General features: G+C 30.7%; 2 protein-coding genes across 2 annotated transcripts; both read left to right on the top strand.

Moving 5' to 3' along the window:
• Nucleotides 1–33,257: 33,257 nt before the first annotated feature.
• On the top strand, nt 33,258–37,178 carry LOC147067796 (endocuticle structural glycoprotein ABD-5-like). Its single transcript, XM_085952586.1, has 3 exons — nt 33,258–33,434; nt 34,960–35,069; nt 36,422–37,178. The coding sequence occupies exons 1-3, from the start codon at nt 33,423–33,425 to the stop codon at nt 36,654–36,656; spliced, it is 357 nt and encodes a 118-aa protein (XP_085808712.1). The 5' UTR covers nt 33,258–33,422; the 3' UTR covers nt 36,657–37,178.
• Nucleotides 37,179–57,454: 20,276 nt separating this feature from the next.
• Nucleotides 57,455–62,293, top strand: LOC147067795 (larval cuticle protein 65Ag1-like). The gene is made up of 4 exons (XM_085952880.1): nt 57,455–57,556; nt 58,598–58,725; nt 59,897–60,236; nt 61,674–62,293. Exons 1-4 carry the CDS (start codon nt 57,536–57,538, stop codon nt 61,755–61,757), a joined length of 573 nt encoding a protein of 190 aa, XP_085809006.1. The 5' UTR covers nt 57,455–57,535; the 3' UTR covers nt 61,758–62,293.
• The last annotated feature ends 9,796 nt before the right edge of the window (nt 62,294–72,089 follow it).

Genomic DNA, 72,089 nt, shown 5'->3' with positions numbered 1-72,089 from the left:
CTCACATACTCTTATTTTTTAATCAACTTTTTTAAACAAATTGATAAATAATAAAAATTAGAATTTAATGAATTATGTAAATGTGTCATCAATGAGTGATTAATCAAGAGTAAGTAGCTACTTAATATATTGTGCGAATGGCTATCAAATATTTTGTGTAAAGATTTTATTAAAATGACCTTACATCATAATATTATGTTTCTATCAAGAAACAAATTGGTAAGTAATTTATTTTTTTAATAACATTTGGTTGGTAACCATTATATTACTTATTTATTGAGATTATATTATAATTATTACAATAAACATACATATATTATAATTATCATTATACTATATTACAGTAAAAAGATGGTCTATTGCATTTTTAATAAGTTTTTCCTGTGGAAATTCCTAGCACTGTGAACTATACATGGTGATTCATCATTCCAATCGTTTGTCTAGAGTAGTGTTCTTCAACCGTTTTACTAAAGCTGCGCAATTGAGCGTGTGCCAAACTACTATGGCACACCAAGCATAGACATCACAATACACATACATAAATTGACTCACACTGCTAGACCGGGACACGGGGCATTTGCAAAACGATGCAATGACTAATGACGCTTGAAAACGAAGAAAGCGAGTTTGCTGATCGATTGTCGTGCTGAACTAACTAATATACGCGTAGATTAGTTGCAAAACAATAGTAATTTAATTGGGTCTAGTCAGTTGCATACACATGATATTATATATATATATATATATATCAAACGTTGTCGTGGATTTTTAGACGGTTTGTTGTTTTGTTATTATGCTTTTAATTGTTGTTCTTATTTAATAAAACGCAATTTTTTTGTAGTACTTATTCCACTTTTAATCAATAGATTAGGACCGGTTTCATCCGCCTCATATGGACATTTTCAACTTGTAGACTTGTAGAGACAACTTGTAGAATTGAAAATGTCCCTCTGAAGCGGACGAAACCGGTCCTAATCTATTGATTAAAAGTGGAATAAGTACTTCAAAAAAATTGCGTTTTATTAAATAAAAACAACAATACAATGCAGTTCCACCATGAATAATTGACAGTTAACAAAATAAAAGATTTTTTTTTTATAGGTAAACCTAAAAAAATGCAGCACACTATAAGAATACTTACGAATACCAGTTGAAAAATACTGGTCTAAAGTATATGATATGTTGGAATTAAGTGAAATAATAAACAATTATCAATTACGTCGAACTTGGTTATTACGATCACGGAAATAGCGAGATCCCGGATATAATGTGGAAACATTCGTTGACATTTTAATTTATGATTTTTTCCATACATTTATTCACTTTTATAACGAGCTACTCATCGGGTATACCGAGCAAAACTGTTAATGTGTCGATCATTTAAAAACAACATTTTAGACCCTAAGCAATAAAATCCGATCGGGCAGTTAACTAGACCGATGCTGCCGGGATCGGATTACGTTTATGACACTAGTTAAGTGTCTAAGTATCTTATTGGTGTTTTCGCCGAAAACATTGAAAGAGTACCCACGTATGTGGTTGAAATTGCATGTAAAAAATCTAAGCTTTGAAAAGTCAGTAGGTACCTACCAGCGCCTGCTTGTTGCCAGCGTTGTTTATGAATGCCATGCTTGTTTCGGGGATTTTTACGATGGTTTTCAGATTTTTATGTTCTATGCTTAATTAGAACGTGGCGCGAAAAATATTATATGACGAGTAATGCTTATAACGAGAAAATTCAGTCGGTCCCATCTTCCTCCTTATAACCAAGTTCGACTGTGTTATTGTATTACAGATGTAACAAATTAACTAAGATGTGAATAAAAGACGCCCTATCATTCTGTAATAAATAAATTAAAATCATATGAACAATATAAACTAATTTATTTTAGATGTTATTTACAATAAATTATTAGTTATCTATATATATAAAATAAAGTCGGGTTAGTTACACCATTTATAACTCGAGAACGGCTGGACCGATTTTCACGATCTTTGATTTGTTGGATTTGTCTTAGCCCCGAATAGCAGAATAACTATTAAAACATCGGATAAATCACGGAAAAAATAAATTATGAAGAAAATTAATTTTCTCATACATTTTGACATTTTGAACAATGAACGCGCAATCGAAAATAAAAGAAAATCACAAAAAATTTAAATCCATATACAACGATACATGACAGAAAGAATAAACAAGAAACAAACAAACAAATGAAAGGCGTTGTGTGCATTATCTATCCCAATCTATCCTTTGACAGTTGATTCAGTTCAGCCTCAGATAATCCCGAAAGACTTTGTTGTATACTCCGGCGAATTTTGGAGGAAGTTGTCCTGCCTGAATCTTTTTTACTTCTTCGACAGCGTCCAAAAATAAAGCCAAGGATAAAATTACATGATTTCATTGCTGGTATTGCTCATTATTTACCTACCAATTTCAAAATCCATCCTTCGAACTTCATTCGACAATCGATCTACGTGAATAATCGAGCCGATTACCAGCTAGGTGCGCAAATAGCTATTTCGATCGTGATTTTCAAACGGTAAGTTGCCTTCGAAGATGTTCACTTTGTGAGGTTATCAAATTTGTGATTGTGTGTGCATAGATAACTGCTTAATTATGTAATTTTGAATTATGTGATTAATTTTCCAGTGTTTATCATTTGATGATTCGTCAAAATGCTGACAACTATTTGCTGCGATTTCGTCGATTGCTTAAAATCGAGACGGAGCGCCTCACTTTCATTCAGTTGAAACAAGCCAAACTGCGATCGGAGGAGTATATTCATCTACGCGATGCAATCAGCACCGTAGGAGATGCAGCTAATGTTGGTTGATTGACTATTCTATCGGCGATGTACATTGGCAGCCCACGTCATATGCATGCATATGCGCAAGATGCAATGACATATGTTCATCATTACGGTCGTCCAGATCTATTCATCACCTTTACATGAAATCCGAAATTAATAGAAATTGTTCAACTGCTACTCCCCGGACAAACATCAAGTGATCGGCACGACATCACCGCACGTGTCTTCAAAACAAAATCCTGTCGCTGATGAACTACATTGTTAAGCATCGCGTCTTTGGGAAACTCGATGCTGGATGTATTCGATTGAATGACAAAAACGAAGCTTGCCGCATGCACACGTTCTTATTTGGTTAGTCGAAAGAATTCGACCAGACCAAAAAGATGACATCATATGTGCCGAGATTCCTGATCCCGAAACCGATCCAGACCTGCATGATGTTGTAATTACTTACATGATTCATGGACAGTGTGGCGCCATCAACCCCCAATCACCGTGCATGCTCGACGGTAAGTGTTCCAAGCGTTATCCATGAAGTTTAACGGCGGAGACTATCACTGTCAATGATGGTTATCCACTGTATCGGCGTCGATCACCCAATGATAACGGTAGAACTATCACAACGAAAATGAAGTGAAACGATATCGTGGTCGACAACACTTGGATTATTCTGTATTCGCCACTTTTTTCCAAAACATTCAAGTCGCATTGCAACGTGGAGTTTTGCAATTCAGTGAAGTCCATCAAATACATCTGCAAATATGTCACCAAAGGCAGCGATATTGTAGTTTTTGGCGTTCAAACTCCCAATACCAACGATGAAATCACGCACTATCAAGTTGGTCGATATGTGAGCTGCAATGAAGCAATTTGGCGTATTCTCTCATTCCCCATTCATGAACGTCATCCCACTGCTGTACATTTGGCGGTGCATCTGGAAAATGGTCAACAAGTTTATTTCAACGCATCGAATGTTGCTCAACGTGCTGAAATATCTCCAGAGCCAACATTGACCAGTTTCTTTTCGATTTGCCAAAGCGATCCGTTTGCACGAACGTTGTTCTACTCTAAGATGCCACGTTATTACACTTGGAACGCTCCATCGAAGAAATTTCAACGTTGAAAGCAAGGCGATGCGGTTTCTGATCATCCGGACGTGCATTCTACTGATGCTCTTGGTCGCATTTACACAGTTCATCCGAAGAATAGCGAATGATTCTACTTGCGGTTGCTGCTGGTAAATGCTCGTGGGCCGACATCATTTGAATCACTTCGAACTGTCAATGGTGTAGTCTGCCCAACATTTCGTGCTGCATGTCAAAAGCTCAATTTGTTTGAAAATGATACTCATTGGGACATGACAATCGCTAAAGCATTTGTTTCTGCATCTCCAAGTCAGATACGCACATTATTTGCTATCATTATTTCGACATGCTTCCCATCGAATCCACCTGAACTGTAGAAAAACTACAAGGATGACATGTCAGAAGACATTTTACATCGAATTCGTGTTATTTCAGGGAATCCTGATCTCGAGGTGAATAAGGAGATACATAACCAGGTTTTCCTTCTGATCGAAGACATGTGTTACCTCATGTGCGGCAGTTTGTTAGTCAAGTTAGGAATGCCAATGCCACATCGTGGAATGAATTGCGCTTTCAATCTAGAATTGGAACGTGAACGTGAAAATGATCGAGATGCATTGAACTAATTAGTTCGAACGAATGTACCAATGTTGAACCCCCAACAGAAGGTAGTGCACGATACGTTAATGAAGGCAATTGATGATGGAAATGGTGGCTTATTTTTCCTCGATGCGCCCAGTGGAACTTTTGGAGGCGCAATGATTCTACTATCTGGCGATTTCCGCCAAACACTACCAGTCATTCCAAGATCGACCGCTGCCGATGAAATAAATGCTTGCCTCAAATCATTGACTCTGTGGCGCTATGTGAAGAACCTTCAGCTGACGACAAACATGCGAGTTCCATTGCTAAACGATCCATCTGCCGAAGATTTCTCTAAGCAATTTCTGACTATCGGTAACGGCCGTGTTCCTGTCGACGAATCGAACGGATTGATTTCGTTTCGGCTGAATTTTTGCAATTTCGTGTCAACAATTGGTTGAGTGAACGAGCAATTCTTGCGGCAAAGAACAAAGATGTGAATCACTTAAACTTCACAATTCAAAATCAAATCGTTGGTCTACTACATTCCTTCAAATCTATTGACTGTGTAAGTACTCGGCCGTAGTAATTTGGCGGGCATGGTGCGGCGGCGTCTTGCGAAACTCAAACGTATAGCCATGTGTATTATGCCCGAAAAAAAGACACTGTCTACGAACATTTTACTCACGGTTATACGTTTGAGTTTCGCAAGATGCCGGCGCGCCACCCCCGCGCGACCACTACGTTCTTGCACTAACAAACGAAGACGAAGCAACCAACTAGCCAACTGAATTTTTAAACTCATTGGATCTTCCTGGCTTGCCACCGCACAATTTACAACTGAAGGTTGGCTCGGTAGTCATCATGCTTCGAAATCTGAACCAACCAAAACTATGTAATCCATTTCATTTTGGTTTGATTTTTGCACATTTATTGAACTTAATTCATTTTGAATATTCATTTTAACTTAATAAAAAAATGAATTTAATTCAGCTTATAAGTTAACACAAGATTATTGATTCTGAGGCGGTACGAAGTTCGCCGGGTCAGCTAGTTATATAATAAAATCTAGTGACCGATGTTTATTTCCATGTTATTACTTTGACTACAAAACCAATTACTACAATACAAGTAGTACACTGTTATGCCAGTTTATAACCAGGCTGTGTTTATAAGATGTTTAATAAATTATAAAGTTGGCATTATATTGTTAAGAATTTTAATATTTGGGAGTAACAATGCAGCGTAAAAATGAAATACATTACGGCCATTACGCATTCGCGCTGGAGATGTTATTGCAAAACCTCGTAGGGAGTTGGTAATTACAATGACGATGAAAGGTCATCCGGTGTCTTCAGCATCAAATAAATTGGGATTGGTCAAGAAAATAACCTTAAGCCTCTCACCTTTCCATACATCGCCTTCACAATCATAATTATTAACATCGTGTGTTGAATTTCGAGTGACGAGTGAAGTTTTTAGGGACATTTCAACGCTCAGACATACTATATGCATTTCCTGATTTTATTTTATATTAACATACATTTTTAAGACAAAATTTATTATAAGTTTTTTGACATTAATATTCAAAAAGTGTATGGTGTTGGAATATGAAGTTAATATAGACTTATAAATAATTATAATGGACATATTATATGCCTAGATGGCGATTTGCTCATTTTTCGCTGTTTTAAAGAAAACGCGTATATTAACACGATTGTAAAAAAGAGATACGAAGCAGTCGCTTTATTTTTTGAATATCTTATAAATATTACTATAACCTTATCTTTCATATTGTATTCAAAACGGAGTGTTAATCATATGTGTTTGTTTATAGAATAGAATTAAATATACATAACTTGAAACACCTCTGATATATCATACTCACTAGAAAAAATCCTATCGCGCATATGCTTTAACGAATTAAGCTACAGGCCCCCTATTTTATTACGGTAATTTAAAATAGTACAAGATTTAATTGTAAGGCTCACCATGATAAAAAAAATGCATTTCTACTAAAAATATCAATGCATCTCTTTCCTAGAAGCATAATTATACTATAAATAAAAATAATAAACTACTATTCAAGATGACATTGATGACACAGAATAGTATTAGTGTTTTATTTTTTTGCGTACAGATGCGCATTTATTTGAGTGTTTAAATTTGATGTTAGTTACAGAGATTTTGTGATGATTTAGGTAATATTTTACTTACAATTTGTGAGCAATACGCATGCTTTTAAGATTTTTGTGTAATTATTTATATTTGTATGATAGATTTAAGCTGTTTAATTTTCTGACGAATTGATTGCATCATCTGCATCACAGAAAATAGTCGCTGTGTAAAGGTGTATATTATTTGAAGAAATGATAATTCGATTCAAGCCATTCATCCATTCATTCTCAATTAGAGATCAGAGGTCCATCCATGGACTGAAACCGTATGCGGTTTAGAACCGTGTGCCATACTAAGTTTATCTTTTCTGTTCATGGAAATATATTTTTACAAACCATATTATAAGCATCTGATCATATCCGTTTATACCATACACTTACAAATTTAGTGAAAATATATTTTCATGAACAAAAATAGTAAGTCTAGTATGGCACACGGATCTAAACCGCATACGGTTTCAGTCTATGGATGGCCTCTAGGTTAATAAAATTCTGATATTGAAATTATTTTTTCAAGTATGGTATACGTTCAATAAGTAAGTAAACAAATCGTATCAATTCTTGTTCACTGCCACAGACAAGTAGTCCGGGATGGATGTGATTCATTTAATATGCGCAAAGAAGAAACTAATTAAAAAAATATCGATTACGCGTACTGTCAGACAATACGCTGTCAACCCATACAAAGAAAAAGTGTGTCACATTTTGCGGAGAAAAATATTTTATAATGGAGCATAAGAAAACTATGCGACGGTATTTAAAAACAATGAATTATACCGCGCTAAAGATTTGACTTGGCGCCTACTTAATTTATTTATAATATAACGAAATTTAGTTTTGCCAATTGCATAATTTTCTAATATAATAGTAAATCATGATTGACAGTAAAATGATTGATACTTTTGAATGATTATAAATTAAAGTTATGTTTACATAGGGTATTCTTAATGAAATAACAAACTTTTTCGTTAAGAATAATATTTTTGACTAATTTTCATTCTCAAAATGAATTTATTATTCAGTGACTTATTAATATTATTATAGATTTTAATATATTTAAATTAAATAAAGTACTACATGCTATTAAATTTCTGCCATTCTATACAGTTTACATTATACGTATATTAAAAAAGCAGTATATTGTTACTATGTATTTCTCATTAGTATATTGTATGATTTTCATGACACATACCTATCATGTGACATGTAAGGACAAATTGGTAGTAACATAATGAATGTAAGCAGAAATAGCTGTCGGCTACGCAACCTGAGAAATTGATTCCATGTTAGAGAGATATTGGGGATGGCATATTTTAATAACTTGTTTATTTATAAACAGCTTTTGCATCTTAGAATGACATTTATAAACGTTAAAACAGAAGGTAAAATAACATACATAATTCATAAAAATAGAAACAGTAAGTACAATAATAATAAAAGTTATCATTTGAAAAACAAGGGTAATAATAAAGATATGAGACAAATCGAATATAACTAACTATAAAACAAAAAAGTTAACACATTAACGAAGGTATTGAATAAGTCAATATACAAATTATTAGAAATAGAATGAATCATTGGTAGGTAATGAAGATTGCAGTGAGAAGTTTGATTTATAAAAATCAACGTGACAAAATGACATACAAAAATTCGTGTCCGGAAATTTGTACGTATGCAGTTCGTCGTTTCACACCGTGAAATGTTGTATCGGAAATATATGGGCGTATATTAAAGACCATCCAACTTCTTTGGGTCGTATAGTACTTAGATAAAATTCCTGTCTAAATAAAACACGGTTCTTGTCGGTTTATAGCGACAAACAAATTTTATAAGTAGTCAATATACTGGATTATTTGGTAGGTTAGGTTAAGTTTGGTTAGGTTTTCATTCTTGAAAGAACATTATTGTCTACAATGCTCCACGAACAACGCGTATTTTTTTCAACTCGGTGCTATAGTATACTGTCATCTCTTTCCGATAAGAAAGTTCACGGCGAACGATGCTACTGTGAAATTTAATACGTACAATTTACATGTTACCACAAACATTTGATTACCAAATCTACGAAAAGGGACATAGGTATATCATAAAAATAACAAATCCATGAAGTATACTGCATTAGTCTAATTTTAGTTCCGCATTCTCACGTTTGCTTTGATTCAACAATACACGTAATTGACACCATTTCGTCCATATTGACGTTGCTAAATACGTAATAATCAATGGGATTCATAGTGTTGAATAATGATAATCGATTGAATGATGTGGTATAATAAAACTTTCAAAATTTATTGACTTACGCATATGTGTAGTTGCCCAGGCCGTCATTGTTGTTTTCGTACCTCAGAATAGCCGCGGGCCCAATTTCTTTGGCTGAGGTCTTCTTAACAATTACCATTGCCATGCAAGTCACAGATATAACCTATTGTAAGAGGAAGACATGATAATATTAGTCTTTTGAAATAAAGAAGTAGTCCCGTCTCACTTGAGATGAAACAAAGTTCAGCGGTCAATAGCCATTGACTGTTATGTAAGTTTAATAACTTTTGAAACGCCCAGTTCATAATGCTCAATAATATAATATTATGTATAGCAGCGCTGTCCAACTGGCGGCCCGCCAATTTTTTTTGCGGCCCACGAGCTGTACAGCAAATTTTTTATCAAAAATTGGGGAGAGAATTACCAATCATACATTAAAATATGAAAACAATTAGCCTTAACCTTAAGTTGAGTATTAATTTATTCAGTGATCCATTCAATATTGATATTAGCTCTGTTGATCCTAAAATATCAATTGGAATTATGCGACCTTCAGGTTGCCCCATTTATTGCATCTAGTGGAGCAACTGGAATAAAGGTGTTCAAACTTTTGGATATAGAAAAATACATAAAATCAAAATATAGAAACAGCTTGAAGGACTCCACGCTTGAAAATATAATTAAACTTGCCACAACAAATGTTGATATTGACATAAAAGAAATTGTTGCTCAACAACTAAGGTCACAATGCTCCCATTAAATAACTTATAAGGACGTATAAGTATAATCTTTCTTTTGTAAACGTAATTTATTTATGATGAATAAATTAAAAAAAATTAAATAACTTTAATATTATTTATATAATTTATTATTTTAATTATTTATTATATAATTTTATTATTTCTAGTTATGTGTTATTTTTGATTTTTTTTTGTATAAAAAAATAACTTTTGAATTTACGTTAACTGACTTTTCATTTACCTATCCTCTTTGGTCCCGAAATGTTTGCTAAAGAATGGCCCGCGGTTGGACAGCGCTAATGTATAGATTCCTCGTTTAAGTTATTCAAATATATATACGACAATTTAAATTTTTATTGCATTTACAAAACACTAAAGACAATCAGCGAACTATTATATAAATGATAGGTATCGTGGCTTAAAAATAGGTACTTTGTTATAAATCTAAACGAATTTATTGCTCTAACGTATATATATATATATTATTAATACTATCGACTGAAGGTACTTAATGGAATTTGAATTTAAATGCTAACGGATTTAAGTTTTATATTATTCCACTTGAGTCGTTTTTTCGTGACTCGGGTTTCACCTTTCGGCATCTTCAGGCACTGTATACACTTACCAAAAGGCAAATCAGTCAGTTTGTATGTGCCTTTTGGTGAGTGTATATAGTGCCTGAAGATGCCGGAAGGCGAAACCCGGGTCGCAAAAAACAACTCAAATGGAATAGTACAAAACTTAAATCCATTAGAATTTCAATATATATATATAATATATACTTAACCCAAAATAAATTTCTAAGTACAATTTTAATTTCTATGTTAATACATTTATATTTGTATGTACAGAATGCAGTCACGATGGAAGAATGGAAACGTGTTCAATTATAAAGTCGTGGCTGTAGGATTGGGATCGCGGGTGGTCACAGAGCATGGATTTAATGGGTTGAAAAAATAACTAAGATCTATTTCTCGTAAAAAAAAATGTTAGGAAACCTTTTCATGAGCCGGCTAAGATCAATTTAGGATTATAGAGCCAATAAAAACAAAACTTACCTACGACTATATTAAATGAAAAACGATGATACATTATCCTCATATATAATGACCTTTCTTTGCTCATTGCGCCAGTGCAGAGTAAAAAATATGACATGCAGCTATGGTATGTATGAGTACATTTAATACTGAATTTATCGGAAATGCCACAATTTGATATCACATTTATTTAATACTGATGTAATAAGGAAAGACAATTCCATCAGCTATTTATTGTACTAATATAAAGTCTTTGGGTATACTGGAAATAGGCGAAAAAGCCGTTGACATGAACGTTAACGTGAAACATCTCTACCTACGTTGTTGTTGACACCAAAACCAATAAGATTATTAATTATTCTCATTTACTTACATACGTATATCGTGAAAGTTTTAACACTATGCATTAGCATGTGCCGTGTGGGCATTACGAAAAAAGGTTGTCTCTCTTACTAGCATTTATCAAGAAAATACTGCGAATAGATTATTAAACTCATGATTATACGTTATGCAGACCAGCAAATATATTCTATACATAAAACTGCTTTCTGCCGCTACAGCAGCTATCTAGGGTAGGTTTGTATCGCACTATTAGCACTTATTGTATCAATTACAATAAGTTAGCCGTATAAACAGTCAAAACTGTCTATCTCGCTCTAAAATTTATCGTAGGTGCTGTTAAAATATAGCACTTATTGTAACATATTCGATACAAACCTACCCTAGATAACTGCCGTAGCAGCCGAAAGCAGTCTTGTGTATAGAATAGATGCGCAGTTCATGATTGAATGGTTTAATAGTTTATCATTATATTATACTTACCAATGTATAGATAATATGTAAGTAGGTATAAATCCCTTGGTAATTTTTAATAGAATACCGATTTTTAATAAAATATTTTTTTTGTATGGGTAAAAACTGTTCATAATAATAACTAATATTCATAAATGGTTTAAAACAATAGAAAAAATATTATTTTTGGCATATGGTACATTCGTAATAATTTGTAATACCTACATATTAGGGAAAATAATGCATGTAGGGGTAGATTAGTGGTCTGTAAATCCGCCTAGAATTAAATTACACATATGTAAATCTTCCTAATTATGCATGTATAGGTACATAAAATGAATACTCCCATTGTTCAATATTGAATGACGTGTAAAGACAATTTGCAATAGAGAAGTTTAGCAAAAAAAAATAATGCATGTGTACCTTTGTCTCGCTGGGATTATCTACTCCTAAATACACCCATGATAAATTAATAAGTTGATTTAGGTACTGGGGGGAAAACGGTTCTATGTAAATTGTACGTAAAACATTTCACCGTGAGCTTTCTTATCGGAAAGAAATGACCGTATACTGTAGTGTCTCCAATTTTATTAGATTCAATATGAACATTAATTCAATTTTCATAGCTGATTTTTGCAAAATTCATGAATTTAAGAATTAAAACCTAACCTAACCTAACAAATAATCCAGTATATCGGCTATTTTCAAAAATTTTTTGCTGCTGGTTTCCTGTAAAGTGTAAGCCGACAAGAACCGTGTTTTATTTAGACATGAATTTTATGTCAGTACTATATGAGTTATATGACACAAAGCTATTGGACGGTCTTTAATATACGGTCATATATTTCCGATACAACATTTCACGGTGAAGTGTGATACGGCGAACTGCATACGTACAAGTTTCCGGACACGGGGCAAAACGAGTATAAGAGATATATTACAATAAAAACAAATATAAGCAGTTTTCATATCAATATACATTCAAGCGTAAAAAAAGTCTGACACGTGGACTGCTTTATATGAAAAGATATAACCATTTTATTCACAGGATTTGACATATCCCACGTGTCACGTATCCCATTTTCAGCATTATTCTTATATAAAACGTATATAATTTGAATTTTCTGGCTTGAATTGTTCTTCAAATACAAATAAAACATTAATAAACATAAAAAAATATAAATAATTTTCATTTACACAATGTTGAAAACAGATATTCTGTAGAATTGACATTCGCATATTATATTTTGAAGTATTGGTCACTGGTGCACTTGTATTAATTTAATCCGTTTTTTTTAAATAAAATACTTAATATTTATGAATTTATAATATCAATGACGTAAGCACAACATGTATTGTTTGATAATAAAAATTTGATTCAACTCTCACCCATTTAATTTCCATTATATTGCGCAGTATTGGTTCGTTATTGGCGCTACTGTGGAGAGTTTTAAATGGCATGTAATGGATTTGATGATACTTATATCATCAAAAGGTCGTTTTTTTATAACCACTATGTAAATTTTAAGGAAAAACATCTCCAATATTACGGTAGATCAGTTACTGACGAGAAAATCTATCTAGTTTGTAAAACACTTCACATTGGATAATATATTATGTTATTTACCTGCTAGGTACGAGTCTGAGCAGGCATGTTATAGTTTGTATGCGTGTTTTAATGTTACATTTTGAATATTCCAAGAAAAGAAAAACGATTTTATTTTTATCCTCAACGATGTAATTTCCATAAGATGTTTTACTATCAATACAAATTTTTAAGTTAGTAAATTTCAACCACAAATTGTTTTAATAAAAAACAATCAATTTAATGTTTATTTATTCGTTTACCTTAATCTTTGAAATATTCATAAAATAAATATGTTTGATTATTATTTCTTAGAATACGAAATAAAGAAATATTTCAGAACATACGGTGTAATGGACATACAACTAAAAAAAATATAGAATGCCCACTATGTGTATTTTAAACCTATGAATAGAATAATTAAACGAGGTATACTTTGATTCAGAAGTTGAAGAACGGTACATAATTAAAAAAAAAAACATACCCAAACACCTCCATGACCACAGTTAATAATTAATTGCTATTCGGTACATATTTTCGTTCGGACAACAAATAATGTTCATTATTGACATTGGTATGTATGATACTGATCGAGATTGCTCGCAGAACCTTGCGAGTGCATTTGAGCGTCTGAATAATATTATCTTCAAAAGTGACCTCCAATTGTATATTAAACGTAAAGTATTTAAACTATGTGTACTACCATTACTCATGACCTTAATGTAAGAGAAATATAAAACAATACGAGTAGCGTAATTTGGCATGGAAAGATACATGTTGGGCATAATGCGGAAAAACCAATGAATAAAGAGTCAGATAAGAGTAAACTATGTGTTAAAGGTGACCGAAGAGATGAAATGATAATCGGCTTCAGATGTCATAAATTCCGTCATACAGTGGATACAGTGGTCACAACGATGTCCTAAAGCTTGCTATAAAAATGAACTCATAAATTTCAATGATTGTACGTAGCAGAAAATAACTAGAGACCGTAAAGAGTGGAATGAGCTAGGAGAAATCTTCATTCAGCAGTGGATCGACACATGCTGATGATTATGACATATTATTTTTGTTAATCTACGGTTACTGTTTAATTTTAAAAGAAAACATGACAGTTTTATTAGTCTTTTCCCAGGTCACATTTTTCAAGTAAATAGCTTACCCTATACACCATGTGTAAGGTATTTGGCATCCTTCCATGACGGTGGAATCCGGTTATCTTGAGAGAGAGAGAGCAAGCCAGATTGACACTCTCTTGAACCATCCATGGCACGTGGCTGAATCAGGTACAATATCACGTTAGATATAACGAGTGCCCACCCATAGTTAATTTCAAAGTAAAACCGTTTGCACACCCACTATTCGCCATAAGCATCTGTTCTAGAAGCATACGGTTACTCTGGGTTTTTGTAAGGTATCATGATTTTTTGCTGTGAAGAAGCACCGTCAAAATGGAAGGGTTAAAAGGGTGGGTAGGGTAAGTAGGTTTTAACTGATTACTTATAACTAGGCTTAGGATTTTTAGGTGCTAAAATGAATAATAGGTACCAAAAATATGTAGATATATTTGTAAAATATGTTATTAAAGCTTCATAATTATGTGCTAAAAAACAAAAATAGGTGCTAAAAATTTTAGTAAGTAAGTTTAGTTTATTAAGTCAAGTTTAATTTATTATTTATTCACAAACAGAAATCGCTTTATTCTAATAAATACTAAAATTTTGCTTCATATTTTCGAAAGTGAATCTTTGACGATTTGATCTTAGCAAATTTTAATACATGGAAAAACTTCTTTCCACTTCTACAGATATTATTATAGCGTATGTAAATGAAACTGTTTCTGAAGTAGAAAAAATTGAAACATCTGAGGCATCTGATGAATTTTCCAAAACAGTTTTAATATTCTGCAGCGTTTGAAGTCCAGTATTTTTATTTTATTTGAAAGACTATTTAATTTTGTACTTATTTTTATTCCAATTGGTCCAGGAACATTTCTTATTTTAGCAGCATTATTGTTTAAAATATGAATTTGCTACACTAGTGACTTTGCTATGAGGTTGTGAGGTTGCTGGTAATGCCAGCAACTTGTTGCCAATGTGGACACTGCTTAGCATTTCAATTGTGTTTACCAGATGACATTGAAAATTGAAATTTTGTGTGTATGTGAAAATATATGCTTAAACCTAGAATATGTAAAAATATGTACATAATTACAAGATAAAAAAAACTTTTTATATGTAACGTTTTTAAATTTTCTGTTGAATTATTACGCTCAATATGCTCAAATTTGTACTTGATATGAAGTAAATAAAAAACAAACAAACAAAATAAATATAGAATACTGAAATTTTATTTTGACATTTCAATTTGATTTCCACAGTAACGCACGTATATATCAATAATTTAGTTGCTAGGACCACCCCCTTAGCAACCAATAATAATCTTTTACTTTTTACGGATTTTTCTGAAATAACTTTCCATACAAAACAGAATTAACTGAAAATGAATTCAATTCTGCTTAAAGATAGCTAAAGTATTAAAAGAATGCATTGGCATAGTGTTCTGATATATTCTAAAAGTTTCAAATGTCTAGCTAGTCGGGAAGTTAGTTAAAAATCGATTGCAAGATTTGTACAGTACAAATTGTAAATATCCAAAAATAATTAAAAATATGTGCTAACAAATAGGGCTTACATGTTTCAAAATTGTCTGAAACAGATAAATATTTTTGATATTTTGTTGTGGGGCCGCTCAAAAAAAATATTTAAATACCTAAGAATCCTAAGCCTACTTATAACTATGTGTCCAAAAATTCTGACTGGATTTGAATGTTGCTAATATGGTAGTGTAATATTATAAAATCTTTATTATTATTTATACGCGGAAAGAAAATTCGCTGCCTGAAAGCAGTATTGGAATAAGTGAAAAACACTAGTTTAGAGATAATTATCTTTCATGTTCATTTCATATAAATGAGTTTTATATAGTTATATAGGAATAGAATATAGTTTATTTTATTTTTATGCATTTTATGATATATTATGATAATGGTAAGATTTTTTTTATCTAACATTATAAAGTGGGTTATTTCAGTTATCCTTCTGTTGCTTTGATACAGGACATTGTTTAATAAATGCGATATTGGTATTTTTCTTTTAAATGGGGTATTAAATTATTTAACAAAAATCTCAGTGAATCAAAATGTAGGTATAGCTTTCAGCAATCGATTTGAAAACTTATTTCACTGTTAGTTTCAGGTAGTGAGTGATGTTTAAACGTTGGCTATTTTTTTAGTTTTAATAATTTTCACCACAGTGTTATAAATCCTAGACGGGTTTCGTCTTACGAGATTATAGCATTAGAATTAAATAAAAATTGTGTATATTAAATACCGTTATAATTGATTAATTTGATTGCAATATAATTTAAAAAAAAATTTGATATAGATTATACAAATTTAGTATTTCAGATAATAAGCTTACCAAAAAAATCATCAATCGTCATTTTCAGTTTTTGTGGTTTGCCCCTAGGAAATTGTTTCATAAAAAGGGATATATTTTTCAGGTATATACTACCGAAGTTTTTTTAATTCATTTAATTTTTGTTATAAATACTGGATCTTTCTATGAGAGAAGAATACTCATATGGAGTATTGATCCTATCTTGACGCCGGATTAAGCGTTTTGCAGTACCGAAATCCCTATCACAGGGAAGAAATGACTGACCCCGCATTGGTACAACATGAACAATACTTTGAAATCTTTTTGTGTAAGTCAAAGTAAGAAAAATCGAACCACAGTCTGAAAAAATGTACATTTATGTAATTTGCGAGGGTAAAAATTGATCTATGTAGTTCTTCAAAAATGTGCACACTTCATCGGGCCCTTTTTGCTAGTCCTTCGAAGTAGCAATAAAATCCTGCCTTATTTGACTTAACGTTGTGTATAAAAAAAGAGTTTACCCATAGCTGGCGATAAACAAAAAAATCATGCACAGGAATATTCGGAAGTGAAAGATTTTGCATACAGTCGATGTTCGAGCTAAGGATAATCTGTGCGAAAACAACATAACTACTGCGTTTATGTTGTTTTCGAACTGATTTGAAACTTTGACTTGAAATAAAATAGTGTTGCATATTCACAATGAGTTGTTTTCGAAGATAATGATAGGTCTTCCCTCAATAAACAATAATCCACAATAAAAGCATTTTGCCATTTTGTGTCAGTTATGGGGTTTTCGAAATGACCAGTTCATTTAAAAGACATAAATGTTCATTAGTTCATATACGAGTAGATATATAAAAAAATGTGTATAAGAGGTGTTATAATAGTATTTCATTAAATCAAAAACATTATTGCCACGGCCAGTATTAGAAATCATTTAATAATAACGGCTTCGATCAATAGTACATCAATAAATCAAAATTAATGACGCGATCCTTACACATTGTAATTTAATATTTGTTTTAACATTTAATGATGTACTCTTCATTGTAAAATTATCGACGATAAAATTAATGTATGTTTGTTTTAGCTCGTTCACTTAACGTGTTTTTTTTGTTTTTTTTTGTTTAATAAATTGCGATAATGTGGCATACCTAACATTGATTGAATACTCAATGATGACATATATTGCATGCAATAGTAGTGGTTGCGATTAAAAATACATCTTGATATATCTATGAGCCGCTGGCAATACAACTTCAATTCTGCTGTTCCATTTAATAAGAATGTTTTGATAGGAAAATGTTGACTTCATTATAATTTATAAAATGAAGACTTTATTTATTTGTTTAATTTCCGTAATTAATAAAAAATCAACATTCTACTGCATTTCATACTTCCATAGTCACATGTTTAAAAATATTACTTCATTTTATTATTATTAATTTAATTGACGTAAATACATCTTACTTATATTATTATCATTTTACTTATATTATATCATTTCTATCAGGTTGTATGCAGTACTCGACATGGACTGGTGCAGAACTGAGCGTGGCTCCGGTTTGTGAAAACCTCGAAACTACCGCTCCGTCTAATGGAAAAGTTAAAAATAACGTTCCAGTTCGTGAATTGTTAGGAAAAAAACCACAATAATTTACTTTACATGTTAATTTTTCTAAAATTTGAATACCAACAAAACTGGACAATAAAATATAATATTGATGATCTATATTTTAATTTTTTAGGCGAATTCAATTTATATTCAATTTCTGCCTTCAGCTAACAGACAGTTATTTATTGAGATGTTCTCATAAAAAACTATATAGGTTTAATTATTATATCAACGTGTGACAACCAAAGCGTTACTTACCCCAGTAGTAATAGGTATTAATAATTGATATACATATACATACATTAATGCTAGTGAATATTAGTGGCTATAATAATAATATAAATTAAAATTAATGCGAGTTGTCTATTGGATTTAGACATAGCGTACTAAATTTCACTTTCCGAGATATTAAATATCTATGAATATCTTATGTGTCATTACTCAATTAACTAATTACAAATAAGTAACGTCCAGTGGGGATAAAACTACCACGTACTACTATTTAGGAAGAATATTAATATTTTTCATAGATATAAGTTTTTTCACTTGCGGCGTTGAACAACATTACTTGCCCAAATCTTCTTTATTGTTTAGCGTATTACGTCCATATGTATCAAAGGTTTAAAACTGTTATTGCATTTGTTCATTCAAAGTAAGTGTATATAACAAAAACTAGTAGGATATTTTCAGGAATCTAACCAGGGCTCCGGATCATAAACTTTTTTACTTCGAACTCTGCTTTTTTTGAGAGTAGGTACTATACGGAGAAATATAATAATATTAGATAAAACATAATTGAGTGTATAAAATTTACTGGTAAGTATATTATGATATTACCTAACTAAGCAATTAAATGACAGACCAAAGCGCAGATGAATTGAAAATGATAGATTCCGTATTTCTTAAAGAATTTTTGTGTATTTACTAAGTCGTTTTTTATAATTAAAATAATTACAAGATAAAAAGAACTTTTTATATACCACGTTTTTAAATTTTCTGTTGAATCATATAAACTTGACAATTCTATGTATTAATAATTTAGGACAAATAAGGCAATTGTCAACAAATCATTTTTTTGCTATTTTGCAACAAACAAACAAATATATAATACCAAAATTTCATTTTGATTTCCATAGTAACGCACGTATATAATAATTTAGTTGCTAGGACTACCCCTTAGCAACCAATAACAGTGGATTGGATTACGGATTTCTTCCGAAATAACTTTTATACAAAACAGAATTAACTGAAAATGAATTCGATTCCACTTAAAGATGGCTAAAAGTATTAAAAGAATGCATTGGCATCGTGTTCTGATATATTCTAAAAGTTTCAAATGTCTAGCTAGTCGGGAAGTTAGTTAAAATCGATTGCAAGATTTGTACTAGACAAACAACCACCGGAAAAACAAGAATATGAGCTAAGAAAAACGTGGTAAAATGGGATTATTTAAGGAGAAACCCTTCAAATTTCTTAATAAATTATTTAATAGATTATGCAATTGTTTATCTTATACTCTTGTGTGTTGTCTTTGCCTATTTGTTATTTTGATACACATCCACACCAAATAGCACACTAATTCATATTTATCAATAGACAATATTTCAATTCAATTCAATTTCAATTTATTTTCAACATATTGTGGACATTATAAGTTTAAGACGTTCACAACATGACATATAGAAACAAAGAAGTATACTTAAAACAGTAAGTGTTACATAAAAAAAGAGATAGATAGTATGTTATTAAACCGTAGAAATATGTACATACACAAATATTAATTAGATAGGTACAAGGAAGTACACCGGATGAGTTAAGCAGACCCTATTTTAAGAATTTATAAAACAACGTCCACCTATACTCATCCTCACGTAGGTGGAATATATCAACACCCGAAGCAATTTAGTTGAACATAGTTATCGCCCTCCCAATTGGCATTACCAGTGGCAGGTTGGTTCTGCACCTTGGGAGAATAAACAACTGATGTTCTCTATTTCTAAGATAGTTATCAGGGACACACAGGTCAACACTGCCCAGAATGGCAGAGTTCTCATTTATACCTCGTATAAGTTGAAAAAAATACGTAGCCAAATAAAAATTTCTTCTAAATTGCAAACTGCAGTATGTAAGCATGCCTAAGAGAAAGTCAGTTGGATAAAGCCACGGATAATATCCGTAAAACCTCAAATAAAGGAGTCTCAAGAATTTCTTCTGAACCCTCTCCACCATAAGGTTATACTTCAACTGATGCGGTGCCCAAACAATAGACCCACTCTCAAGTCTGCTTCTAACTAAAGAATTAAATAAAAGTTTTAATACCGTAACATCCGAAAAGACCCGGGAAGTATGCATGGCGAAGCTCAACATTTTAAGCGCTTTGTTAAAAATGGTAACTATATGGCTAATAAATGTCAGTTTACTCTCAAACGTAATGCCAAGATCCCTTACAGATGATATTCGTGACAGAACTCTGCCATGCATCGAGTATTGGAAAAACAACACTTTTGAGGCTCTGGTAAACGACTAAAGATTGCATTTATCAATATTGAATTCTAGTTTGTTACGCCTGCCCCAATCTAATATATTATCTATATCAATATAACTATCATGACTGTTAAAAACTTGACTATTATACTCTTTCATGGTAGTCCGTCGGTCAGACGCTATGCGTGGGTAAAATCAATGATCTCTGGACAATGTTTTTTTTGACTCGTCCAGTAATCGTGTGCTAAGTCAATTCATTACAATCAATAAATAAGCTTCTCTTAAATTTTTGGTGACGTTCATTTGCATAGTTAAATGTTAAATCAGAATATCACGCACACGTAATTATAAATGGCATATTACGTATCCAAAAATATAGCAATAAAACTTTTATTATATTCCATTTTTTTTTGCATAAAAAGTGAAAGTAGCTAAGTAAGTAAGTAACATGGAAATTAATATAATAATTAAATGATTATCTATCCTACATATTATCATAATGTAGTTATGTAATTTAAAATAAAATGTAAGCTCAAACGGCATTTGCTTCTGTATATATTGGCAGTGCATTTTCTTTTATATCACTATAATAGGTTTACAATTTTGGAGAATCTCACCCTCAATGCTTTATTATTAATTGTAATATTTGGTAAATTCTTTAACTTTTTATGCCATATCCATTATCTGATATCGCCAATGATTTTAGTTACCTAAATACATATTTTGTTCTCTATCTGTCGTTGCTCTAAATAAGGATAAAGTGGTGAACTCAAATCAGTCTCTTAGATCCCTACACAGTAACAAAAATATTAATAATTGTATTAATTGAAATATTAATAATGTAATTAAGAAGGTAATAATACGAGTGGTAACGTATCAGCTTATAATGTCGTAGGTAGGTCCCGAGTTTGAATCCGCATCTGGTAAATGGACCTAGGGGATGGACCTATTAGGTTGAGTAAGTGGCTAATATCCATTTCTCATAAAAATCTTTTAAGAAAACCTCCACTCTGTGAAAGCCCATAATTATATTATGATAATACGAACCTTCTGGATCGAACATGATTAGAATGATGTTAATGGAAATAGTACTTACACGTCATATTATATTAATTAATTCCAAAATTAAATATTAAGCTATTAGTTACCAATGGCGTATATCTTCATATCGACAGCGCAAAGCTAAAATTACGTTGTTTAGTGGTAATTTTAAACTTTACAATACAGCAATTTGAAAAAAAGCTTAATTGGTTTCGTCACATATTTTTAGACAACTGAAAAAAATAATACATTCTCGTTGAACAAATTTTGGGAAGCTGGAGTTTAATAACCCCATAAATATACCATTTAGAACAAAACATCTTGGATTAGCAACCTCGATATTATTATATTTTACCGCTATCACAGATTTCAGATTATAAGAATTTCTGATTTCTACCTATATCATTGTAAAGTAGTCGCCAAGACGGGTTATTGAACGGAGGTAAATGATTATAAAGTAGATTTTTTACTGTCAATAAATTACATTTTAAGTATGTAATGTAAATTAATGCATTATATTTTTTATTCAAATTAATGTAACTTTGTAATGATTAATCGTAAGTGTTAGAAGATTTTATACGGTTTTGATAAAAAACGAAAACGCACATAAAATTAATAAATGAATGAATTAAAAAAACATAATGATTTTTAAAAGTATTAAATTGTCTAGCAATCCTCGATGAAACGATTTAATAATATTATTTATTTAAATTTTGTAGGCGCTCCAGTTTCATACTTGCCCAACCGTTGATGTCTCTGAAGCTTTTCATGCATACGTAGATTTTTGAATGGGCTCGGTGTTACAATTTTTATTTTATTGTTTTGTATAATTTTCTATGTGGGGATTTATCAGGTGAATTAACTAATAAGCATAACAAAGTTTAATACGAAAGGAAGCATGGTCGAAGAAGTCATATCAACTGTGTAAATAAAATGAAGCAATTTTACGGAAGCACTCGTTAAGTAAGAATAGAGGCCAGTCGATGGTTTTTATTTATTTGTTGATTTGTATATTATATTAGTTTTCAATATATTGACGCCATTTATAACACGATCGGTAGAATATATTATATTATGGTAGAATGTATACCTACTACTCGGTAGAATATATACTTACTATCAGATAAATTTTACGACATGACAAAAAATACAATTGGTTTGAAATGTTCAATTTTATTTCATATACATGTCTAGATATTCTACAACTTACATTTAATGACTACGATTTATTAGTACTATCTGAAGTAGCATGAGTCGGGAGTATATATATGTACCTACATGAAATAACGGGAATATTTGTAGTTCAACATATTATAGTCACTAAGCATCCATGGCCACGAAATTATAATGGTCTAGACTCTAGAGGATCTCATCCTTTCTCATAGTTTATTTTATGGTTTACATTCAGTGTAATTATTAGCTTTGCGTAATGCATTAAGTGCTGCAGTATTGTAGTGAAAATATTACGAATGGGGTCAATTATTTTTCAAAACAGAACGTTAACCTAAATATGTTCAATTACTCCACATACAATGTCGAATGCTTAGAAAAAATAATATTTTCTTGTAAAAGTTCTTAATTTTAAACGTAGAAAAATCTATAATTGAATAATATATAAACTAATAATACAACCGAAAAAAATACGATAATAAGTATGAATATATAAATACATTTATATTATATTACGACATTAATTAACATATTAATTATTGGAGCTGGGATACTATATTATCAACATAGTAATATTGAGACATGGCTCTAAAGAACAATTAAAATAACGTGCCACATAATATTGTAGTAGGTACCGATATTTTTTTTTTTTAATATTGTGTTCAAACCAGTTTTTAATTTGTTAAGCTGTCAATATGAAATTTTACGCGTTTATAGTTTTAATAATAATTGTTTGAGAATCTCAACATAAATATTAAATTACTCGACATCGACGAAAAAACTCAACGTAACAATATTAGGCAATACGAAGAAGCGACATAAATCAAAAGGTTTGACTTTTACCCTCGCCGCAAATCCTGATTTATACTGACATATTATTTAAAATTTTATAAAAATTCTTACATTTAATAAATAAATGCAATTATTATTAAAAATAAATACTATCTTATTGACAATTTTAATTCATAACAAGCTTTCATCTTTATAATTACGAAAAATAAATGTACATGCATCATTTTTATATTTACGGTATGTATAATTAGATTCAAAAGTAAATACACAGAGCAGCGAAGCTATTCTATACACAAGACAACTGTCGACGGTAGTTTATCATAGTTATGTATTGAGGTGGTTTTGTTACAATAAATTAACTGTCTAAACTGTCAAAAAGTGCTATGAAAAGAGCAAGATAGACAGTTTTGATAGTTTAGATCAAGGGTAGTCACCTGCTTACCCACCCACCTTTGCATCTCTGTTAGTAGTAACATTTTATAACCACCCACCGGTTCCACAGTAATGGTGATTTATAAAGTAGAGAAATGACTTTACTTATAAAATTTATAAAGCAGAGTTACAGCAAGTTAAAACGTCTTCATTCATTCTGGGATGAGGTTCTTTTGTTTGCAGTCGCATTATAGCGCCATTTAGTTTCACTTACGTAACGTGAACTAAACTTATGTGAGGGCGATACAAATAGTATATTTTCTGAAATTTAAATTGTCACTGGGAATTTTATGAAAACATAATGAAAATGTTTTTAAAACCCCTACCGCCCACCATAAAAGCTGGAACAAACGTCCACTAGTAGACGGCAGGCACCAATATGACTACTCCTGGTTTAGATGATTAACTTATTGTAACAATTAACCGCCTCAATACATAAATATGATTAAGTGATAATTTAGTCGTCGATAGCCACTTAGTGTATAGAATAGACCCAGAGAGGATATATCAATACATTTTTGTTGTTATGAAAAAAAGATGTTATCCACTTGCTCAATCTATTAGTTCCACACGTTGAGTTAAACTCTCTAGGTCCTGCTAACTACTTGGATCCTATATTTCTTATTGAATCAATGATTCCTAACAGTTTTTGATTAAAATACCATTGATATATTATAAAATAGAGGGGCCTCTACTTAGCCGGTACATATTAGATTCGATACGGGTAAAAAAGATAACAAACATTATCACTTTACATCTAGTCTACCGATTAGCTGTAACAAATACTATAATGTGTTGGTACGATAAATGATTCCTATCAAAAAATAATAGTAACATACGTGGACAATAGGTAAGTTACGTAACGGTACTTATGGATTTTAAATAGGTACTGATAATATGATAATATTGTGATATTAAATGCTGATTAAATTAAAATTTCACTGACCTCTAGCATTAACTCGCGAAATTCCAGGGTTTTGCGGGAAACTTGTTGGTAATTACTGCTATAGCTTTGAGGTTAGCCATTGTGTGCTTCTTGAGTATGATAAAATAATTATTTTTTCCAGGGGTTTATCAACCATTGACTGACATAATCGAAAAGTACGTCTACTGACTACTTTTTTATTATTCAGTTTTTTTTATATAATTTAAAAATACATCCAGGTTGAATAAAATGCATACTTGTAATAATTTTACTTACTTCACTCTATCACGCCCCAGTGTTGGAGCATAGAGTAAGCACGATGTCTTGCCATTTCCCTCGGTTCATCGCCATGTCTGGCGCCTCTCGCCGTGTGGGACCTGCACCGCGTGGATCGCTTTTGTAGAACCACTGCAGTGTGCGGGACGATCGGCAACGACGACGGAACCCTTGAGGTTGCACCATAAATATATGGAGTGTCACAGTCTCTGTCGGCATCCTGAACACATGTACCTACCAAGTGAAGTGTCTCTGTAACTGTTTGTTTTTTTTGTTATCCTAATATCTGGCGTCTAATATATTTTTAAAGAAAGCCAATGGGAGACTTGTTAATAAATGTGTGTAAATTATTATAAAATTATAGATTTGGGACGACGAATCTATTTCCGTTGGTGGATTGAAATTGAATTGGAACTGTTGTTAGTCCAAATCACTAATCAAATATTTTATTTTAAATACCGTCGTTTAATTTAAATTTAAAAAAGTCGGATAAATATCAATAAACTCGATATTAAGGAAAATAGTACGAGTAGTACGACTATAACATGCTAACATCCTTAAAGGAAAAGTTCGCCTTCAAATTTATTATTGATTTTTGAGGGCGGCGAGAGACGGTGGGTTAACTAAATGTATCAGGTGGCTTACCCGCCTACTTCTTATAGGTTATTGATGCTTTAAATATACACCCCATACCACAGAACAGATTAATAAATAGAATTCCGACAGGCTATACCCCAATACAGTACATTTTGACCCAGGGTTTTGAAAGTAGTGTCCTACGAAAATGAACCACACATTATACACGAGCAATAGTGTGTGTTGTAACCTTCAAATACACCAATATTGACTGAGCGTCAGTGCATATATCGAGAGCAATTCTCAGAACGATGGACAAGCGTGTTATTGATACGTGTTTAAGTTTATCCCGTATTATTGCATACTTGGACTCATTTGCCTGTCACTCCATACCAGTTAGGTATTTCAGTTACCATTATTTCTAAGTTACCTGCCCCATACTTATTCGGGTATATTCTCCATAACCAGACATTTCGTACTTCTAGTCGATGAACACCTAAACTATTACTATAACTACGCATGCTCACATACCATTTATTGCCACCTATCGCATTCACAAATGGTTATCGAATACACGTAGCCTAACGGTTATAGGACAGTTAGTGCCCGTTTATATCACCCTTGCTTGTCTTATATTTATATTTAGAATATTAAAGCAAATATTAAAGGCCCCATATGGTGCACCAATTCATGAATGATACTGGTTTCCCACTGACACATACCTTACGTGTCTTAGGATTGGGACCAACCCGTTGAGAACACTGTTCGACAGCCAAATTATTCGGGTCACGATGCTCACCCATGAGATGCCGATTTGCATTCATATAAATACTTTATATTTTTTCATGCCTGGGGAGAGGCATCCGGACCCCACCCCCCCCCCCCCCCCTCTTGTGAGCACGCCTGTGGCCTAACGGTTCTTTTAATGGACCTATATAAGTATTATTATTTAAAAAAAAAAAAAACAGAAAAAACTTATTTAGTTACAGAAAAATCTGTTGTCCCAACTTGTTACGCAGTTCACAATCGCTATTCTTGATGTTTCACATTAAAATGAAAAATACTTATATGACACTTTTATAAATTGGATTTTTGAAACAAATCTTCAGACACCTTTATTCTATTGTTATCAACTAATTTGACAATAATTTATTAAAAGGTTACGTACATTGCAGTATTGCATTGAGTTTATATAATATTTATGTTATCTATTTATGTAATAAATAAAAATAAATTTCTCCTCGATATTGTAACGTTAAATATATTATAGTAAATAATGTTATAAAATACAAAATGATAATGTAACTAGAAAAGGTACATATTACTATTTTATGGGATGGGCGTGTTTTGGTTATATAATCAAATCGTCATAATAATAAATTTGGTGTGCAGACATAATCGTGGTTCATTTCTTGGGTCTATTTTTCTGTAGTCGGCTGTGAATTACAAAGACGAGGTTAAGTGTCAAAAATCATGAATATAAGAGCAAAAGTCATGTCGTTGCAGTAACCCACGCATAAAATTACCACATTCAAATCATTTCAAATGATTCTTATGGTTACATATGAGATTTAAAAACATGTTAAAGTCATGAGGTGCATTTGCAACGTACTCGAGTATTAAACACATTGTATCATGCAGTGCTATTAGTAATATAATATAGTATGTAGGTATCTATTAGAGGCGTGCGGTGATTTTTGCTTGTAGAGTTACTATTGAAAAAATTCATATTATATACTTTGTTTTTTATTACTACAATACCTCTAGCTAGATCTATCTATGGCATAGTACTTTATCGATTATTTCTAGGTATGTTCATCATTTTATATGTTATATACACATCATCTATGAACCACACGACACTGGTATTTGAATAATTTATTGATCGAATGAAGAACCAATATTCTCCCTATTTATAAAAACTTGCCGTGCGCAGTAAAATATTTCTGTGCAGTTTTTTTCGTGCGCCGCATGACAATATTTATCGACCAAAAATCTACATTTTATAATATTCAGTTATTAATATGTTACAAAAAATAAGTGGCAGGTAGGTACCTATGTAAATTTTTTTTGGATAATGGTGTTTTTAATTTATTTTGTCAGAATGGTGCACGAAAAATTTTGTGTTGTGTGAAGTAAAATTTAATGAAAGAAGAAACATTGGGTAAATTAGAACTATCATAAGTTACGTTTAAGTGTTTTACATGCGAGTTCTTCGTAACAGTAAAAATGTTTTTTCCTCCATATAAACGGGTTTTTACTGCTTTAAATACTCAACTCTTCTGTAATATCCGTAAATTATGACTTAGGATAGTTCTACATTTGGGTGACGAATGTATTTTGTTGAAATTGTTGTTGGGTAGGAGTTCTTTACACCGCCTGAATAATTTCTTTGTAACTGAATTACCATCGTGTCTAAAATACAGTTTTTAACCAGTATGTATTACCCGTAATCACATAACATGTCATTGAAAAATGCAGCCCCAGTAAAATAAATGTCCAAAAACGTAAAGTAGTAAATTCTAGTATGAAAATAAACATCGAGGCATAAGGGAGACTTATAAGTACACCTGGGTGACGAGATTTTTAAGTAGGTACTTAAGTGGTAACGCTATTAACAGATCCTAGCTAGATTAATAGAATCATCTGAGAGATGACGTTATTTAATACTGTTGAAATTGAGACACCCGAAATGCATCTTGTACAAAACACTAATAAGACCAGTTATGACTAAAAGCATGGAAAGAGTTTTAAAAATAAACATAACAAAAAACTACGACAAAAATGATTACGTGACTTTGTGTGTTCCGTGTTCGACTTGTTTATGTTTATTTTTTATTTGCATATTAACGACACATGAATATGCTGAAAAGGTTGTAACGGGGCCTTAGCAGTTGGCATTAGGTTTTGAGAGGGTCAAGAATTTCGTCTACCCGGGGCCCTCTATTAACAGTCAGAGTAGCCTACAAATATGCTAGCTTACAAATGTCGCGTTGGTCCAATGAAGGTGCTACGTTCAACCATTGAAGGCATTGGCCCGACACTTGAAATACATCTTGTACAAAACACTCTAATAATATCAGTTGTCATATAAGGCTCTGAAACCTGGTACATGACTAAAAGCATGGAAAGAGTGTTGGGCTCATTTGAGCGGAGTGTGCTACGTAGTATCTTCGGACCTATCAATATTACAAAGTTAGGGTGGAAACGAGTTGTACGCCGATAAAAATATCACTACGCAACGAACAATGATTTGCCTTTATGTATGATCCAAATGATTATTAATGAGTGAATTTACTACATATACTTATAATATATTTTAATATTTTTCCCGAATCAATTATTTCCAAATATTTTCTACGAATCTTCTGGTTTAAATATTAGATCAAATTTCAACTTTATAATTTCAATAATATATGGAAATTATTGTAAGATTTTTTTCCCAGAATATGTTTCAGATGTTTTAAAAGTAAAACATTGATTAGTGGATTGTAAACAGAAAACGTTAAATATAACATTTTCAAGAGAATGTATTCTTTCCTTATTTGATCTTCTTTTCACAGTTCTCTAAAAAATGACTTAGGGAATTAGGTTATAGGTAATATGTATTTATTATTGAAAACGATTCTCGTTACTTTTCTCCACACAATGTCAGGCGTGAGGTAACTGGTTATATGTAAATTGTACGTAAAACATTTCACCGTAGCACAGTTCGCCGTGAGTTTTCTATCGGAAAGAGATGACCGTATACTATACGGTCTCCAATTTTATTGGATTCAATATGAACATTAATTCAATTTTCATAACAAATTTTAGCAAAATTCATGAATTCAAGAATGAAAACCTAACCAACCTTAACCTAACCTAACCTAACAAATAATCCAGTATATCGGCTATTTTCAAAATTTATTTGGCGCTGTCTTCCTGTAAACCGACAAGAACCATGTTTTATTTAGATATGAATTTTATCTTAGTACTATACGACCCAAAGAGGTTGGACGGCCTTTAATATACGACCATATATATCCGATACAGCATTTCACGGTGAAGTGCGATACGCCGAACTGCAAACGAACAAATTTACGTGATTTTTGTACATAAATGTACAAAAAGAAGAAAAAAATCACCCTAGTCTTTGAATGGTGAACAATAAAGTATGCAGATTCCTAATTTGAATACCTACTCATTATTTAAATTTACAACAGAAGGAATATACATAATATTATTATATTTGAAATGCAAGCCTGGCCAACTAATAAAAATACGCAATGTTACTAAAATTACTTGATCTGCTGAGGCGTATAGCGTATTGTATAAGATGTTCATAGCATGACAACCCGATTGAAAGCTATATGTAGATAAACATCCTGGTTTATTTATGAATGAAGAATGATTTTTCTCAAGATATCTTACAGTAAAAGTGCAAAGGGCAACTCTTTAAAGACAACACTTTTAAATCACATCGATAAGTAGAGAAGAAGGGTACAGCCTTGCCACGGAATCATGCTGGTAGTTTAACCTTTTACGCCAATTATTAATATGAATGATACAGGTCTCATCCTTGTAATAATGATGAAAAAATATCTGTAAAGGTTTTAGCAACATATCGTAATGCATGTTTAATATATATTATATTATGTTACATGGGTGCTTATTTTTTTTAATGTTTTTATAAGTAACGTATTTTTTTTTCTATATAATTCATAAAATTTATTGTTTTTTGTAATATTTTTGTCATTTTAAAAATCACTCTTTTATACCATAAAGAAACGATTTCGATTGCATACATTATGTTAGACCTACTTCATCAATATTAGAGCCGTTGTCGTTATTTAAAATTTGCATGATATGTGACATTTTTTATTATGATATTAAATTTATTTATATTATATAAATTACCATGAATTACCATCAAGGAAATGCTAAATCTTGAAAATAAGATAGGTTATTTCTAGGTATTTAGTGGTGTAAACTTATAGAGAAATCATATAACATTCAAATTTGATTACTAATAATAAATTTAACTTCAATATGCACATGTAAATAACATCCCACTTGGTTAAAAAATTTTCTATGATTGATATGGATATGTTTTTGAGAATTTTCAACACAATAAAATTTTAATAATAAAAATCAAAGGAGTATTTTAAAATCTTGTGTATATTCGGCATTGCATAAAAAATAATAAATTATTAATAAAAAATCACCATTAACATCGATCAATCCAATGCTGGATTATTGAATCACCAAGCTTATTCTATTCCTATCAACCTTGTGTAATGTATTGTGATGTTTTTACATGGAACCAAACTTTATTTTCGATGTAGGTTTACCTTTCTGTCGTTAGTACCTCTCGGGCACAACAGGATTATGGCGCATTGGCCAATCGCCATAATGCCATAATACTCTTTTCTAAATAAATAAAGAAATAACTAGATTTGTTTAGTGATTGTTCTTCCTCATGCATTATGCCCAACATGTACATTTCTATATCATGCCGTATTTTGGATCTCTCTTTTACTAAGATACACTGTTTAGCATATGTTAAGCCAGTGGTGAAGGATGTAGGTAAGCTGTGGAGATCTGAGTATCTGAGACCTAACCGAAAAAAAAATCTTTTTTTTAAACGGTACATGTTCAAACACGCGCGTTAACATAATTTTACTCCCTACTTCAATTATAGTTTGTCAATTTATGGCTACGGTCGTATGTTGTAGCTTAACCACTGGGGAATGCCAAAAGAAATGGCGTATTTCAAAAAAACACTACCCTATTCTTAGGTCAATAATTATTAAAGCAATCATTATTCGTAGGATGTTTATCACACTTGAATGGTCAAAAACATAGCTTATAATGAGTATTTTTAGAATTATCTTGACATGTGTTAATCTTGCCCATTTTTTGAATAATAAAATGCCTAATTCTTGTCAAATTTGGGATCACAGAGATTATCAATACAATTTTTTATCGTAAATATTTTACTAAAATTATCTCGCCATAAATTATACTAATGGTTTTGTAAATGCTTTTAAAAATTAATAAATGTAAAAAATCTTAGCACCACTGCACAGTTATGTACTGAAATATGACTATATTCTAAAACGTTAGAGCGAGAGGTTTAAAAGAATACTATTTTATGTAATAAAAATACTTTATGCAGTCATCAAATGTTTAAAATAAATATAAAGGATAATAAGGCTTCAAAATTATATAAATAGATTATTTACAACGTTTAAGGTATGTCCAGTATCATGCTTTGAAAATAGAAAAAAACTCCATTTTGACCCAGGCTGAGCACGTCCGCCCTTAAGAGATTTCTTACGCAAAATGGTTAATGGGTATTCGCCCAATCCACCGAGTCCTTGCTTTGGATCAAATGTACATTGAAAATATAGCATACTAATAGACAGTACAACGACTCATCAATATCCAATTTATAGGTATTTAGCATCGTAGTGATAATACCATCAAAACAAAAATCCCATCTCTGTAGATTGGTCAGTATGCAGAAAAAAAATTAACGATCATCCAAAAGTCAGTGAAAATTCAATGAATTATAAAAAAATATATCTGAGGTCTAGTGCTAGAAGTGCCTATGTTATATTTTGACCGTTTTGAGTTAAGTATGAGAAAGTGCCTGTGTCAGCCGATGTAAAATTAATGAAATAAAAACACAATTAAAGTGTATTTTATTTAGGCCAAGAAATGTGTATGTTGTAATAATGCTAAATGTATGCTAAATTTTGAGATTTCCTCATTTTCCAGTATTTATTGTTATCCGCCTTGAGCTTATTAATTTATATTATTTATAGCTATGTTTTTATGTTGTGTATTTTAAAAGCTTATAATAATAATTGTTGATGCGAAATAAACAATTACCTGTACTGAACAATTGATATATTTGACATAGGAATTTCTAGCATTAAGCCCCAGATATATTGGTTGATAACTACAATCGCTAGAATCATCGTATAATAGATGCCACCTTAAAAGGCGAAGTTAAAAAAATAGACAAATTATTACGCGAATATAATATATTAATAATTAATAATTTATAATATTATTATTTTCTCTTGTATATATTCAATTTACAAAGTCATTGTACTTATGCTGTAACAACTATTTATACAATCATAAAAAAAACATTTAGTTACGAATAGGTACCTACGTATGATTCTAAATTCTCATTTAGCAGCGGTGGCATTATTAAATTTTAGGTCAACATAAATCGATTATAAGAAGGTACCCTATCATGAATATGTATAAAACGCCATTAATTAAACATATTTTTATTGTATCATCACGAGCCGTTTATGTTTTTTGGACAAAAGTGCCGCCCATGCGATCAATCAAGAATCAGCGAATGAATGAAAAAAAAATGTCAGAGAAAGATACTTCTTACTGCAACACTTCCAGCCTTTTTATTGCTACATACATATTGAAAAAAATGCGAAGAAGACACACATTATTCAAAGTATAAAAGGCGATAACTCTGATCATGGATCATCGTTATCGACCAGAAAGTGAAAGTGTAAACATCTCCCACGAGATATATTTTCTTTATCAAATAAAACGTGATAATAACAACAATAAACAAAATGAAATTCGCGGTGAGTGCTGTTTTTGGCTACTAATGACAAAGTGAGAAAGGAGTCAATAAATCAATCGAAAAAAAGACAATTGGATTATAATTAGTATTGTGAATGTGTTTTTAAATAAAATTCAGCATTGATTGGTTGTGAAATTTTATATGACGATACATTAAAGGACGCATCCAGAGTTTAATATTTGGGCCAATGAACCCGTTGACGAAAAACACTCAACTTAAAAAAATGGGCAAATTTAAAACAAATTACTTCTTCATATTTTTATGTCTAGTGTAGACCACTGATATGATTATTTATGTAATAAACATGTTTCAGGCAATGGATGTAATCCAGTAATGCCCTAAAGCATTTTTATTATTAGATTAAATTCAATAATATGCTATGGCGATATGAACTGAGTACTAACTATAATAATTATTATAAAACATCTCAGTATTGCAATTAAATATAATTTAACCGAAATGTGAAAATAAAACTCCTTTTAAGTCGTAGTTACAATAAAAAATATTTAAGAAAGTGTCTTTATTAAATTAAAAGACATGTTATGTAGTAATCAATCTACACAATTTAACAATGATCCTGGCCAGTTTCATCCATTTATAATATGGACATTGTAAACTTGTATTTACATAAAAAATTAAAACTAATCAAATGAGTAAATAATACAAAAAAATATTCTTTTAAAAAGAACCTAAAAATCTATACTAGATACTTAATTAATAAAACCATCAGTTATTATTTTCTTTATATATATAAGAGATTTAACTTTCATGTAATTTTATTATCACGGCTTCTATAGTTTGTTGAATATTACTTCGTTATCTTCGTTATATTAGTTATCGTGATAATGTTTTTATATGAAGTTACAAAGTTTAAATCTTTAAAAATATCATCGGACATTAAATATATAACTATATAGACTAATTATTATTTGAATTAGATTTGATCAACCATAAACAGAAAAACAAAATTACTCGCTATAATTATAAAGTTAAAGAAACTGTACGAACGTTTTTTTTAAGATGCTGATAATTACAACGTAATATAGTGATTCCAAGTATCGCAATAATAATTGTTACATATATTGCAAAATAAGACGTATAGTTCAATCATTGACCCAACGTAATAAAAATAATTATAAAAATGCAATCAAATAGGTAGGTAGTTGGAATTGCAGAGCATACTGACAATAAGTCGATTTTAATTGTATTTTTGGTAACAAGAGTATCAAAATAAATGATAACAATATATTGATATAACTACCTATAATTATTATAAGTAAGCAAAATGATATTGTAAATATTTTAAATATTAATAATAATGTAATCGTATACATACATTAGAACATTATTTAAAAAAAAGAACGCAATAATATTTAAAATTTTGTTATATTTATCATCATGTTCTTTTTAAAATGAAATATTTATAGTCTCGCCTAGTACCTATAATGTGTGAAATAATATGGTCAAATAAGAAACTGTATATTTTTAAGAATCAAATACTATAAAAGTGTTTTTTATTCTTACAGATTATTGTCCTCTGTCTGGTGTCAGCAGTTATTTCTGCTCCTGTAGACCAAGAAGTCCAACTGCTTTCGTACGAAAATGACAACATTGGTCTAGGAAACTACAATTTTGCGTATGTTATACTATAATATAACATCTACAATAGTTATTATAATCTTGGCCTACAACAATTAATTCAATAAATATTAACCTACCTGTACTAATGCCAACATCAGATTCACATAAGACTGTAAAATTCTGCAAAGAAAATTTACTATTCATCGAATTGAAATTTGAATTGATATATTAGTAAAATTACGTTAATTATTTGATATCAGATAAGATTCACAGCATCAGTACGGTTGTGGAAATAAAAACGATTTATTACTTACACATAATATTGTCTTAAATATTTTCAAAATTCGTCATAGTTTTATGTGATTGCAATAAAAATAGCTAAAAATATTTGATGTGGAATAATTAAGTTGAAACACATATTTATTTTTTAACTTGATTTATCTATAACAATTTACACACAATTTTCACCCCAGCTCTAGTTTAATTTGTACGTAAGCGAGATTTATTATTAGTTTTGAGTTAAACGATTTTAAAGATTGAATATAAATATATGCAATAATGGTAAATATGACAGAGTGGAGTTCCGGATTAAAAATACTTAGAGATTATTATATTAACCAGAATATGGTAAATACCGACTACAATTTAAAAAGTCATTTTTTACCTTACAACAAGTTATAAATTGAGTGATGATATATTTTATTATAATTTATGAGACGATATTATTAATTTATAATGATGAAAAATACAATTGTTTGATAATGCCATAGTTTGAAATTAGTGTTGATGACAGCTGTTTTGGGCTATGGTTACATTTTCATAATGTTCAGTAGAATTAGTACAAAATTTATTTATTACAATCACAATGAAATTATGCCACCCGAGAATCAATTATCACTCTTTTCATGACCGTATTTATTAGCTATACATGTATCTAAAACATTAATTTATTCTCCTCATGTAGATAAAAATATTATAAGTATCAACTTGTGGTAGATGTTTAATGTTATACTTTATAATTTAAATTCAATAACAACAACTATTATGCAGTGATTATAAAAATAAATAAAAACCCGTTATTTTTCAAATAAAAATTACCGAGTGGCATAGCTACATCATCGCAAGAGTATGTAAAACATTGGGGCTCGTTCAACGGACCCTAAATCTCGAGCCAATAGTTGTTAATGAATTTTAAATTTGATAATACATATTTCACAAAATATATGGATTAAAAATATATAGGAAAAAATGCAACAAACGCTAAAAAATGTTCTTGATATTGGACAAAAAAATGAGCAGAAATACCGATTAGAGAAATTGGGAAGATGGCCCTTGCATGATTTTTGAATAGGGACCTAATTTTTTTAGCTTCGCCACTGTAAGTAATATGTATGTATTATATTTTAGCTATGAGTTATCTGATGGAACAAAACGTCAAGAGCAAGGAGAGTTGAAAAATGTTGGCACAGAAAACGAAGCCATGTCGGTGCAAGGCTCTTACACCTGGGTGTCTCCTGATGGAACCGTATGGACTGTCACATTCTTAGCTGACGAGAACGGATTCCAGCCTAAAGTATCTTCATCCCCAGGTGGCGTCGGCGGTGGACTTTCAGGTGGACTCGTTGCATCACTCCTTGGATAATTTTCTCTTAGCTACTGAAAACCTTGATAATACTCTCTTCGGTGCAATGCAACCCCACTTGCAGCACAACACTTTAGTAAACATACTGCAACATATCTAAAGTCATACTAAAATCAAAGATCTCTTAATTTTCAAAAATCAACTTGAAAAGCATTAAATTATAGATATGATTATCTACAAAATTGTATAAACTTTTCAAAATCATTTAATTAACAAGAGATTTTAGTTTTTATTTTTGATGAGTATTCTTAGAATTTTGAACAAGCATTATTCAAAATACGTCTGTTGAGTACTATAGAAAACAAGAACAATGTATATTGGTACTAATTATTTTTTGTGAATATTATTATTATTTTCTTGTATGTATGTATGATATTACTTTATATTCTTTTTTGAACAGTATTATAGCATAAATATGTGTTTGTTGTATAAAATACCATGTCTGTATATATTATGAATTGCATGTAAAGAACTGATTTATATTTTATCTTCAATATTAAAGATGATTCTGTATTCCTCTTTAAAGTGTTGTTTTATTTTAGAAATATTGAAAAATATTTATGCAATACAATTAATTATTGATCCCTGTTTTTCTACCCCACGAAGTATGTAATGCTTTTAATACTTCGATACTTAAACTAAAGAAAATAGTAGAACCATTCATACATATTATAAAGTAAGTGGGTACTTATATTATACGTATCCAACTTTCTCGAAAAATAATATATATTTATCTGAAATTTCTAGCGTTTTCCATTGAGTGGGTCCTTCCTTACCTACAAGGTTGCAGAAATAATATTCCGGGTCAAGCGGGTCGTAACGAAAATAAAAATTATCTCATTAATTGAATTCGTGCTTTTTTGCTACTCGGATGCGTCAATGTAATGTTGCAATTGCCGGATTGTTCAAGGAATTTCCTAAAGACGAGACAGAAACAAAAATGGTAGTTTTAAACGAATTTCATACAATTATACTTGCAAAAATAATTTCATATTATTCATTTATATGCCCATATATAGGCCCACAACAAAATACTTTGGATCGGAGATATAATATGATAATTCAATATATTTATACTTCAGTTTTAATAATATAACTTTAAATGAGATATTTATAAGATAAATCATAAAAAAAATATTTGAAGACTACACTGCACTCTTGGATAAACACCTTTTGCTACAATCTCCTTACAGCTTTCGTGGTTATTTATAAGTTTTCACATATTTCGAACACATCAACAGATACTCAGAGCATTTTTTCTGATACTACAAGCATTCGATAGGTAATCATAAAACGAATTGATTTCAATTGTATTATTATTTATAAAAAAATAATAATAAAAATATTATATTGAGACTATCGTGAATGATGAAACTTTCTGTTAAGTAAGTAATATGTATGTATCATACATTATTATTAATATTGAAATCATGATTAGACATAATGAATATTGTTCATAAATATATTTCTTTATCAAATTACCTACTTGTAATTATTTGTTGATTGATAAGATGGTATATTAAAAAATCATTACCTTACTAACGCGTCTCAAGTTGATGGGCATTTGATTGTGCGACCCCATTATAAAATAATGTATGACAACTCAATACTATTTTGAAATTGTTCAGTACTATTCTTGGGACAGCAAAGCAACGACGAAAATGACTAAAGTGGTAATACTTAACAAACATTCTTTTCTGTTCATCTTTTTCACTTTATTATGCAATAGAAACTTGCAACTGTTTAATCATGCCTGACCTTTTCACCCAATACTCATAATAAATACGTATGCCATAATACGTAAAAAGGTTAAGACAATTTCATTTTCGTATTTCGATATCTATTTTCATCTGACATAACTATTATGATGTGACCCGCTTCTTCTGTGCCCATTTGAATAAAATAAATATGTTTTTCTTCGAATAATATGTTACGTATAAAACTATCATCAGTTTCTTTGTGACTATGTATTACATTTTCTTTTTTATGTTATTTACATTTTGCTTTGTAAATCGTAGTTTAAAAACAAATTCTTATCACATTGCCTAGCACTTTAATTCATGTAAATTTTAGTTTTATATGTGACAAATATTCATAAAAATACTTTCTATATCGATTGTAAGTAGGTACTTATAGAGTTTTTTTAAGCAACAAAAATTCATTTATTTTAAATAATTGATAATCATATAAATAATCATAATCGTTGATTACGTTGGTAAAAACGGAAAATTAATATTTTTACTCTTAATTGGAAGCAGTCTGTGGATGGCAGAAACTATCTTAATTATATCGTAACGATAAATGGTTAAAAAAATTAAAAATAATGTGTTAAATTTGTCAGACGCGCGATACATGGCTTTAAAGGCTGACGATTTGCTGCTGATTGATTGCCAAAATGCTAATTATCATGATCCAAAAATGATACCAATTCAGATTTATACAAATGTGTAAAGTTTTTAGATTCTTTTGAACTGAAATCAATTTCCACCAAGCACTCGGTCGAAAGTATTGGTTTTTCTTTTCACCATCGACTTAAGACATTCGTTGCAAAATTTGTAATTGAAAATTTAATACACGAATATTTTATGGTCATATTTTTTATAACATATCTTCAAAATTTACGTAATATTTACAAACAATTAAAAAAAATTATATTGTTCGGCGAAAATTAAAATATATAGCAAACACAAGATGTTTAGTATTAAACAAATGCAAATTTCTAAAGTGTTGATTAAATTTATTTTTGGTTGAGGAAACAGCCTATGAATAGTTTGAACGAAATGTTTACATTACTCTTCGATACAGTGGTGGCGATATCAAAACAAATTTTCTAATGATATAATATACTTAATTATATTTTTGGAAAGAATAATAATTAAGACCATTATTTTTGTTTCAGGCATTCCTGTTTCTTGTGCTCCCATTTTTCTTTACTGCTGATGCAGAAGTAGCTCGTCCAGTTGATTTGACCAAAGTGATTATTTCAACTATGGAATTGACTCCTTCACTTCTTTTAGACGAACCTGGAGACTGGTATGAGATCCAGTAAGTATTTTTTTTTTATGATCGAATTAAACTTCTTACGTTTGAGAAATTTCAAGCCGTTAGTATATTACAAATTTGAAACTTTGACTTTGTAAAAGAGTGTATACTAGAGTACCTAATTACCTACTTCATTTTAAAGATTGTCTTTTTTAGTAGATATGAGATATGTTTAAAGATCTTAATTATATATATTTTTTATAATGTCAATTATTTTACTGATTCTCATAGTAGGATTTTTTATGATTTTACCGAGGCTTTGACTGCGACTCGCTTCTCATAGTAGGATTATTTACATACAGTTCAAGAGTCTTGTAGGGGACAATGAGTATAATTAACATGGTCTCCATTTAGTAAAGAATGATTAAGTTGACATTTTACAGTCTTCTGGGAGATCCCCACTACGTATGAAAAGTATGAATAACTGCGCGAGCATTTCATTTGCAGGCTTCCTCACTTTTTTAAAGAACGAATATCACTAAACCATCTTCCCCATTGACTTTCCCACTTTTTATATATGTAACAGCATAGTTTACCTCCCATGATGCGATTTATGGATCACGGTGTCTCAGTTTCAGTATTATAACTGTACAGAGCGTTGTAGAACTCTTATACTCGATTCAAAAATTGATCCCAGTATCTGATAGAAGAGCTGTCTATAGTTTTGAATATTATGATTTGTCGTGGTCCTACTGACATGTATTGTTTGGTTTAGTTCAAAATTCTTCCCACTTTTACAATTGATTGTACGAGATTTGATTTATGAAAGTTTTATATCATCTTTAGAGGAGCTCACAGAATGAAAAAAACTCTACATTGTTCTGAACCTATCAATTTGATCGCTTTTGATTGATTTAAGCTCGGATTTTTTAAAATAAAATAAAAATGAATATTCTTTGATTATATTAATGGATCGTGTAGTGAAGATAATTTAAGTATTTTAATCATAATATTAGTAAATTTTTATACATAAAAAGTACATTTTATAACCAATTACAATTTCCAAAACAACCAATTGTTACTTATAATTTAATATACATGACATACTATTGCAACTAGTGCTGTTGTAATTAAGATGTTTTATAACATACCTTTAATAAAATTATTGGTAATACGATTTCTATAATACTAAATTATTCCACGACTATTGACTACTTTTATCAATATTTTATGATAAATGATAATGATATGACGTTTATTATTTTACAGATACGGTCAAAAGACGGACTTGTTAAGGCGTGAGACAGTGACAGTTCGAAATGTCGTAAAACCCGGAGATCCCAAGTATATCGTGGTCGGATTCCGCGAACTACATCCTAGCAAAGATTCCACTAAACACACTGTTGTCAGCTATGCTGGTAGCGAAAAAGAAATCATCGAACTCGGGACCGAGGAAGTGGCCGCCGTTGACCTTTTGAGCCCACTGGAATTGGCTATAAAGTTCGGATGGAAGATGGAATAATTTTAACATTGATTTAATCTGTTTCTTGTTATAATTTTATGCTATGCTTTTGTGCATGTTTTTTAATGAAACAATAAAACTACTTCTTTATCACCATGTATTTATTTTATTATAAATATTTTATTAGTGTATTAATCACATGTTAGACAAGTAATTATATTAGAGCTTTGGAAGTTAAAGTAAAAAATACACACAACTCGTATAATACAACGAATAAATATGGATTTAATTATATAAAATAATTTCAAAACATTATCATTTACAACAATTAGAAGGAATAAATATTAAATTCTAGATAGGTACCTAATACCCCGTTTACATGTGCATGGATTTACTACTGATATAACGAATTATTGCGGCAATAACAAGAAAATTCACATGTAAACACGTATTATCGTCAGCACTCGAAATAGAAAATTTCACGAACCGGAGCGCTTTATAATTTTATGAAAATATTTACATAAATAAATATGTAAACAAATAGTTTTCTAATTTTATGTGTATTTTATAAAAATAAGTGTGTTACATTCTTTGTTAAATGGCTTGTCTACCTCACACGGTCAAATTAACTTTTCCACAAAACGGAGCCATAATTTTGGGAATTTTATGAACCGGTACGGCGCTCCGGTTTATTTCGAGCCCCGATTATCGTGCAAGTTGCAAGATTGCATGGATGGATCAAAAAAGTTCAGAAGCTTCTGAATTTTCCCACAATAATTGGTACTTGCATGGTTGTTGCGCATGCGCACTAGAACTGCCGGAAGAAATACGAAGTACACCGCGCAGAATATTTTAACGTTAACCGATTATCTACGAACCTGTCCGAACCTGTATGAATCTGTCAAATAGCACCATACGATGACAACATCGCATCTCGCTTATGTACTTTTGAAGAATGAGATTGGCGAGACAGTCAGCACCTTTACGTGTAAACAGTTATTATCGCGATAGTTTAAAACACAAACTATTGGTGCAAGTAAGTCCATGCACGTCTACAAGCACTATACTGCTATAAATAGATCAGGAAATATATCAGTATGCTCAAGAAAGCTCACTATAAAAATATCATACACAATGTTTACAAACTTATAAAAGAAAAAGTCATCATTACTTTGAAAAACTCATTTATCAGACGGTGATTAAGCTATATATTGTATCATTCGTACTTATCATAATAATATTATTTTGTTTGGTCCGGTCAACATATTTATGTTGGGTGAGGTGAGGTTATGTGGCACTTAATAAATACATTTTCAAAATCATAGTCACTAAAAATGATATAAAAAGTCAATTGTAAAGACTCACTGATTTTTGTGTGGTATGGTATAAAATTGTTAAATCAATTTACATTCGACATTTTAATGCCACGTTTGATACATACGTATAAGTTATCAGCATCTTAGTATTGAAAATTAAAATTAAAATTCGTTAACATTTGTTTTTTATTTTTATAATTTATCAAAAATGATTATCAATACAGTGAGCGATGTGATAGGTACCTATATATTTATAGTTTTTTATATTGCAGAAATAATCTAGATGTACATGAATTTAAGATAAGTCATATAAATTAATCATTAATTGAATTGGTGTTTACGTGATAGAACTCCAATATAATTCTTTTCAATTTGTAAGATATTTTAGTTGTTCATGTTAACACCTGTTTCGAATCATGAACCCATCATCAAAAAAATGCTGTGATAACTAATTTTCAAAACATAAAACTAAACACATACAACTTCCAAGTTATGAAATAACGAGAGAATACGTTATGTTAATATGATAATATGTTCTTTCTTTCGACTGTGGCATAGTTGAATATACTCTATTTATGTTAATTATTATAATTTATTTAACCAAAAAGATTTAGTTCACGGGATTGAAATATCTTTGTGTGTCCACAGTTTGAGGGAGAATTTTTAACACATTCTTGTCTATATTAATTAAGTTATGTGTAGACTCTTTGTGATGTATTTATTTATATCAGTTTGCTTTACGAGGTTAAGTTGACGACCATTATCACATAGATGCACAGGTATTTATAAAACCATGAGTTGGAACCACAATATGATCGCGCTTTATAAGATAGTTGGCTGCAAACGTTAGTTTAGAATTATATCCCTTTTCTGAGAAAAAGTTGCTAGTCATTTATTCAACACGCCATGGTGCCACCCTCTGGATAAAAAATACATTGAAAAGACAAGAGGTAGTTTTTCTAGACGTGTGCTCAAATACTCCTTTACAACCAGCGTTCTGAAAAATAAGCCACTGCATCAGTGCTTGAAATGGACCGGAACGCACCGGAGCGCCATTCCGGTTCATGCAATCGGTAAAGTTATCGCTCCGTCTCGTGGACAAAATAATTTGACGGTCTGACCTAGATAGGCCATATAACAAAAAAATTAACACACTTATTTTCATAAAATTTGGTGACTGTTAATATTTTCAGAATATTGTCAAGCGCTCAGGTTCGTAAACTTTTCCATTTCGAGCGCTGCTGACTGCATGTATATAATGTCCAATCGACCCAATCTCACTCAATTAGGATCTACAATTGTTTACCAATTAAATAAAATTGAATACAACCATTCCTCATACAAGAATATTTTCAAATATCTTGGTAAATATACTCAAGCTAGCAGGTACAAACATTTTTTTTAAATTGTATATAGTATTAAATAAGCTCTACAATCCGATGGATCTTGGCCGCCTCATGAAGAAGTTTCATAACAGATTTTTGTTTTACGAGCATTTAATGTCAACCACTTGCTTAACTTATTAGAACCATGCTCTGGGTCAAAACACACATAAAAATAACATGTAATTTTGCCAGACACGAAATTCTAATGACTTTATAGGCCAATGTGTTACCACTAGGGAATCCAATCCCGAGCCAACATTCTAATACCGGGATTTCGGGATTACAATTCGACAATCCCGGGATCCCGGGACCATCCATTGTTAATATAAAACTTTTATATTTACAAATAACATTGATAAAATCGGTCAAAAATAAATCTAGTATAATTTATACTATTTAAGACATTTATTGTTAATATTGAATACGTTCAATCTTGGAAATACACAAGTTTAACGGAGTAAATAATATTATAATCTATATAATAATAATGCATTTAATAGGAGATTCCTATTTCTGATAGTAAAGACTTAATGAATGGATTAGCGAGATTTAAAATAGTAAAGCAAAATAATCATGGCGTACTTATGACCTTTCCGCTTCATAAATCTAATTAGTTAGACAAATATTAAACTGCCGTAAAACGTATGATATTATGGTGGAATTACTTTGTGAAAAGTGCGAAGCATTGCTTTTTTCCAATCTTTCCATTTTTAATAATTCGTGTGAAAAAATAAAATGAATCGGCAACCTACACATGGGTATAAATCAAACTTCATTCAAACTCAGTGTATTTCTAATGTAGTTATTTTTTATTAAAAGTATTTTTTATATTTTCGCTTTTATTTTATTTTCCATAAAAATTGATAAAAAATCAATCCCGAAATCCCGGGATTATGTTTATCAATCCCGGGATTCATAGGTATCGAAAATAGCTCGGGATCCCGGGATTGGAATCCCTAGTTACCACTTTGTTATCGTGGGCGCTTACTTATATAAATATCAACCCATCAGAAATACATAATCGTTTGTTTTTTATTGACGTTGTTTCTTTGACAATTTATCGACTTTACATGATATATTGTAGCATTTATTCAATCCAGATTTTATTTCAATTTCATATTACACTGATGATTAAACGTTGCCCTCTCACGAGAAAATATTATGTTATTATATTGAAAATCATCATGATAGTCTAATGATGCTTTTATCAATATTAAGATAGTGCACTTACATCAGTCATCATAAAACTATTAGACATGTGTCATCAAAAACTGATGAAATATACTGCAGGTAAATAATTACCTATATAAATATTATCACATCTGAAAATATTTAGTCTAGTTATTTTATCCAACAAGATAGTTACGCTGCCAAAATGACTAGGGTATAAATACAAAAAAATCTTTCATATTCATGTTATAACCTAAAATCTTTTCAACACTTTCTTTTCACTTTTTATACATAGAATACAATTGTGGCATAGTGTTTTTATTTACTATTTAATTTAATAATATACGACAGTTACGTTAATTAAACCAAGTTGATATTTTTTTTCACTGTTTTCAAGAAAAATTAAATTTTTCAAGCATGATTAAAACGTATTAGTCACTTTAATGAGTTTTTAAATATTTTTGGCACAATAGTAATTTTTGTAAAATTCAAAAACCCACTGTGACTGTTGACTGTATATTGGAAGCAGTTACTTGTTATGTAATGGCAGAAATAAGCACATATTAGTACCGTTTAGAAAATCTATTATTATATTTAAAATTAAAGTTAGTATGTATCAATGTGTTATATTATTATTCTCGGAGGATATACGCTTTCAACAAAACGAGAGCAATTGACTTAATTCTATCTTAGATATTTTTACTGTTAGATAGAATAGGCACACAAAACATATTAGCATGGAAAAATGATACTAAAATTCTTTCTTGGCAAAAATGGACTATTACTTGATTCTAAAAAAAATATTTAAGTATTTTTTTTTAATTATTTCATATTTTACAGTTCTTATTCTTCGTGGTAATGATTGTTGGCGCCTTTTTGGTGCACGCTGATGAGAAAATTCCAGCTGTGACGACAGAGAAAATTATTCCCTCATTAGGAATTGTTCCCAGCACATATCTTCAAAAACCAGGTGATTGGTTCCACATTACGTAAGTATCTAATAATAATTAATTTCTCTGATTAGCTTTACATGTCTGTGTTACAAAATCTTAGTTAGAGTTAAAATAATTTCTGTAGTTTGCGTACATCAAAAATATCAATCACGGGATCGTACTGAATATAATAGATTTGTTGACAAAACTAATAACAGTTAATTAAATCGACTATCAATCAAAAAATGTTTATTTAATAATCACACCGAAAAAATCTCTACTATTCCGCCATTGATATCTTTCGTCTCTATCAAATAATAACCCTGTATGAATTCAAGAAAATTAATATCACACTTTTGACATGTATAAATGGTGTATGTCTCGGATGATTTGTTATTATTGGTAGGTTATTGAGAAAAAAGATTTTCCATGAGCTCGAACCGTTTTATGAGGCTGCACTACAGAAAAAGCTTCATAACATCTGGTATAGAGTGCACGAATTTTTTTTTGTAATATTGGATTTTTTTAAAATATTAAATTAACTGACATGAATCATAATATTTTCTTTAAAACAAACATGTCACGAAGATCGCTTGCGCGTGTGCTAATTATGGTGACAAAAATAGTAAAAAATGAAAATAATTTACAAGGTTTATGGGTTTAACTATCAAATATTGTAATGGTATAAAATGTCATTCCTCGGTTAGATTTGATTGGATAGTATTGAGTTAGGTAATAGGTATTAAAAATTAAGATTGAAATGATTTTTCAATAGTGTATAATAATACTTACTTACCTATATTAATTTTAAGGCTTCATTCTGTCCATAGAAAATATTATTTTTGTGTTCTATGATTTTTTTGCGGTTTTCAGATACGGACCAAAAAATAACCGCCTTCGCGAAGAAATGATTACAGTGCATGAAGTGGATCCGAAAGAACCAAGAGCCTTGATTGTCGGATTCGTGGGCTATAAAGAAGGACAGAAATTGATGGTGGATTCTTATGTTGGAAATGAAAAAGAAGTCAGAATCATTGGTACCAAGGAAGTGAATTCAACCTTGACTATTGATGCACTCCAACTCTCAGAAGAATTCGGATGGATAGCATAAATTAATTTGATAAAAATAAAGAAAAAAAAAATATACAAAATTTCAGCACATTATGATAATATAAACAGTTTTTTCATAACGACTGTACTATTCTTGGTTTCGAATAAACACATTTTTTGATACAGACATACTTTCTAGTTTCTACCCCCCAATTGGCTAAACCTTTACAACCTATCGAGCGTATAGAGCGCAAGTAAGACCCTTGTTATGAAATAATAGCGTGTGAAGTACAAGATTCCTTGTTTGAATAATCATATTGTTACTTCGATCTAGTCTAATTGAGAAGAGACCTATATGATATTATATCGTATGACATTGAAAATTTTCCAAGTACCTAACTAAATATATTCTTAACACATTTTTTTTTGAAGCTATAATTCTTTTGGGGTGTTTGGTAGAGAGTGCAATTGAGAGCTGCGCGCGCACACCGTTACGAAAGTGCGCGACAGTATGAAGATAGCTGCGAATCAGTCAGCTGTATACAAACGCAAGTTTGATAGTAGAATTGTTCCGTTACCTAGGCAACGAATTTATTATTGTCGGCCATTTGCAATTCCTTACGTAAAAAAACGATTAAACGTCAGAGTGACAGTTGTTACTTTAAAAAATAAAGACAACGAGAAATAATTATATAAATTAGTAATATAAGTTAAAGTGTATATAAACCAACGGCGCTCCAATAAGCAGCCCTTTTTCTTAAGTGTGTAATTTAACAATCTAGGTTATCACAAGTTTTGTTTTTGTTTTGTTACGCCAAAGAAGTATACCTTCTAACGCGCGTTCGTACATAGGTACACACACCGATTTTTTAATTTTTAGTATCAACTTTTCCACGTTGTATTTTAAATAAACAAAGGATTTTTCGGTTAGGACATTTTCAACTTAAACCATTCAGTCAAAACCGATCTATATATTATTGTTTTGTAATTGGCCAATATATATATCTACGGTTACTATAAAAATACAAATACATGTTCCCCAGTCTTGAGAATATAATAGTTCGACGCATGACCCCCACATCCTGAATCGGGCCCCTAGGCTAGAATCTTTGGCAGCCCCCCCCTACTTATCGCTAAGGCTAAAGGCAATTTGATACTATACAAGCATTTTCCAGATGGTGTTCGAGGTAAAATTATGTATATTAGGTGTAATTTTAGCGATTTTGTATTTGAACACATTTACTTGATTTATGGAGTTGTCGGGTATTGACACACAATAATCAAAAATTGTATCGTATGGCCACATATTTTAAAATGTTAATATACTTGAAGTAAAATAGCGCCGCAGTCGACTTTTTTACTATTAGAGCAAATTTTCAAAAATCTCACTTATCTGGTCAACCCATCACGCCGGTCCCTTCCTAAGCCCGGGCCCCCAAGCCAGAGCCCTGTCACCCCCCGCTTGTGGGGGCCATGGTTCTACGATGTCAGGGTAAAATGTAATTATTTATCATGTAATAATAAATGAACTAACATTGACAACATGCATAAAATACGATGGAAAAATTATTACTGAAAATTAAATAAAAATAGTTAATTCACCCGATTTGAATAATATATGTTATTATCATAATTATTATGGGGATGCTGTTTTTATGAATTTATTATACGTCATATGCAATCTTACTAGTACCATCTATTGTGAATAAATTGAACTTTGAATACATAATCTAATAATATTCGCTGGCGATATTATGTTTCCTGTTACCAATTATTACTCTGAATTCTGTGAAGCAATGCTTATTAAATTAAGAGTACAAAATAATGCGTGTTCTTCTAGAACACTAAGCTCACTAGTAATTTTACGTATGTTATTTATGTATCACTCATAGAGTGGTGGAATTAGCATAATATCGACGTGAGAAAAAATGCATACTTACCTATTACGAAAAATATTGACACAAAATCACATCACATTTACGATTTCGATATATAGCAAGAAATTGTCAGAGGAAGGCACACACAAACCAAGATTCTACAATATACTCTATAATTATTCAAGTTACTCTGTAATTATTTAGAAACCCTGGAATAAACTGGAATGTATGAATATAATTAGAATATTAAATAATATAGGTAAAATTAATAGTTCCCTAGTAAAGAAATTATTAGAAAACTCAGTAGGTATATTAAAGGATCGATACAGTCGGCTTCTGATCAAATGAACAGGTAAATTTGGCATCACCATCTGGACGCAAGCTGAGCGTCCAACTGCCATTTTGGCGCCGGTAATGATGTAATGATTAATGAAATGCGTGAAGATACACACGTACACAAAAGTTAAAAATAGAATACTTACCCACCTAGATTCGAAAATATTGCCGAGGTATAAGTACCTACGTTTAATGGTTTTTATAGCGGCTGCAAATAAAATAACCGGTTAGCCGCAGACGTAGACTAGAATTCCGTAAGTGCGTCAAAGTACATTTTTATTGTAACCAGAAATGATTGTGTTCTAATCCTAGGAATTATCGCCGTGGGTTGAGAGAATGACAAACAAGCAATATTTGTGACACATTTTTAGGATAACTTCGAGGAACTTTGAGGTCCATATCTCTATATTGGTGATGATTAATAATTGTAAATATATTATAGTGGTAATGATTTTAAAAGAAAAAAAAACGTAATTAGGAAAGTATGCTACGTAGAATGAGCACAGACGTGTATCATTATGAGTAATATAACAAGTTTAAAATTACAATAAACTGCATGGTAATGCTCTTAGGACCTCAGTTCACAAAGTATCGTGACTATTTTAAGATAGTTTGACGAGACAGTCACGATTCATCAGTAGCGTCACGAATATCTTGACGTATATAAAAACAAATAAAAAATATTCATATTAAATCATATCCGTATCTTTTAATCTTAACTAGTCTTCGAAAACCGCAAAGGAATCGAAAATGATTTACTCAATTGGCATATTAGATATTAAAGACACAAACTTCATATAATGATGTTCATATATATAATTCATAATCTATGTTGTTTGTGCGCACCATGAGAAAGAGTATAGAATGCTTTTCTCAATTTACGGACCATGGGTTTAAATTGCTCTGCTTATCAAGCTGGCATGTTATTTTACTTCAGCCAATTTATCTGTATTGGGATTCAGAAAATATACGTTTGATATAATTGATTGAAAATGTTGTAACAATCATTAGATACTTGATAAAAAATATGGTAATATAATATATTTTCTCCATGCTGGTATACGTGTCTTGTCTCAAAATGGAAATGGTGGTGTACGTACATATATTTTTTCAACCAGAATCCAAAGTTAATCGGATTGTAAAATAAAGATTCAGCCCTATAAATTTTTGTATATATGGTAAAAGCGAACTGCAGTGAATATTGTAGACTAGTACTAGCTACTGTAGCTAAATTGTAAAAATAGTTAGTTACAGTGGGATTGTTTTGAGAGAACGATCTTGCGGCAAATATACGGAACCGAAAGGTAAAATGTTGCTTATACCATTGTGTAAACTCCGTAGACTTAGGGTAGGATCATGTATCATGTGACAGGCACACAAAAAAGGCTCTAGATAAAATCAAGACTCAATTTAAGCTAAAGTTAGTAATTGAATGAGAATATATTAAGTAGTGTAAAGAGATATTTATATATTATCATATCGTGGAATTACAGTTATTAATACGAATTAAGTCAAGCGTACTTTGATGTTTTGACTAGAATATTGTTCGGTAAATGGTTTTTTCTCAATAAAATTATACTATAAAATCGTCACTAATTGAAAGTTTTCTAGTTTTTATTCTATGTTATTTTAAATATAGTAGTTATATAGTAGAAATATTATTTACATTTGACGTAACTTTACATTCTACGCATCTCGGGCTTATTAGATACCCAATTGCAATAAGGAAACAACTCAAAATTTCAAGTTTTATAATGCCGTTCGATGTAGTCCTCTCTTTATAATTCAGCAAACATAACAATGTGTCTTGGAATCGAATAACCTTTTCTGAGATTTTTCATTAATTCTGTTATATACTGAAATTTCTGGGTTAATTCCTTGTTAAACTGTAAAATTTCATTGTGCAGTGCTGAATTCCACTAAATTAAATATAAAATATTAAAATTTTCCTCAAAGCCAAGGCCTCTGAAAAAAATTCAAAATGTTTCCCAATTGAAATATACAATCGATATTCTTTAGTCCACAAAGTTACGTTAATAACAATATAAAACCTATGCTGATTGATTTTGGAATACGGGGTTACAACATGGCTACCAGAGATGTAAATCATCTGGTGGGAATCTTCAATAGGAGGCCCAGTCAATAATGAGAATACATCTTAAGGACACCACTGAGTAAATGTATATATACATAGATACTTTCCATTTCGAATTATGTAAGGTCAGAAATATTTTTTGTTAGTGTATGCATATCAGTCGTTTGTGTCGCACCAAATCTCAAGAGATCTCTGCTATTAGAATATGTACGTCAATCTTTTGGTAGTTGTTTTTTTTATCACGGAAGAATGAATCAATTGTCATGCTTGTCATGCATTATATACATCCTCTGGAAAACCCCTCCGTTCGTAGGTACAACAAATTGTATTTATATTGTCAAATACGACAAAATTTAATCAATACTAGGTACTCATAAGGATTGTTCTTGGATATAATAACTATGCATAATATTATTTTTAAAGGTTTTTCCATATAATGATAATATACCTAAATATATGTATATTAGAATTTTTATCCTTTATGTGATAATAATAACATATAATATTTAATAACTATGGTTGTTAATTGAGTATTAATTACATTTTATGTTGTTGCCGTTTTTATTATTATATAATATGTCATTTCACCAACAATTCACAGTTAACTATCACCGTAATTTACAGTTAACCTTCCAAGTTAAATTTCACTAATAATTAAAAAGTGTGCTCTAATGCAATGACACCGATAATTACAATTTCTCGTAAAGAGTCTGTGAATATAATTTATAGTACGTGGATTCTCGTATACTCCGCATAGGAGCAAAAATACTACTTAACTTAATTTACTAACTGATAATAGGTGAATGTGGTGGTGGTGATATAATATATATTATGTATGTAATTTTTAACTTTTTTTGATACCAAAGTAAACATTGTTTTATTCAAAAAACTTACTAAAAATGTCAAACCATTTGCATTTTCTACTATGCTAACTACGTCGTCCAGTCCAACTGAGCAAAAGTGAATTTTAAATACAGCAATCAAACATAATAATACATGTTATACTAATCGTTTTTTTTATGATAATAAGTATATATTATGTATTATAATTATGACAAAACGTTGTGTTAAATTCTCAGTATAAATTAATTAGAATTTTTAGAGGAAAATAAAGATGCTTTTTACAAACGTCATATAAAATAACCGAATTGCATACGTATAACCTATTTTTTGTTAATTTATGATTCATTTTAGAAACTAACGGCATACCTATATTAATTATAATAAGTACTATAGTAATAAAATTTTATGTTAACCGTGATAAAAACGTGAAAATATTTTGTATCGGAGTCGTTTACATTTTTTGTCTCGAAGTATAAGATAAGTACTAGATCTGGCCATCTAGGGTTTCATTTAATTATAATTATAGCACTGTAATGCGTATACCGCTCTCGTAGTATCGCTAGGACGTGAGAGAGTTCGCCTCGATGACAATGAGGTGAAGCTTTATGCAGAATCTGACACATGACATGGAAATTGAGTGTTCGTGACACGTTTGTACAAGTATGTTTTATTGGACATCGATTGTCAAAACTCAAAAGACGACACTTTTGAGCTTTGGTCAGAGACTTTGTTGAACAACCTGCACCGGGTATTCAAATAATAAGACAGCGACACTAATTTATGACAGTTTTTGTTTTAAATTTTAGTGATAAAAAATTACATTCAAGAGCTGGAAATTAAAATTATTGTATAGTTTTTTTTCCGACCATGTCCGATCCTAATAAGATCATATGGGCCTCCACAGAGTGGAGATTTGTATTAACAGATTTTTGTTTTTACGAGAAATGGATGTCAGCCACTTGCTCAACCTATTAGGTCCATACTCTAACTCATACACAAATTGAAAAACAATATGTGTACTTGCCAGACCCAGGAGTCGAACCTGGGACCCACGACGGAATAGGCCGACGCTTAAGCCGCGCGGTTATATAAGATTATCTATTTGATAATATTATTTTTATTTGTACTAGATCAGTTGTGGCGAACCTATGACGCGCGGTTGGAACACGGAACAGTTATGTTGGCGCCTTAAACTAAAATCCCAAACACTGCCAAGCACAATTTCATTCATTTTGCAAAAAAACTAATCGCATTGGGTCATAATGTAGTGCAGTAAAAATAATAAAAAACTGTCGAGTTAAGAAAGTAGCCGAAAAAGCTGAACGTAAATTAAAAAAGGCTCTCGACTTGGTAACAAATATTATTTTAGTGTTTTGGTACCTAAACATAAAAATGTTCACCACATCTATTCTAGATGATGTTATGTATTTGCCTACAATGTCTTACTGGATAACTAAAAATTATAAAAAAATAACATATTTGTCAACCAAGACGTGCTATTTTAAGTGTGACAAAATTGTATCCTTAAATTTTAGTACCTAGCTCAACCATGTAGCTATGACTAATTTTATTTTGATTTTAAGTAGGTATAGTTGTGCAATAATATTGTACTTTTGACGTTAAAATTAAAATAGAAATTTCTAGTGATATATAAGGTAGATTTATAATGTAAATAAATGTCAACATATTATTCTATTGTATTTAGGCCGGTGTTAGTCTATCAATGATATTTGAAAAAGATGTTTTATCAAATATTTTATAGCATTGTTTTAAGATTTTTCTAGATCACAAAAGAACGGCAGGGAGAGAAGGTAGCTAACATCAATTTATCGTAAAAAAAAATGTTAATACATTCTAGACTTTGTTGAGGTCTATAATGATCTTCTTAGAATCGAACATGGTTTTAAAATATTTGATTAAAGGTTACATTTACGTGATATTTTATAAAATACTTGTCAGATTAAAACACGAGCACATTTTGGGGGCCACTAATCATCAAAGTAAAATTGTATTTTTTTTTATAAAATATAGACTATTACACGATATAGGTTTTATAAAAAATCTTCATAAAAGAGATTTGTCATGAATCTTTGATGGTATAATACAAGTCTTACTAAAAACTATAAGGTAGATATTATTTAGTACATTCAGAGATCACTCTGCAAGAATACTATGAAATACTTTTTTATTACTTAATTACAAATAGGAACTAAAAATACGTTTTAATGTAATATAAAGTCATGTTCGTGACGGCCTTGGAGATCTTAACTACGTCAAATAATAATGATAGTCATGAGAAAATCGTTGTTTTGGATGACAAACGAAAATATCAAATTGACAGTACAATTATGTCTTGTATATGTTGATATAATTCATTTTATTGAACTGTTTCGTATATTATCATAACAAAAATATCGCGCATACATACATATTGTGCTATAAATACGTTTTGTTTACTTTAAAATAAATCTGCAATCTATTTTTGGATTTCAATTTCGTTACCACACCTCGTTAGATATAAATTACAATGCCAAAGTATGAGTAGATTATGTACTCCTCAATGTTATACCAACACTTATACGGTTATCAGACAAGGATATGGTCTAAGTCCATTTCTCTTAAACTTGATAATGAACAAAGTAATCGAAGAAGTTATATCGATCCTCAAAATTTTGATGATACGGAGACAATGTTTGCAGAATGAAAAGACGATATTAAAAAAATACTGTACAGACTAACTGCAAAAAATTTAAATTTGGGATTGTAATATATTATATATAATCAAGGGGGTTAAGTAAGATGCATAATTGCGGTCAAAAATAATCAAATATAACATAATATTGATACCTCCACGTTTATACGTGAATAGAGGACCCCTTAAGGGTAAAATACGAGCGAAGTTATGGATGCCACATTCATGTTTCTTGTAGTCCGCCCAGCCGGATTTCCCTCTGTCGCTGCTCGATCAGGTGGAATGCTCTATACTTTTACTTGTTAGCGGAATAAATATACTAATTACCAGATACGCGAGATAGAGGCTGATCACGCAAGATTGACAATAATTCAAACAAAATGTAATGAGTACGTAGTTAAAGAACATGAAAGCGGGTTTTTTTTAATATACCTCGAGAAGGGCAGGTAAAGATGGTACACCCGGTGTAACCCAGGGGTGCAAAACTTTACGAGTGAATTGTTTTATTATGTTGCCCCCCGTGGGAGGTATTGTTTTTATTTACATTTGGTTTTGATATCTCTTGCAACTAACTAATAATTTAATGATTATTATAGATTACATTCTTTTCGTGAATTTTCGTTGTGGATTACCCATGTTAATTGTTATAACCTTCAATTGAAGCCGACGGCCCTTCTGTATCAATTGTAGTAATGATAACTATTATTGTAGGTATTTCAAAATTAGTAACACTGTTGGTGAAAAGTGAAATTAAATTTATGTACCTATGTCGACAAGTATCTCGAATTATGTATCGCGGAATTTCCTTGCGAAAGTGTTCTTCTGATAAATATTTTTAAATGTAATAGGTATTATTTTATTATTTTTTGTTTATAATCCACTAAATGTAAAACCTCGTGAAAGAAAGTGTGTTCGCGAAGTTTTCAGTCCAGGATTTTTTTACCCCTGCCAAATGCAGTCGGTAGCCGCAGGCGCATAAGCGGGTTGGGTTAACCCGCGAAAGGCACTTCTGGGAAATGCGTCTAAAATTGACGAATAAAGTTTCTTCGCCTGATCTGACAGCCCAATCAGAGAGGTGCGAGACTCTCGCCTAATCCATCTAAGGATACGAGGAGTCGAAAAAGGGAGAAGAAAGGCAGTACAACCAAGGCCGTTGGATAGGATTGACTGTATCCCCGCGCACCATTCCTAGGGTTTTCGCCGATTGTGAAAAATAATTTCAGCGTTCACGTGTTACGAACGTGGAAGGATTCGATCCTTAAATTTTTAATTGCCACAGCCCACGGCGCTCATTAATAACAAATTTAGGGCTGTAGCAAAATTATTAACGTGTAGTGATATTGTGTTGTGTATGTAATTTTTTTGTGAACCCTAATTAATAATAAAAAAACTGTTGACCTTCGCGTCGATTAATTGGTGCGTTCATCATTTTTATCATCCCGTCAATCCTGCATTTACCCCCAACCGTCCAGACCTACCGTACACTGAACGTACTCTACCGAACTAAAAACCAGCTTCTATTGACCGCTTTGAACTATTCTGAGCTAGTCGAAGGGTGGAAGCTGGTCGTGTGACTCCCACGTGCCGACCGACGGTACGCTACCAAGGGCGTCATCGACGCCGGGTCGACCGGAGAGTCGAGCGCGGAGATCGGATCGGGCTGTGCGGCCCCGACTCCCCTCCCTATCCGGACTTCCAGGGTGTCAATATTATTCAGCCCAGTTCAGACCCTGGGTGTAGAAATGTGCAGATAGTCATCTAGATTGTAAAATAAAGCAATTATGTGTCATTGTGTATTTATGAGATATGGGATTAAGGCAAGAGCACGAAATTTGCAAAGACCATAAATGGGTACATAAACTCAGATATATTACAGGCAAAAGGAATAATAAAAAATATTGTTTGGAATCCACACGTGGAAAGAATGGATGAAACTAGGATATCATATCGTGATAAACGTATATAAGTGAAAGAAAAGCTGAGACTCAACTTTGTAAATTAAAATCTGAATTAAAATAGATCAGATGAACTAGGTAACATGAATTTGATAAAAATTGACTTTTGGTTTTACTTAGAATAAAATTGTATCCGTTTATATTGGCATACTTACGATGGCTGAGTGCTAAAACATCGGCTTATCAATTCGTGGGTCTCGGATTAGAATCCCAGGCCTGGAAAAAGTCAATTTCTCATAAAAAAAACTCTGTGAAGGAAACCTCTTCTTGAGGAGGCCAAGATCCAGATTGGATTGTGGAGCCAAAAATACATATTGGTATATCTACAGAATTCGACATACCTATTTGAAATAAATTTAATACGCACAACAAACTATTGATTTAAATAGTTTTTTTTACATTTTAGAATTATTGGATATCATAATTATAATTGTTTCGTAAAACTATGGTTGAGTAATAGATTTATTATGTAAATATACAAATAATAATGCAAATGTCATGTAGACGATAGTCGGTCCGAATTCAAAAGTAATTCGTGTAAATTTGTAAGTGTTTTAAATATGGGCACTTAGTTTTTGACACGTGCACTCCTAAGTAAACCGTTTAATATTTTTTCGAAGGTGGTATTTCCTCAACTTCTTCATGCGCAATCAACCTGTGAAAAATATCAGTATAAATATTTTATTAGAGGCTTTGCAACGTCAGTATTATTTCATCCATTGTGATCTATGCAAGGTGATCGTGGTGTGTTTACTATACGGATATTGTCATATAGCAATACAACATGTTTTTTAATCACATAGAGGTCAGTTAAATACTATTTAAAATATATTTTATTTCCTACCAATAACCGATGTTTTAATGTTTTATTTTTTATCTCATTTTAATTTACTATGAACTTGATTATGTGTAGAATATACTGTAATTATTGTGTAAGCATTCAAAGCTATTATTTATTTGAAAGATCTTACGTACATATATTATAATATAATTTATATATATATATATATTATATGTTTATTTGGAGTATTGTACAATAACAATTACATGTGTTTAAACACACGACAAGTTACGTTTTGCTTTCTCTCTTGACCATGTCTGATCCTATGAAGATTATAATATGGGTCTCCATAGGGTGGAGGTTTATATTAACAGCATTTTTGTTTTTACGAGAAATGCATGTTAGCGACTTGCTCAAGCCATTAGGTTCATATTTTAACTCCAAACACACATTTAAAAACAATGTGTATTTGGCAGACCCAGGATTCGAACCTGGGACCCACGGCATTATAAGCCGACGCGTTAGAAAATGCCGTTTTGCTCTAATACCCGATTATTTAAGAATTGTATATCATTATGACCGTTACAGCAAAATAAAAATTCAAATAATTTTGTGACAAAATAAATTTTAGCTTTGCTTAGCAAGCTAACCATTTTTTCATGATGACTTCGGCATTGGACTGACTAATCATGATTTTGCGTCGTTATGCTCTGTTTACTAAGTATGAATATAATGTGTATTTAAGTTTTTTTTTTTCCAAATTTTGTATCTTAATTTAATATTGATGAAAACTGTCTCTGGAGAAGTACCTATTGGAGTGGGCTCCGTTCTGAAAATAAGTTCTCAGTCGCACTCCGGTTTACTACACCACTTACTGTCATACCATCATATATTTGAATTATTATAATAAGTAAAGAAAGAGAATAGTGACATATGAGAATGAGAGAATGGTGACAGTCCAAAAATGGACACACGTACGCAACGATAATTGTTGTACAAATAAGAATTTCATCATGTTTTTAATATATAACGTATACCTACTAATTTAGCACATAATGTTTCCAGATAATATGTGTGCTGATGGCAGTAATAGAATTCAGCATTGCGTATGGAAGACCAGCAACTCCTAACCATCAGAGTGTCATCACTAAATTCAATATTGCAGATTGGAAACCAGACGGATATTCATTCGAGTAAGGACTGGAAATAAAAATATTTTCTCGACATGCTATATTATATTGCATTTTTTAAATCCACTTTTTCTAACATTTTATTTAGAATTATTCAAATATATTGTTAAATCATACATTAAATTTATGCAAATACATAATATAAAGCCACTCCTCGAATAGTTTCGTACCCACAAAACATGATTATTATTTTAATTTAAACATAATACCTATTATATTGTGTGAACATTTATTTCAATTCTTGTGGAATTTATATAGATAGGTAATTAAATATATACATTAAAATAATATATTTAACAGAAACTATAAATTACATATAAATGGATCGTACATTTTCTGATATAATGTATATATTGAGCTAGTCTATTTAGTCAAATTTCTAGCAGAGATTATGAGATTTGTAATTTAGAGCTTAAATTAGTGTGGAAGTTACAGTATCGATTTTGAGTTGTCTATAGAATTAAAACATTTTCATGTTTCGTTAATGAGAGCCTTCAATAAAAGAGTTTCAACGATACGGTATTCCAAAGCACCAATTTTAAAATTATATACTAAGAGTTGAATAACATTAAAACTGCTCTTTTATGTAATTGTGCAAATCTGACTGCTTGATTTTACAACGTTTTAATTAGATCGTATTCTTATTTGTCCGGTGGTTGTTTATCCAGTACAAATCTTGCAATCGATTTTTAACTAACTTCCCGACTAGTTAGACATTTGAAACTTTTAGAATATACCAGAACACGATGCCATTGCATTTTTTTTAAAATACTTTAAGCCATCTTTAAGTAGAATTTAATTAATTTTAAGTTAATTCTGTTTTGTATGAAAAGTTATTTCGACACCATTATTGGTTGCCAGGGGTCTCGGGTCCTAGCAACTAAATTATTAATATATACGTGCGTTACTATGGAAATTAATATGATATGTCAAGTACATTTTTTTTGATCGTTTAAGCCAACCAAGTCAAGTTTATATGGTTCAACAGAAAATTTAAAAACGTTGTATATAAAAAGTTCTTTTTATCTTGTAATTATTTGGCTCTAATGTACAGAAATTCATAATTGCAACCAAACATGTATTGTGGATTTTATTTTCAGACTATTCTACTATTAGAGCATTTAAATCAATTATCTTTTATACACGTAATCACACGTAATTATTTTGTTTATAGGTATGCGACGTCATCAGGAATTTCGAGAAAAGAGCGCGGATATTTGAAAAAAGATTCGACCGGAAACGAGAAGCTTGTAACGGAAGGCGAGTTTTCATACACTGGTGACGATAATGAAGTTTACACGGTGAACTACATCGCTGATGAAAATGGATATCGGCCAAAGTTAAGTCATAAAACTGCAGGAAAAACAGGAAGTACGCCTGATGCGAGAAATCTGAAAGGTGGCGGAGATTTTGTGTTTCCTGACTCTAACTCAGTGACAACACGGAAACCAACACAAGTTGGATCCAGTACTGAGTCACCGACGTCTACGGCAGAATATCCTTTCATCACCACGGTAATATAATACATATTATTATACTAACAAATTACGTAGTGTTATCAAATGAAGAAATGAGGGTTTCAGTTTTAACCAGTTTAAACAGTAATATTTTGACTTAAGTGTAGACAAATAATTTATTATTATAGTCTTAATAATGGTATTTAAATTGAAATAGCTATGAACTCATAAAAAATCTGTAGAAATTATATTATCATTTTGTAAAATGGAATTCGACCAAGTCAATGTTGATCCAATTAATAGTGTTTTAAAGTGACCAAAATAATGTTTTTTTTGGTAATGTGTTGTTTACAAACATTTACCGTTCTTATTTTCATAGTAATGTGCTTTCGACCATTATCATGATAACTTGTAGGTATCTGTCTCTCGAGAGACGCAGCGCCGATTATTGTGGTTTTTGTAACGATTTTTGCGGTATGGACGCCGCGAGTACTATTGAACATTTTTGTCTCGACTGCTTGGCTCGACGTATTGTATTTAGACAACCCAAGACAATGTTTCCAAATGCTATCTATAATAATCCGTATCTTTATATCAGTGGAAACCAGTCCTGATGGTGATTATAATACTTGGAATAGTATAATTTATTTTAATTAATACTGAATGTTTAATAATTGACGTTGGTCAAAAGGTGACAAAAAACACGTCCACCTACACCTTGAAGAGTTGCATATTATTTTGACACTATGTTGTCAAGCGTAAATAAATATAACACCAGAATAAACCATGTTGATATCGTATATCAATGAGTTTTACGAAGGTCCTCTGTCAAAATGTTGGAATATCGAGATATTTGAAATAACTTTTATATTATTTTGTAGCTAAAGTACATTTATTCGTAAAATAAAGAATTATGGTTTAAATAAGGCGATTAGTTTATAACTATTATGTTATATATTGTGTAATTACGGTAAAAATTTGAAAACTTCGTATGAGTAAACTTATTTAAACCTAGTAACTAAATTATCAATTCTTGCCAATACCGTGCATTTTTTTTGTCAAAATCATTGGTTTTTTCAAATCACATGATTTGAAGAATTGAGATTTCTAATCGTGATTAAAATCTTAAGTGTATGTATTGTGAACATTTCAGTTCGTTTCATGTAAAATCTAGAAACGTATAGTAGGTAGTAGTTTATAATCAATACCTATTTATCAGCATGCATTCTTTGTTTTGCTAATAACTATTTATATACACATACAATTATTAGATATTAAAAAGTTTCTGAAAACATGTCCTCAATGTAGAAGTTTGTTTTTGAATATTTTTGTACTTTTGGTTAAAAAAATATCTACTGTTAAAATAGTATTGCAAAGTATTTGAGGACGGTAGGTAGTCTATTAATTAATTAGGTTTACTATTTTCAAATCATTGTGATGAAATATTGAATATTGTTGCATTTTGGTATTAATTATATTTTCTCTTTATTTTAGCTTTTTCCAGAGTACGAAGGAGCGATTCTTGATATGAGGTTTGATCCATCTCCAGGTTTAATTGCTTCTATACTCGGAAGATAATAATATTTTATTATTTATTTGTGTATTTGTTAGGAATCAGTGAAAACCTCCGAATAAATTAGAAATATTGTTCCTGTCCCCCCTGACTGTAATTTTACGAATAAATATTATGGACATTATATCGAATTTGATAATTTAAGAGCATAATAATCGTCAATGGCTTCATAACTTTGGCTATGTCTTAGCCTCTTTCATTCCCTTTTAGCCTGCACCATGTCTTCGTGGTATGTGCATTGACCGCCCTTAATAACATAATTTAAGGTTAAGTCAAAATGTAAAAAAAAATACCTTGTGTCGTATCCATATGTATGTGTATATTATACAGAATAGATGTCTAATAAATTTAAAATATATTATTGATACAGACGTGTCATAAAATTCTCACCGAGAATAAACATTTCATATTTTAACTTAAAACAAATATTTTATTGTATTGTTTATATACCTTCTGACCAAAAATTGTGTAATATTAATGAAAACTTGTAATATATAAGTAAACATAATGCGTATTTTTTACAATAAAAAAAGACTGATTTAATGTATGGTAAATATTTATTTATCTATTAATAAAATATATATTTAAAAAAGTGTGATTTTTATTTTTTTTAAATATTCCAGAAATATCTAGGTTCATCATTTTAAAACATCAAAATATTAGTAAGAAGTATTTTAAAAATGCGATAAGTGCAAAAATTCAATATTGCTGGTCTTTAGCGTTTCAAGCATATGTTATAAATTTTAACGATAGTTATTTTTTCAGTTGTCTTATATTATCAAATCAGAACCATAAAACAATTATTATTAGCCAACAAACCATTTATTGAAATAGATATAAACAATATAAATATTAATGAATTGGCATATATTTGTATTAAACATTTTTTTCGTATGTTTGTGTTGGATTTTGGACTGTAATTATAGATCATTAATTACATATTGTTTGAAATTACATAATTATAGAATATATACGTATTATTGTTAGATTACGACTATATGTGGACTTTCGAAATCGATGGCTCATATTGTTTTATACACTTATTATATAAATTACTAAATTTTGTATTATACCTAAGAATAATTACAAGATAAAAAGAACTTTTTATAAACAACATTTTAAAATTTTCTGTTGAATCATATAAACTTGACTTGACTAACTTAAACGATCAAAAAAAAATGTACTTGATAGAAATACTGAATAATGAAATGTCATTTCATATTGATTTCCATAGTAACGCACGTATATATTATTTAATAATTTATATTGATTATGGTATCAAAATACCTTTTCATACAAAACAGAATTAACTAAAAATGAATTCAATTCTACTTAAAGTAAGTAAAAAATTATTGAAAAATGCATTGGCATCGTGTTCTGGTATATTCTAAAAGTATCAAATATTTAGCTAGTCGGGAAGTTAGTTAAAAATCGATTGGAAGATTTGTACCGGACAAATAAGAATACGACCTAAGAAAAACGTTGTAAAAAATAAATCATTAACACGATCGAATAGGTCATCTATGGAGTCATGAATATATTGGCAGGTAGGTATTTTAAATATACTCTTCAAAGATTTTGAATGAAGGTACCAGTAACGTTATATAATTCTTATTTTATATTGTTATATATTGTGTTTGTAAGTATAGTGATATACACTTTAATTTCATCACAAGCTCAGAAAATATAAGTTTTCCATTTATAATTATAAACTATTATACTATCATATTCAAACGGAAAATATAGACGCTGTAGAAATTGTAGACATTCATTCATACAACTATTATCATTATCATTGAATGCAATCAGGAGTGGATCATACCTAGACGTCTCGGAGTTCTGAAGGTTTGAAATCAAGGGTTCTAGTTCCGATTCTAATATAATTGGCCCTAAAATTTGATTCCGGTTTCATTTACAGCCTTGAGTAAGGGTTTGTGAACTCTATAATATTTTAATTATTAATGTTGATTAAAGTGAATCTATTTTTAGCGCGTGCAAGTTTTGTTTTTAATCCGACCATGTCAAAGAACCGTTAGATTTGGTATTTTCTATGTTGTTTTTATACTGCTCAGACAACCACTTGATTTGATCAGTATATATATTAAAATAGAGGCTTCGCAAAGCCAGTACAATCTGATTCATAGTGTCTTACGGAACTCGTTACTAATTCTGACCTTGACCGAGGTGTCAATATTATAAGGAATATTTTGTGACCAAAACTATACAATATTTAATATTTAACTATGAAGGTTAGTGTATCAGTATTTTAATTATACCTACTTAGATGACAATTGAGGAAAATTTTATAATATTACTTTCTATTAAAGATTATACACAACATGACAGAGAAATTAAAATGAAATTGCAAGATCCTGTACGTAATAATATGTATTATAGTCAATATTATTCATTTTCATTATTGTTATTTTTTGATGAAATACCATAATTAAACAAACGGATTGAAAATGTTGTAAAACACAACCGGTCATGGTTTATTTTAAAAAATGTGGAAAACCACTACTATAATAAAATAATATTAAGTAATTGTGTTTTAATTTCTTTTAAATTATTATCATGGCACAACTAGATAAAAATCTTCGGTTTCTATAATGTTGAGAAATTTCAGTTAAGACTTAGTACAGTGCATATAATTGGATTAAATTAGTTCCCCTGTCACTTTTAATTTACATCATGACAATCTTATTAGTGTCAAAAAGTAAGCAACAACTCGATAGGTATGTCAAAATCCTAATATTTTTAAGATACGTACGTTATTACGTTATTGTAGACTTTAGGGAATGACTGTTATGAGTTCTTTACTATTTTCAAAGCCCAATATCAACGGTTGCCATTTTTTTTAGGTATCATTTATGTTGATGGTGGTAATTGGATCTAATATAGTTGAAAGTGGAACAGTGACTGTCGATCATGCAAAAAATGCTCACATAACAAAGTTTAATAGAAGTGACTGGAAACCTGACGGATATTCATTCGAGTAAGACGATTTCTAATTAACTATATTTTTTTTCAACGAATAATTCACAAGATTTAAGAATGTAACATTCTAATTATTGAACATACATAATTTTGAAAACACTTCTGAGAACATATATTTTAACCAATATAAAAAATCTTTTTGAAAAAATTAAGACAGCCCACACATATCGAACCTGCATCTCTCGGGTATCGCGCCCACGCACATTGACCACAATGCTAAAGGAGTCATACTTAATTACGACAAATTATAACTAATGGCCTTTAATACTCACTGAAGCGCTTTCTAAATTAAGCGACATTGGCGATCGGCTTTTTTATTTTAAATCAAAGTAGGTATAACTTTAATTACTAACCGACGTCACGGATCACTCCGTTAATAATAAAATAAATATAATAATAATAATAGGTACCTACTAAATAAAAAAAAATATTAGCAAGTTCAAGTAAGTTACAACAAAAAATCTTGGAGTAATCCGTGACGTCGGTTAGTAATGAAAGTGATACCTACTTTAATTTAAAATACAAAAGCCGATCGTCAATTTAGCTCAATTTAAAAAAAAAAGTTTCAGTGAGTATTAAAGCCATTAATTTTATCGTAAATAAGTATGACTCCTTTACCATTGTGGTCACTGTGCGTGGCCGCGATACCCAAGAGATGCAGGTTCCGTCCTGAGGGGTATCATACTTTTTTCAAAAAAAAAAATCTATTGGTTATAATATATTTTCTCGGAAGTGTTTTCAAAATTATGTTTGTTTAAGAATATTTTATTCAATAATCTAATTCGTATAGTATTTGGGATATTTAGCAATAATTTAGTTGGTAGGAAACTCTGTTAGGTAATAAGAAGAGATACGACCTCAGGATCTCTAGCTTACAATTTTTATTAAGTGCTAAAATAGTATTCAAAATTGAGTAGTAAATACATTATAATGCACGGATGAGAATATATGTTTTAAATGAAGAAAACAATAAATTGCATTTACGGAGGTGATGAAGACAGACCAATTATGTTATTAAACTGTTAAATTAAAACGATACTCATGGTAGCTTACTTAAAAGTGCGATGTTCGATGTAGTCATGGGTTGCGGGTTCAATCCCGTGACTGAGAAAGCAACGCCTGTTGTTTTTTTAATGTATGTTTAATCCAGTGCAAGGAAAGTGATTGATTAACAACCACTATTCGTAAAATATGTTAATATTACCTCCACTATAAATAATATGGCGGGCAACATGCTACGCTTAAGTGCGAAAATGTTAATTGATTTTATTAAAATATTTTTTATTTAATGAATAATTGACAAGATTTAAGAATGCATGACCCAGATAATTTACAACAAGCTAAAAAGTGGTCACCAATATTAACTGAAATTGAAATAATAAATAACTAAAATGCATAGTTAGATATTATGGGGTGATTATTAGTAAATTTATCGGTGAAATGTGACCACTAGAAAGCTATGGATCCTATATATATTATTTACATTCTTTAGAGGTAATTCCAAGTTATGTATTAATATTATTTAAAAAAATACGTGACCTTAAAACTGATCTGCACCTTCAAGCGCATTCCATTCATTTATTGTAATTTTCTCTTTTTGTTTTCACAAAATATGAATTAATATGTCAATTACTGTAGGTAGGGATTGCAAAACCGGTATTTCAAAACCGGTAATCAATTATTAATCGATACCGAAATACCGGTTTCAAAAATAAAAAAATACCGGTATTTTCGGTATTAAGAAAGCATACACATTTATGTTTTTGAAAATGAATTTAATGTTATTTTTCATTACTTACTACTAACTCTATTGTATATTAAATTTAGTGTATAAGTTTTATCCCGCCAAAACACAGTTAATATATTATTGACTGAGACCAAAAAAAGTTAAATAATATTAAAACAAAATCCCTCATATTATATACTTACTTATAGAATTGTCGCAATGAATTAACATAACGAAGAAGAAAACATTCGTAGTGTTTTTTTTCAATTATTCTATAACTTTACTATTGATCCAACTTGATAATAATATAATCCAACAGACGTTCAATTTGAGAGAGGTTTTCCTGTACCCAGACTTATAGTATTTTGTAAAAATTAGCAATTTAAAAATATTATGATCTATACCTACAAATTGATAAAAGTCAACATAGTAAGTGTAGGTAGGTTATTTAGGTTGCTATAAATAGTGTTTTAAATAAATATTAATAGTTATATTTATTAATTGGTACTTCTTTTTGTATGACATGTTTTGACGACTACCGGTATTAAAACCGGTATTCCATAAGAAATACCGAAATACCGGTTTATATATATTTATTCGGTATTGCAATCCCTAACTGTAGGCACCTACGTAAAAATACATTGACTAAAATAATTCACCTGTAGAAAAAGATTTCTTTTAAATTCACTTAAAGCAATTTGAATTTCGAGGCCAATTAGACATACAAACAGTTCCAAAACTAAAAATGACCTTACTTATACGTATCTTTTCTGAAGAATCTTATAAGATGTTTCAAGGATGGTCGTCCATTAAAAGTAAATGTATTGTATTCGTGGGATCACAAGATGCCCATTCGAGTATGTTAAAATATCCAGTCCCGATAAAATGAGATGTTTTTTAATAAACTGTTTAAAACAATAGGTATACAAAAATTCTATAAAATGACGTGGTATATTAATACAACATAATACATAAATACATATTATTTTCATTTGAAATCGTAAAACCCAGTTGTATTGACATTTATTGAATCTTTATTAATTATATTATAAATATTTTAATTTTATGAAAATTGTATCAATTAACATGCTACTTTATTTGATGATTCAAAAACATCACCTAAATTTAATATTTCACAAAAAATTGTATTTGCTTTATTTAAAAGCAATAATCAATTTGCATATTGCAATTATTGACATACTTTTCATTGTGAAAAAATACATAAGATTTTTCATAATAGTTTATGTACCTACCTATTAGCACACGACATCGAAATTTTGACAAACCGGAGCGCTCGATAATTTTCCAAAAATATTAAAGCGCGCTACTTTTTTGTTATATACCTACGTTCGACAGAAAAATGCAATAGCAGTATTTAATCATCTGATACGCATACCTACTAAATATTTGGAAAGGCAACAGTTTTTAGCATCTAAAAAAATATATTATCTACGAAATTAACCAGAAAAATATGTTATTTTAAAATTATAATATCTTTTCTTCCTTTGCCTACCCCCGATAAAGCAATGCATGGTGTGATTACCCCCAGGAGTGGTCACTGTTTTGTATTATTTACGTTCCCATAATTTGTTAATTTTGTAGTAAAATATAATATTTCTACATACATTTAAGATGTCTGAAGGTGAAAATAGTGGGTCTATTCTATATACAAGGCGGTAATCAGCGGCTATCGAAAGTAGTTTATCATATTTGTGTATTGAGTTATTATAATTGTTACAATAAGTTAGCAGTTTAAACTGACAAAATAGCTGTCTACCTCGCTCTAAAAGTTAACACAGCCAAGAGAGGGGCTGTTAAAACATAGCACTTTTTGAAAGTTTATAGTGTTTAGACGGTTAAATTGTTATAACAATAATTAACCGCCTCAATACATATTATCGCCGATAGCCGCCTTGTATATAGAATAGACCCACTGGGATACTAAACCCAAATCCTATGAAATTACACACAACTCCCTTTAATTAGAATAATTAGATATTGCAAGACCAATAGTAACGTGCGTTCATGTATATGTATACCAATCATTAATTATTATTATTACTAAAGTAGATAACGCTTTGATTTTATGAGAAACATGAAAATTTATGAAAACAAAGTTTGTTAACTGAGTCTGTGAAAATATAACATGATTATTATGCTTGACACAGACCGTTTTCGGAAATGCTAAAAAACAGTCTAATGGAATAATATTTACAAAATTTCACACAACTAGTAGGTACAAATAAAACGTGTTGGTAACAAATTTCATAAAAACAGGTTATTTATTACAATATGACAAAGTTGAGGCGTTTAATGAAATTATGACCATCAAAATACCGTACATTAAAATTATCATTATTATTAAAAAACAATTATCTTTCATTAATAAAAATATTGGTTTTTTTCCAAAAATGATGAAAAATTAATTGGTATTAGAGCATTTTTCAATCCAAAGATTTTGGGATTAAAAAACTATCCAGGATCCCTGGATTACAAACCTCTTTCAAGTTGTTGAGTTTTCCAGATTTATAAATGATTTAAGAAGAGATAGTTGGATCAGAAAAGTGTAGATGGCATAAACCAGGTACGCCAAAATACCAGCGCTAAGGAACCTGGTTGAGCGTATAGCTAGAGCTGTATCGCTATAAAATAAGAATGCTGTGAATGATATATTATTTAGTTGCATTGTCTCTAATATTATAGTATTTTTTCTATTGATGTTTTCCTTTACATTTTGCAGATACGAAACATCAATAGGGAGCACCAGAAAAGAGCGAGGATATCTGAAGACAGATTCAAATGGAAAACAGTTTATGGTTACAGAGGGAGAATTTTCATATATTGGAGACGATAATCAAATATATCACGTGAGCTATATCGCTGATGAAAATGGATATCGCCCAACTTTTAATCAGAAAAATACAGGAAAATCAATTATTACACCCACAATAAAAAAAGAGGAAGTCGCCGACGATATTCTATTTCCTGATGATCTCCTGGATATCTTTTCTTTTGGATCTACAACGGTTCCACCGACATCTTCGGATAAATATCCTTTTATAACCACGGTAATATAATATTGTTGTATGTAAACGCGGGGCCGACTTTTGTAGTTTTTGTATGGATTTTTGCGATGTGGACGCAGCGAGTACAATCAAACATTTTTGTGTCGCCTGCTTAGCTCATTATTCATTATAACTTGTAATACATACGCAATGTATTTCAACAACCCAAGACAGCGCTTCCAAATGCTATCTATAATAATCCATATCTCCATATTAGTAAAATATCAGTGGAAACCGGTCATGTGAGTCTATTCTATATACAAGGCGCATATCGGCAGCGATCGACGGTCGTTTATCATATTTATGTATTGAGGTATTATAATTGTTACAATAAGTTGGCCGTCCAAACTGCCAAAACTATCAAATTCGCCCTAAAAGTTAAGACAGCCAAGAGAGGGGCTGTGAAAACATAGCACTTTTTCACAGTTTAGACGGTTAACTTATTGTAACAATTAACCAGCTCAATACATACATATGATAAACTACCATCGATAGCCGCCGGTAGACGACCTTGTGATAAAATAGATCTACTGATAGTTATTAAAATACTTGGAATAGTATCTTCTATCACCTCGTTACGCTCAGGTGAGTACAAGTTCGCACCACTTCCCTCGGTCCATCACCAACTCTCGCGCCTCCCACCATACCAGATCTACCACGCGTAGATCGTAGCACCGCTGCTGGGCGAGGGACGGCAGGCCATGGCAATAACACCCTTGAGGCTGTGATACAAGGTTACGAAGTGTCGCATTCTCTGGCGACATCTGGAACACATGTCCCAGCCACGCGAAGCGTCTCTCCGTCATTACCTCAATCAACGAGGGCTGCCGTGTCCGCTCACGAACTTGAGTGTTTGTAACGCGTAAAGTTTGGAATAGCATAATTTATTTTAATTAATACTGAATGTTTAATAATTAATGTCGATCAAAAAGTGATAAACAAGAAACACGAAACTCCGGAGTTGAAAATGAATATCGAGTTAAATAAACATTATTTTGTAGGTAAAGAACATTTATTCGTAAAATAAAGAAAGCGTTTAGTTTGAAAATAAAACATAGGTACTAAAATATTAGAAAACTATTAATTTTATCTGTTGTGTGATTAAGGTATCAGTAAACTAATTTATACCTACTAACTAAATTATCAAAAAAGATTTTTTAAATATAAATTAATATTTTGCCAATATTGTGCATTTATTTTGTCAAGTTCATTGGTATTTTTCAAATCAAATGATTTGAAGAATTGAGAATTCTAATCGTGATTGAAATCCTAAGTGTATTGTGTAGTATTGTGAACATTTCAGTTCGTTTCATGTAAAATCTAGAAACATGTAGTAGTAGTTTATAAACTATTTATCAGCATGTATTCTATGTACAATTATTAGATATTAGTATCTAAGTAGATCTAGTAAGACATGCCCTCAATATAGAAGTTTGTTTTTTGAATATGTATGTAGGTACTATTGGTTAATAAAATACGTACCTACCTACTGTTTAAACAGTATTGCAAAGTATTTGAGGACGGCAGATAATCTATTACTTAATTATATTATTTTTAAAGTATTATAATGAAATATTGAATATTGTTGCAATTTGGTATCAATTATATTTTCTCTATGTTCTAGCCTCTTCCACAGTACGTAGGAGCGAGATTGAATGAGAGGTTTGACCCATCTCCAGGATTAATTGGTTCTTTACTCGGATGATAATAATATTTTACTAGCAGAACCAGCTGTCTCGCTAGGTCTTGCAGACCACTTGGCGTCCTAATAACATGGTGTTGGATTTTAATTAAATTGTGAAGTAAATCTAATAAAAATTATATACGCCGCAGTTTCTACTCGTTTCCACTCGACAATTTTATAAATGGCTAACAATTATTTATCCTAAAAGAATTTATGAAAACTTACCTGTGGGCTTTGAAATGCCCGGCTTAGTATTGAAAATAGTAATTTATTTGAATTTATCAGTAATGCATCTACTGAATAAATCACAACGTGTTCATTTTATATTTTACTAAGTAGTCAAGGAAATAAAAATAGTTATTTTTATCACCGCATTTCTAAACTGCGGAAAAAAAATTAATGTCAGAAGTGTGAAATTGAATTGAATTCAATATGTATTCAAAATTTTATCTAAATCTTTACCGTAATTACAATATTACCAGACAAATGAAATTCGATTAGTGAGGACTTCATTTAGCTAGATAGGCTGATGGTGATAATGATTTAAATATATTGTATATAGTATCACATTTCAACAATAATTTTGTTGAAAGGCTTTTAAATATTTTTGGGTTATATTAGGTAATTAAATTTAAATGATTTTCATTGGTTTCAAAAACAAAAAACAGTATATTGCGAACAGCCATAAAATATTATCTATGAATGTATATCATATAATATATTAAATAGATATTGTGTTACATAGTGAAATCTTATTGAAGGATAATGCGAAAAAATGACAATATTGAACGGGAATATACTTATATATTATTATTGTTAATTCGTTTTATGATGTGTTTGATTTAACTGGAAAAAAATTTTGGAC

This window comes from Rhyacophila brunnea, unplaced genomic scaffold (genome assembly GCF_057557595.1).
Source record: "Rhyacophila brunnea isolate RB1 unplaced genomic scaffold, BYU_Rbru_1.0 scaffold_3, whole genome shotgun sequence".
NCBI lineage: Eukaryota > Metazoa > Arthropoda > Insecta > Trichoptera > Rhyacophilidae > Rhyacophila > Rhyacophila brunnea.
Note: the sequence above shows the minus strand (reverse complement) of the source record. Positions and strands in the feature narration are given on the sequence as shown.

Bases quoted from the DNA above. Each gene is read 5' to 3' on its own strand.
- LOC147067796 (XM_085952586.1), top strand. The intron at 35,070-36,421 runs GTATGTTATACT...ATTATATTTTAG, and splicing joins CTAGGAAACTACAATTTTGC to CTATGAGTTATCTGATGGAA.
- LOC147067795 (XM_085952880.1), top strand. From the start codon at position 57,536: ATGTTTTTTAATCACATAGAG. The intron at 57,557-58,597 runs GTCAGTTAAATA...TAATGTTTCCAG, and splicing joins TGTTTTTTAATCACATAGAG to ATAATATGTGTGCTGATGGC. The intron at 60,237-61,673 runs GTAATATAATAC...TCTTTATTTTAG, and splicing joins AATATCCTTTCATCACCACG to CTTTTTCCAGAGTACGAAGG.